The 72,089-nt window shown below is 36.3% G+C and overlaps 1 long non-coding RNA gene across 1 annotated transcript; it reads left to right on the top strand.

Moving 5' to 3' along the window:
* The first annotated feature begins 28,065 nt into the window (after positions 1-28,065).
* On the top strand, positions 28,066-45,680 carry LOC309608877. The gene is made up of 2 exons (XR_014233140.1): positions 28,066-33,729; positions 34,038-45,680. It is a non-coding gene; the product is annotated as an uncharacterized lncRNA (long non-coding RNA).
* Positions 45,681-72,089: the final 26,409 nt, after the last annotated feature.

The raw sequence follows: 72,089 nt of genomic DNA, 5'->3' as shown, positions 1-72,089 counted from the left end.
GTACATCAAGTTGTTTGTGGAGATTTAATCCACTGCTCCTGAGGCTGCTGGGAGAAATTTCCCTTTCTCTTCCTTGTTCCCACAGCTCTCAGGGTTCAGCTTTGGATTTGGACCTGCCTCTGCCTGTAGGTCTCCTGAGGGTGTCTGTTCTTTGCTCAGACAGGACAGGGTTAAAGGAGCAGCTGATTCGGGGGCTCTGGCTCACTCAGGCCGGGGGAATGGAGGGGTACTGATGCGGTTCAAGCCTGCGGTGGCAGAGGCCACCATGACATTGCACCAGCCTGTGTGAGGTGTGCCATGTGTTCTCCAGGGGAAGTTGTCCCTGGATCACGGGACCCTGGCAGTGGCCAGCTGCACAGGCTCCTGGGAGGGGCAGTGTGGATAGTGACCTTTGCTCGCACACAGGCTTCTTGGTGGCGGCAGCAGCAGCCTTAGCGGTTCATGCCCATCTCTGGGGTCCGTGCTGATAGCCGTGGCCCGCGCCCGTCTCTGGAGCTTGTTTAGGCGGCACTCTGAATCCCCTCTCCTCTCGCACCAGGAAACAAAGAGGCAAGAAAAAGTCTCTTGCCTGTTCGGCAGCTCCAGACCTTTTCCCGGACTCCCTCCTGGCTAGCTGTGGTGTGCTAACCCCTTCAGGCTGTGTTCACGCTGCCAACCCCAGTCCTCTCCCTGCGATCCGACCGAAGTCTGAGCCTCAGCTCCCAGCCCCTGCCCGCCCCGGCGGGTGAGCAGATAAGCCTCTCGGGCTGGTGAGTGCTGGTTGGCACCGCTCCTCTGTGCGGGAATCTCTCCACTTTGCCCTCCGCACCCCTGTTGCTGTGCTCTCCTCCATGGCTCCAAAGCTTCCCCCCTCTGCCACCTGCAGTCTCCGCCTGTGAAGGGGCTTCCTAGTGTGTGGAAACCTTTCTTCCTTCACAGCTCCCTCCCACTGGTGCAGGTCCCTTCCCTATTCTTTTTTCTCTGTTATTTCTTTTTTCTTTTGCCCTACCCAGGTACGCAGGGAGTTTCTTGCCTTTTGGGAGGTCTGACGTCTTCTGCCAGCGTTCAGTGGGTGTTCTATAGGAGCAGTTCCACGTGTAGATGTATTTCTGATGTATCTGTGGGGAGGAAGGTGATCTCCGCGTCTTACTCTTCGGCCATCTTTCCCAGACCCCCTATGAGGTTGTTTTTGAAACAATTCAGTATTATACAAGCTTTGATGATTACTGATCCCATTTCTTTGGATAACTCTGCTCACAGGGGACAAGTTCCATTTATTACAATTTGTGTTTCTGTGTATATTCATACAGCAACACAAAGAGTGGTTCTTCCAGCTAATATTTGTCATGGAAATCAATTGCACACTCTGGTGGCTCTTCTATGTCATTATTTGCTGAATATTTAAAACTCAGAGATGACTTGGTGTGTTTTTGGTTGAGGGAAACATCATGAAGCTGAAGATGGAACTGCAATGACTGTAGCTGGTTTTGTGTAACTTTTTTTCAGGTAATCTTGCCTATTTTTTAATTGTGATAAATATGATATGAGATCTACCCTCTTAATAATATTTTTAACTGTAAGCACAATGTTGCACAGTAGAGCGCTAGAACTTTTTCAGTTTGCATGACTGAAACTTTATGTCCACAGAACAGCAACTTTTCATCCCTCCCCAACCCCTGGCAACCACTTGAAATGCAATTGTAATTTCTTCTTCTGTGAGTTCTATTTCTATATAAATTTTAGGTAAGTGGATTCATGCAATTATTTCTCCTTGAATATTTTTAATCAGGTTTTTTTTTTTAGTTTTTAAAATTATTTTATTGAAGAATTGTTGGGGAGGAGCTTCAAGATGGCAGAGGAGTGAGACATGGAGATCGCCTTCCTCTCCACAAATACATCAGTAATACATCTACACGTGGAACAACTCCTACAGAACACCTACTGAATGCTGGCAGAAGACCTCAGACCTCCCAAAAGGCAAGAAACTCCCCACATACCAAGGTAGGGCAAAAGAAAAAAGAAAAAAAGGAGACAAAAGAATAAGGATGGGACCTGCACCTCTGGGAGGGAGCTGTGAAGGAGGAAAAGTTTCCATACACTAGGAAGCCCCTTCACTGGTGGAGACAGTGGTGGGGGGGTGGGGGGTGATGAGGGAGAAGTTTCCAAGCCATGGAGGAGAGCGCAGCAATAGGTGTGCAGAGGGCAAAGCAGAGAGATTCCCACACAGAGGATCTGTGCTGACCAGCACTCACCAGCCCCAGAGGCTAGACTGCTCACCTGGTGGGACGGGTTGGGGCTGGGAGCTGAGGCTCAGGCTTCAGAGGTCAGATCCGATAGAGGACTGGGGTTGGCTGCGTGAACACAACCTGAAGGGGACTAGTGTGCCACAGCTAGCTGAGAGGGAGTCTGGGAAAAATTCTGGACCTGCCTAACAGGCAAGAGACCATTGTTTTGGGGTGTGTGGGGAGAGGGGATTCCTTCCCTGTCTGCCCACAGAAGGCAGAGCACCGCCTAAACGAGTTCCAGAGATGGGCGCAAGCCATGGCTATCAGCACAGACACCAGAGAAGGGAATGAAACTCTAAGGCTGCCACTGCAGCCACCAAGAAGCCTGTGTGCAAGCACAGGTCACTATCCACACCTCCCCTCCCAGGAGCCTGTGCAGCCCGCCACTGCCAGGGTCCCGTGATCCAGGGACAACTTCCCTGGGAGAACGTATGGCATGCCTCAGGCTGGTGCAACGTCATGGTGGCCTCTACCGCTGCAGGCTGGCCCCGCATTCCATACCCATCCCTCACCACGGCCTGAGTGAGCCAGAGCCCCTGAATCAGCTGCTCCTTTAACCCCGTCCTGTCTGAGTGAAGAACAGACACCCTCAGGCTACCTACATGCCGAGGTAGGGCCAAATCCAAAGCTGAACCCCAGGAGCTGTGCTAACAAAGAAGACAAAGGGAAATCTCTCCGAGCAGCCTCAGGAGCAGTGGATTAAATCTCCACAATCAACTTGATGTATGCTGCATCTCTGGAATACCTGAATAAACAGTGAATTATCCCAAAATTGAGGCGGTGGACCTTGGCAATGATATTATATATTTTTACCTTTTTCTCTTTTTGTGAGTGTTTATGTGTATGCCTCTTTGTGTGATTTTGTCTGTATAGCTTTGCATTTACCATCTGTCCTAGGGTTCTGTCTGTCCATTTTTTTCTTTCTTAGTATAGTTTTTTTTTAGTATAGTTTTTAGTGCTTGTTATCATTGGTGGATTTGTGTTTTTGGTTTGATTGTTCTTTTCTCTCTTTGTTTTTATTACTTTTAAATTTCTTTTTATTTTTAATAATTATTTTTTATTTTAATAACTTCATTTTATTTTATTCTTCCTTTCTTTTTCTCTTTCCTTCTGAGCCGTGGGACTGACAGGGTCTTGGTGCTCCAGCCAGGTATCAGGCCTGTGCCACTGAAGTGGGAGAGCCGAGTTCAGGACATTGGTCCACCAGAGATCTCCTGGCTCCACATAATATCAAACAGTGAAAGCTCTCCAAGAGATCTCCATCTCAACGCTAAGACCCAGCTCCACTCAACAACCAGCAAGCTATAGTGCTGGACAACTTATGCCAAATAACTAGCAAGACAGGAACACAACAGCACCCATTAGCAGAGAGGCAGCCTAAAATAATAAAGGTCACAGACACTCCAAAACACACTACCAGATGCAGTCCTGCCCAGCAGAAAGACAAGATCCAGCCTCATCCTCCAGAACACAGGCACTAGTCCCCTCCACCAGGAAACCTACAGAACCCACTGAAATAACCTTGGCCACTGGAGACAGACACCAAAAACAATGGGAATTACAAAGCTGCAGCCGGCAAAAGAGACCACAAACACAGTAAGTTAAGCAAAATGAGAAGAAAGAGAAACAAACAGCAGATGATGGGGCAAGGTAAAAACCCACTAGACCAAACAAATGAAGAGGAAATAGTCAGTCTACCTGAAAAAGAATTCAGAGCAATGATAGTAAAGATGATCCAAAATCTTGGAAATAGAATGGAGAAAATACAAGAAACGTTTAACAAGAACTTAGAAGAACTAAAGAGCAAACAAACAATGATGAACAACACAATAAATGAAATTAAAAATTCTCTAGAAGGAATCAATAGCAGAATAACTGAGGCAGAAGAACAGATAAGTGACCTGGAAGATAAAATAGTGGAAATAACTACTGCAGAGCAGAATAAAGAAAAAAGAACGAAAAGAATTGAGGACAGTCACAAAGACCTCTGGAACAACATTAAATGCACCAACATTCGAATTATAGGGGTCCCAGAAGAAAAGAAAAAGAAAGGGACTGAGAAAATATTTGAAGAGATTATAGTTGAAAACGTCTCTAGTATGGGAAAGGAAATAGTCAATCAAGTCCAGGAAGCACAGAGTCCTATACAGGATAAATCCAAGGAGAAACATGCCAAGACACACAGTAATCAAACTATCAAAAATTAAATACAAGGAAAAAATATTAAAAGCAGCAAGGGAAAAACAACAAATAACATACAAGGGAATCCCCATAAGGTTAACGTGGATTTTTCAGCAGAAACTCTTCAAGCCTGAAGGAAGTGGCAGGACATATTTAAAGTGATGAAAGAGAAAAACCTACAACCAAGATTACTCTACCCAGCAAGGATCTCATTCAGATTTGACAGAGAAAATAAAACCTTTACAGACAAGCAAAAGCTAAGAGAATTCAGCACCACCAAACCAGTTTTGCAACAAATACTAAAAGAACTTCTTTAGGCAGGAAACACAATAGAAGGAAAAGACCTACAATAACAAACACCCAAAGATTAAGAAAATAATAATAGGAACATACATATGGAAAATTACCTTAAATGTAAATGGATTAAATGTTCCAACCAAAAGACATAGACTGGCTGAATGGGTACAAAAACAGAACCTGCATATATGCTGTCTACAAGAGACCCACTTCAGACCTAGGGACACATACAGACTGAAAGTGAGGGGATGGAAAAAGATAGTCCATGCAAATGGAAATCAAAAGAAAGCTGGAGTAGCAATTCTCATATCAGACAAAATAGACTTTAAAATAAAGACTATTACAAGAGACAAAGAAGGACACTACATAATGATCAAGGGATCAATCCAAGAAGAAGATATAACAACTGTAAATATTTATGTACCCAACATAGAAGCACCTCAATACATAAGGCAAATACTAACAGCCATAAAAGGGGAAATCAACAGTAACACAATCATAGTAGTGGACTTTAACACCCCACTTTCACCAATGGACAGATCATCCAAAATGAAAATAAATAAGGAAACACCAGCTTTAAATGATACATTAAAAAAGATGGACTTAATTGATATTTATAGGACAGCCCATCCAAAACCAACAGAATACACTTTCTTTTCAAGTGCTCATGGAACATCCTGCAGGATAGATCATATCTTGATTCACAAATCAAGCCTTGGTAAATTTAAGAAACTTGAAATTGTATCAGGTATCTTTTCCGACCACAAAGCTATGAGACTATATATCAATTACAGGAAAAATCTGTAAAAAATACAAATACATGGAGGCTAAACAATACACTACTTAACCACCAAGAGATCACTGAAGAAATCAAAAAAACCCTAGATTGCACATATATGCATTAATATACGATATTTGTTTTTGTCTTTCTGACTTACTTAAGTCTGTAGAACCGGTTTGCAAGGCAGAAATTGAGACACAGATATAGAGGACAAATGTCCGCACACCAAGGGGGAAAAGCCATGGGTGGGTGGGGGTGGTGGTGTGATTAATTGGGCGATTGGAATTGACATGTATACACTGATGTGTATAAAATTGATGACTAATAAAAACCTGCTGTATAAAAAATAAAATAAAATAAAATTCAAAATAAATATATATATACCTAGAAATAAATGACAATGAAAACACGATGACCCAAAAACTATGGGATAGAGCAAAAGCAGTTCTAAGAGAGAAGTTAATAGCAATACAATCTTACCTCAAGAAACAAGAAACATATCAAATAAACAACCTTAACTTACACCTAAAGCAATTACAGAATGAAGAACAAAAAAACCCCAAAGTTAGCTGAAGGAAAGAAATCATCAGATCAGAAATAAAGATCAGATCAGAAATAAATGAAATAGAAGTGAAGGAAACAATAACAAAGATCAATAAAACTAAAAGCTGGTTCTTTGAGAAGATAAAAAAAATTAAGATACCATTAGACATACTCATCAAGACGAAAAAGGAGAAGACTCAAAACAGTAGAATTAGAAATGAAAAAGGAGAAGTAACAACTGACCCTGCAGAAATACAAAGGATCATTAGAGAGTACTACAAGCCAATAAAATGGACAACCTGGAAGAAATGGACAAATTCGTAGAAAAGCAAAAACTTTCGATATTGAACCAGGAAGAAATAGAAAATATAAACAGACCAATCACAAGCGCTGAAATTGAAACTGTGATTAAAAATCTTCCAACAAACAAAAGCCCAGGACCAGATGGCTTCACAGGAGAATTCTATCAAACATTTAGAGAAGAGCTAACACCTATCCTTTTCAAAGTCTTCCAAGATATAACAGAGGGAGGAACACTTGCAAATTCATCCTACGAGGCCACCATCACCCTGATACCAAAACCAGGCAAAGATGTCACAAAGCAAGAAAACTACAGGCCAATATCACTGAAGAACATAGATGTAAGAATCCTCAACAAAATACTAGCAAACAGAATGCAACAACACATTAAAAGGATCATACACCATGATCAAGTGGGTTTTATCCCAGGAATGCAAGGATTCTTCAATATATGCAAATCAATCAATGTGATACACCATATTAGCAAATGGAAGGAGAAAAACCATAGGATCATCTCAATAGATGCAGAAAAAGCTTTTGACAAAATTCAGCACCCATTTATGATAAAAACCTTCCAGAAAGTAGGCATAGAGGGAACTTACCTCAACATAATAAAGGCCATATGTGACAAACCCACAGCTAACTTCGTTCTCAATGATGAAAAACTGAAACCATTTCCACTAAGATCAGGAACAAGGCAAGGTTGTCTATTCTCACCACTATTATTCAACACAATTTTGGAAATTTTAGCCACAGCAATCAGAGACGAAAAAGAAATCAAAGGAATCCAAATTGGAAAAGAAGAAGTAACACTGTCACTGTTTATAGATGACATGATACTATATATAGAGAATCCTAAAGATGCCACCAGAAAACTACTAGAGCTAATCAATGAATTTGGTAAAGGAGCAGGATACAAAATTAATGCACAGAAATCTCTTGCATTCCCATACACCAACAATGAAATATCTGAAAGAGAAATTAAGGAACACTCCCATTTACCATTGTCACAAATAGAATACAATACCTAGGTATAAACCTAACTAGGGAGACAAAAGCCCTGTATGCAGAAAACTGCAAGGCACTGATGAAGGAAATTAAAGATGATACAAACAGATGGAGAGATATATCATGTTCTTGGATTGGAAGAATCAATATTGTGAAAATGACTGTACTACCCAAAGCAATCTACAGATTCAATGCAATCCCTATCAAACTACCAATGGCATTTTTCACAGAACTAGAGCAAAAAAATTCACAATTTGTATGGAAACACAAAAGACCCCGAATAGCCAAAGCAATCTTGAGAAAGAAAAATGCAGCTAGTGGAATCAGGTTCCCGGACTTCAGACTATACTACAAAGCTGCAGTAATCAAGACAGTATGGTACTGGCACAAAAACACAAATATAGATCAATGGAACAGGATAGAAAGCCCAGAGATAAACCCACACACATATGGTCACCTTATTTTTGATAAAGGAGGCAAGAATATACAAAGGAGAAAAGACAGCCTCTTCAATAAGTGGTGCTGGGAAAACTGGACAGCTACATGTAAAAGAATGAAATTAGAGCACTCCCTAACACCATACACAAAAATAAATTCGAAATGTATTAAAGACATAAATGTAAGGCCAGACCCTTTAAAACTCTTAGAGGAAAACCTAGGCAGAACACTCTTTGAGATTACTACAAGCAACTATAGCAATACAATTCTACCTCAAGAAACAAGAAACATCTCAAGTAAACAACCTAAACTTACACCTAAAGCAATTAGAGAATGAAGAACAAAAAAAACGCAAAGTTAGCTGAAGGAAAGAAATCATCAGACATAAATGACATAAACTGACATAAATCACAAGATCCTTTTTTGGCCCACCTCCTAGAGGAATGGAAATAAAAACAAAAATAAACAAATGGGACCTAATGAAATTTAAAGTCTTTTGCACAGTAAAGGAAATCATAAACAAGACAAAAAGCCCTCAGAATGGGAAAAATATTTGCAAATGAAGCAACTGACAAAGAATTAATCTCCAAGATTTACAAGCAGCTCATGCAGCTCAATAACAAAAAAACAGACAACCCAATCCAAAAATGGGCAGAAGACCTAAATAGACATTTCTCCAAAGAAAATATACAGATAGCCAACAAACATATGAAAGAATGCTCAACATCACTAATCATTAGAGAAATGCAAATCAAAACTACAATGTGGTATCACCTCACACCAGTCAGAATGGTCATCATCAATAAATCAACAAACAATAAGTGCTGGGGAGGGTGTGGAGAAAAGGGAACCCTGTTGCACTGTTGGTGGGAATGTAAATTGATACAGCCACTATGGAGAACAGTATGGATGATCCTTAAAAAACTAAAAATAGAACTACCACACGACCCAGCAATGCCACTACTGAGAATATACCCTGAGAAAACCATAATTCATAAAGAGTCATGTACCACAATGTTCATTGCAGCACTATTTACAATAGCCAGGACATGGAAGTAACCTAAGTGTCCATCAACAGATGAATGGATAAAGAAGATGTGGCACACATATACAATGGAATATTACTCAGCCATTAAAAGAAACGAATTTGAGTTATTTGTAGTGAGGTGGATCGACCTAGAGTTTGTCGTACAGAGTGAAGTAAGTCAGAAAGACAAAAACAAATACTGTATGCTAACACATATATGTGGAATCTTAAAAAAAAAAGCGTTTCTGAAGAAACTAAGGGCAGGACAGGAATAAAGACATAGACATAGAGAATGGACTTGAGGACACTGGGATGGGGCAGGGTAAGCTGGGACAATGTGAGAGAGTGTCATGCTCTTATATATACCACCAAATGTAAAATAGATAGCTAGTGGGAAGCAGCCACATAGCACAGAGGGATCAGGTCGGTGATTTGTGACCACCTAGTGTGCTGGAATAGGGAGTGTGGGAGGGAGGGAGTTGCAAGAGGGAGGAGATATGGGGATATATGTATATGTATAGCTGCTTCACTTTGTTATAAAGCAGAAACTAACACACCATTGTAAGGCAATTATACTCCAATAGAGATGTTAAAAAAAAAAAAGGAAAAAGAATTGTTGATGTACAATATTATTTAAGTTACAGGTATACAATATAGTAATTCACAATTTTAAAAGGTTATACTCCATTTATAGTTATTATAAAATATTGGTTATATTTACTGTGTTGTATAATATATCCTTCTCTAAATCTTTTGTCCCCTTCTCTTGTGAATTGATGGCTGTCTTTTGTGTTATGTTTTGTTTCCTCTGTGTGTGTGTGTGTTATCTATTATAGATTTTTGGTTTGTGGTTACCAAACCAAAGGTTTTTATATAGCGATATACATCTATCTCTCTCTGTGTATCTATTTCTATATCTATCTGTCTGTCTACCATCTATCTATCTATCTATCCATCTATTATCTACCTATCTAATCTATCATTTATGTATCTATCTATATATCATCATGATTGTCTTAAGTTGCTAATATCTTAATTTCAAATGTATTTTTAAAACCCTGCATTTGTACTCTCCTCCCCTCATGATTACTGCTTTTGCCATCATATTTTACATCTAATTATTTTTTGTATCCTTTAATTGCTTATAATTGTTATAAAAGATTTTTACTACTTTTTTTCTGGAACATGTTCTTCTGGTACCTCATTTTGTCTAAGTTGTTATTTGTATTTTTATGTATGTGGTAGGTTAGTTATGTTTCTCAACCTTGGAGAAGTGGCCTTCTCTAGCAGACATCTTTTGCATCTCAGCATTACACTCCCCTCTCATGACCCAGCCTGGGGATCCTGACATGGGGCTCAGAACTCTCCTGTGGCAGAACCTCTGCAATGTAATTATTCTCCAGTTTGTGGGTCACCCACTAGGGGGTATGGGAGTTGATTATATTGCAAGTCTCCCCCTCCTACCTGTCTTATTGTTGTTCCTTCTTTATGTCTTTATTTGTAGAAGATCTTTTCTGGTAGGTGTTGGTCTTTTATCATTGACACTTGTTCTGCAGATAGTTGTGATTTTGGTGTGCTCATGAGAGGAGGTGAGTTCAGGGTCTTTCTACTCCATTATCTTGGCCAATGTCTACCTGCTGGAGAAGTTTTCTGTGGAAAGAAGCCTTCATGGTCTTGTGTTCCAATAGGGTGCAGGCCTTATCTTGCAAATGGGCTGCTTTTCCACAGGCCCCAGTCTTTCCCTGTAGTCAACTAATTGACCTGGGAACTAGAGAAACTCACAGTTGCTCATGGGATACTTCTGAAATTCTAATCAGGTTATTATAATTATTATTATTATTGCTATTGAGTTGTATGAGTTTCTTATATATTTTAGATATTAACCCCTTATCAGACAGAGGGTTTACAATAATTTTTTCCCATTCCATAGGTTGCCTTTTTACGCTGTTGATTGTTTCCTTTGCTGTGCACAAACATTTAGTCTGGTATTATCCCACTTATCTATTCTTGCTTTTGTTTCCCGTGCTTTTGGTGGTATCCAAGAAATTATTGCCAAGATATAGCTCTTTCAATATGTTTTCTTCTAGTAGTCTTACAGTTTCAGGTCTTATGTTTAAGCCTTTAATCCATTTTGAGTATATTTTTATCTATAGTTTAAGATAAGGGTCCAATTTTATTCTTTTGCCTGTGGATGTCTAGTTTTCTGAGCACCATTTATTGAAGAGACTATTCTTTCCTTATTGTATAGCTCTTCTGGCTGCAGCAAGTTGCTCCCAACTCATGTTAGTTCTCAGTGGCCCTTAGGTTTCCAAACTATGCCAGTTCTACCAGTGCTCTGAATGAGGCAAGAAAGAAACCAGTCCCTTAGGCAGCTCTTCAAAAAGCTGAGATATGGATATAAGCTCCCCTCTTTACTTTCCCCTCTGAGTGAGAAGTGAGGGAATTCTCTCCTGGTGCTGAGCTATGGCAGCTTTGGGAAGGGGCTGGTATGGGTAAAGTGAAATTGCTTCTCTTACCCATTTCAATCTGAGTGTTCTTAGCTTTTTGCCCCTGTGGGACACTGTAACTTCTTAACTGGATTCTAGAAATCTTATAAAGGTATTTCTGGAGGTCTATCTTTGTTAAATCAGTGTTTCCATGGGGGAACAAAGGCTGAAACTTTCTATTCTGCTGTCTTGCTGATGTCTCTTTTTAATGTTTATATTACCTAGGAATTTCTATTACAATGTCAAGTAAATGAAGCAATTCCCTTATGTCCAATAGAGTTTCTCTCACTTAATCATAAAGTTGACAGATGAAGGGATGCTAAGTTAATGTGTTAAATAGGGCTTTACTTCATATGGCCATTAAGTTACTATCAGATAACTGCAAACCCCTTTAAGATATTTCTGAATAGACTATTTAAAGTTTACTTAATAAGGTTTTTAGACCCTCAGTATTTTAGACCCCCAGTATTAATGTAAGATGGGAAGTCTTTCTTATCAAGTGTACTGATTAAGTACAGGACTCTGGAAACAAACTATATGAATTTGAATCCTAGTGACCTTTGTTAGCTTTTCAAATTTGGACTAGTTACTTAAACTGTTTCTTAGTTTTTTTAACTTGTAAGATGAGGAGAGTAAAACTACTTACCTTACATGGTCTTGGGGATATTCAATACATATATAATATTACATATTATATATGTAAAAATTTAGAGTAGTGTGTAGCATATAATAAATGCCATGAATGAGTTATGGTTATTATCAGAATATTATTAAATAAATTTTAATTTAAAAATACATTTAGGGAAGGATTAACCAAGATGGTGGAGTAGAAGGACATGCTCTCACTCCCTCTTGCGAGAGCACCAGAATCACAACTGGCTGCTGGACAATCATTGACAGGAAGACCCTGGACTTCACCAAGGAGGATACCCCACGTCCAAGGACAGAGGAGAAGCCACAGTAAGACGGTAGGAGGGGCGCAATCAGAGTAAAATCAAATCCCATAACTGGTGGGTGGGTGACTCACAGACTGGCAAACACTTATACCACAGAAGTCCACCCACTGGAGTGAAGGTTCTGAGCCCCACGTCAGCCTTCCCAACCTGGGGGTCCAGCAATGGGAGGAGGAATTCCTAGAGAATCAGACTTTGAAGCCTAGTGGGAATTGATTGCAGGACTTTGATAGGACTGGGGAAAACAGAGACCCCACTCTTGGAGGGCACACACAAAGTAGTGTGTGCACCGGGACCCAGGGGAAGGAGCAGTGACCCTGGGGGAGACTGAACCAGACCTACCTGCTGGTGTTGGGGGGTCTCCTGCAGAGGCGGGGGGTGGCTCTGTTTCACCGTGGGGACAAGGACACTGGCAGTGGAGGTTCTGGGAAGTGCTCCTTGGCGTGGGCCCTCCCAGAGTCTGCCATTAACCCCACCAAAGAGCCCAGGTAGGCTCCAGTGTTGGGTTGCCTCAGGCAAAACAACCAAAAGGGAGGGAACCCAGCCCCACCCATCAACAGTCAAGTGGATTAAAGTTTTACTGAGCTCTGACCACCACAGCAACAGTCAGCTCTACCCACCACCAGAGACTCCCATCAAGGCTCTTAGATAGCCTCAACCACCAGAGGGCAGACAGCAGAAGCAAGAAAAACTACAATCCTGCAGCCTGTGGACCAAAAACCACAGTTACAGAAAGATAGACAAGATGAAAGGGCAGAGGGTTATGTACCAGATGAAGGAACAAGAAAAAACCCCAGAAAAAAAACTAAATAAAGTGGAGATAGGCAACCTTTCAGAAAAAGAATTCAGAATAATGATAGTGAAGATGATCCAGGACCTCGGAATAAGAATGGAGGCAAAGATTGAGACGATGCAAGAAATGATTAACAAAGACCTAGAAGAATTAAAGAACAAACAAACAGAGATGACCAATACAATAACTGAAATGAAAACTACTCTAGAAGGAATCAATAGCAGAATAACTGAGGCAGAAGAACGGATAAGTGACTTGGAAGACAGAAGGGTGGAATTCACTGCTGCAGAACAGACTAAAGAAAAAAGAATGAAAAGAAATGAAGACAGCCTAAGAGACCTCTGGGACAACATTAAATGCAACAACATTTGCATTATAGGGGTCCCAGAAGGAGAAGAGAGAGAGAAAGGACCAGAGAAAATATTTGAAGAGATTATAGTCGAAAACTTCCTTAACATGGGAAAGGAAATAGCCACCCAAGTCCAGGAAGCACAGAGAGTCCCATACAGGATAAATCCAAGGAGAAACACGCCGAGACACATAGTAATCAAAGTGGCAAAAATTAAAGACAAAGAAAAATTATTGAAAGCAGCAAGGGAAAAACGACAAATAACATACAAGGGAACTCCCATAAGGTTACCAGCTGATTTCTCAGCAGAAACTCTGCAAACCAGAAGGGAGTGGCATGATATACTTAAAGTGATGAAAGGGAAGAACCTATAACCAAGATTACTCTACCCGGCAAGGATCTCATTTAGATTTGATGGAGAGATCAAAAGCTTTACAGACAAGCAAAAGCTAAGAGAATTCAGCACCACCAAACCAGCTCTACAACAAATGCTAAAGGAACTTCTCTAAGTGGGAAACACAAGAGAAGAAAAGGACCTACAAAAAAACCCCAAAACAATTAAGAAAATGGTCATAGGAACATACATATTGATAATTACCTTAAACGTGAATGGATTAAATGCCCCAACCAAAAGACATAGACTGGCTGAATGGATACAAAAACAAGACCCATATATATGCTGTCTACAAGAGACCCACTTTAGACCTAGAGACACATACAGACTGAAAGTGAGGTGATGGAATAAGATATTCCATGCAAATGGAAATCAAAAGAAAGCTGGAGTAGCTATACTCATATCAGATAAAATAGACTTTAAAATAAAGAATGCTACAAGAGACAAGGAAGGACACTACATAATGATCAAGGGATCAATCCAAGAAGAAGATATAACAATTATAAATATATATGCACCCAACATAGGAGCACCTCAATACATAAGGCAACTGTTAACAGCTATAAAAGAGGAAATTGACAGTAACACAATAAGAGTGGGGGACTTTAACACCTCACTTACACCAATGGACAGATCATCCAAAATGAAAATAAATAAGGAAACAGAAGCTTTAAATGACACAATAGACCAGATAGTTTTAATTGATATATATAGGACATTCCATCCAAAAACAGCAGATTACATGTTCTTCTCAAGTGCGCACGGAACATTCTCCAGGATAGATCACATCTTGGGTCACAAATCAAGCCTCAGTAATTTTAAGAAAATTGAAATCATATCAAGCATCTTTTCTGACCACAATGCTATGAGATTAGAAATGAATTACAGGGAAAAAAAACGTAAAAAACACAAACACATGGAGGCTAAACAATACGTTACTAAATAACCATGAGATCACTGAAGAAATCAAAGAGGAAATCAAAAAATACCTAGAGACAAATGACAATGAAAACACGATGACCCAAAACCTATGGGATGCAGAAAAAGCAGTTCTAAGAGGGAAGTTTATAGCTATACAAGCCTACCTAAAGAAACAAGAAAAATCTCAAGTAAACAATCTAACCTTACACCTAAAGAAACTAGAGAAAGAAGAACAAACAAAACCCAAAGGTAGCAGAAGGAAATAAATCATAAAGATCAGAGCAGAAATAAATGAAATAGAAACAAAGAAAACAATAGCAAAGATCAATAAAACTAAAAGTTGGTTCTTTGAGAAGATAAACAAAATTGATAAGCCATTAGCCAGACTCATCAAGAAAAAGAGGGAGAGGACTCAAATCAATAAAATCAGAAATGAAAAAGGAGAAGTTACAACAGACACCGCAGAAATACAAAGCATCCTAAGAGACTACTACAAGCAACTTTATGCCAATAAAATGGACAACCTGGAAGAAATGGACAAAATTTTAGAAAGGTATAACTTTCCAAGACTGAACCAGGAAGAAACAGAAAATATGAACAGACCAACCACAAGTAATGAAATTGAAACTGTGATTAAAAATCTTCCAACAAACAAAAGTCCAGGACCAGATGGCTTCACAGGTGAATTCTATCAAACATTTAGAGAAGAGCTAACACCTATCCTTCTCAAACTCTTCCAAAAAATTGCAGAGGAAGGAACACTCCCAAACTCATTCTATGAGGCCACCATCACCCTGATACCAAAACCAGACAAAGACACTACAAAAAAAGAAAATGACAGACCAATATCACTGATGAATATAGATGCAAAAATCCTCAACAAAATACTAGCAAACAGAATCCAACAACACATTAAAAGGATCATACACCACGATCAAGTGGGATTTATCCCAGGGATGCAAGGATTCTTCAATATATGCAAATCAATCAATGTGATACATCATATTAACAAATTGAAGAATAAAAACCATATGATCATCTCAATAGATGCAGAAAAAGGTTTTGACAAAATTCAACACCCATTTATGATAAAAACTCTCCAGAAAGTGGGCATAGAGGGAACCTACCTCAACATAATAAAGGCCATACATGACAAACCCACAGTAAACATTATTCTGAATGGTGAAAAACTGAAAGCATTTCCTCTAAGATCAGGAACGAGACAAGGATGTCCACTCTCACCACTATTATTCAACATAGTTCTGGAAGTCCTAGCCATGGCAATCAGAGAAGAAAAAGAAATAGAAGGAATACCAATTGGAAAAGAAGAAGTAAAACTGTCACTTTTTGTGGATGACATGATACTATACATAGAGAATCCTAAAACTGCCACCAGAAAACTGCTAGAGCTAATTAATGAATATGGTAAAGTTGCAGGATACAAAATTAATGCACAGAAATCTCTTGCATTCCTATACACTAATGATGAAAAATCTGAAAGAGAAATTATGGAAACACTCCCATTTACCATTGCAACAAAAAGAATAAAATACCTAGGAATAAACCTACCTAGGGAGACAAAAGACCTGTATGCAGAAAACTATAAGACACTGATGAAAGAAATTAAAGATGATACCAACAGTTGGAGAGATATACCATGTTCTTGGATTGGAAGAATCAACATTGTGAAAATGAGTATACTACCCAAAGCAATCTACAGATTCAATGCAATCCCTATCAATTTACCAATGGCAGTTTTTACGGAATTAGAACAAATCATCTTAAAATTTGTATGGAGACACAAAAGACCCCGAATAGCCAAAGCAGTCTTGAGTGGAAAAAATGGAGCTGGAGGAATCAGACTCTTTGACTTCAGACTATACTACAAAGCTACAGTAATCAAGACAATATGGTACTGGCACAAAAACAGAAACATAGATCAATGGAACAAGATAGAAAGCCCAGAGATTAACCCACGCACCTATGGTCAACTAATCTATGACAAAGCAGGCAAAGATATACAATGGAGAAAAGACAGTCTCTTCAATAAGTGGTGCTGGGAAAACTGGACAGCTACATGTAAAAGAATGAAATTAGAATACTCCCTAACACCATACACAAAAATAAACTCAAAATGGATTAGAGACCTAAATATAAGACTGGACACTATAAAACTCTTAGAGGAAAACATAGGAAGAACACTCTTTGACATAAATCACAGCAAGATCTTTTTTGATCCACCTCCTAGAGTAATGGAAATAAAAACAAAAATAAACAAATGGGACCTAATGAAACTTCAAAGCTTTTGCACAGCAAAGGAAACCATAAACAAGACGAAAAGACAACCCTCAGAATGGGAGAAAATATTTGCAAACGAATCAACGGACAAAGGATTAATCTCCAAAATATATAAACAGCTCATTCAGCTCAATATTAAAGAAACAAACACCCCAATCCAAAAATGGGCAGAAGACCTAAATAGACATTTCTCCAAAGAAGACATACAGATGGCCACGAAGCACATGAAAAGATGCTCAACATCACTAATTATTAGAGAAATGCAAATCAAAACTACAATGAGGTATCACCTCACTCCTGTTAGAATGGGCATCATCAGAAAATCTACAAACAACAAATGCTGGAGAGGGTGTGGAGAAAAGGGAACCCTCTTACACTGTTGGTGGGAATGTAAATTGATACAGCCACTATGGAGAACAATATGGCGGTTCCTTATAAAACTAAAAATAGAATTACCATATGACCCAGCAATCCCACTACTGGGCATATACCCAGAGAAAACCGTAATTCAAAAAGACACATGCACCCGAATGTTCATTGCAGCACTATTTACAATAGCCAGGTCATGGAAGCAACCTAAATGCCCATCCACAGACGAATGGATAAAGAAGAGGTGGTACATATATACAAAGGAATATTACTCAGCCATAAAAAGGAACGAAATTGAGTCATTTGTTGAGACGTGGATGGATCTAGAGACTGTCATACAGAGTGAAGTAAGTCAGAAAGAGAAAAACAAATATCGTATATTAATGCATGTATGTGGAACCTAGAAAAATGGTACAGATGAGCCGGTTTGCAGGGCAGAAGTTGAGACACAGATGTAGAGAACAGACATATGGACACCAAGGGGGGAAAACTGCAGTGGGGTGGGGATGGTGGTGTGCTGAATTGGGCGATTGGGATTGACATGTATACACTGATGTGTATAAAATTGATGCCTAATAAGAACCTGCAGTATAAAAAAACAAACAAACAAAACAACTAATACTAAACTTTCATTGGGTTATTTGTATGGAAATATGTTAATATAAATGTTTCAGACATTACATGAAATTTCTAAAAATCTTATATTTGTATTTGTATGGAAATATGTATGGAAATATGTTAATATAAATGTTTCAGACATTACATGAAATTTCTAAAAATCTTATATGTTCTGGTATAATGTTGTAAGTAATAATCCTAGTTATTACTTTAAAATGTATATCTCAGAAATAACTAATTTTCTTGTCAACTGCATTATTATGAACTTTCATCAAATCTTTAACTGTGGTCATTTTTAAGTCTTTTGTCATTTACAGACAGTTCTGGGTGTACTCTGATGCTTTTGCAAATATGTTCCTATAAGAGGGTTTCATCTTTAAGAAATTCATGGAAAAGACTCTGACAAGTACAGGTTCCTGGTAACTGACTGTACTGCTGGACTGAATGAATAAGCATTTTCAGAACTCTAATGAAAAACTGATGAACTCATAAAAGTGCTAACAAAAGATCAAGATGAAAAAAAAATTAATTACATGGGACTGAGTGAACTGATGAGGATGAGTATAATTTTTGTGACTTTCTGTCTGAATTAAAAAAAAAAAATCCCACAAGGACTCAGAGGCAAAGAATATACAAGTCAATTTTCACTGCAAAGTAAAGGAGCTGTTACAGTGGAGGATTACTGGACTGAATGTCAATATTATGACATAGTATGAGTGTGTTTCATGTTTGGTAATTGCAATCATTGTTGCTTTTGTTGTGGTCATCCATGTACAATGCTTGGTGTCAGTCTATTTATCTCTTGTAAAAATAAAATACAGTGTGTGTGTGTGAAAAAAAAAATACATTTAGGGCTTCCCTGATGACACAGTGGTTAAGAATCTGCCTGCCAATGCAGGGGACATGGGTTCAAGCCCTGGTCCGGGAAGATCCCACATGCCACGGAGCAACTAAGCCCGTGTACCACAACTACTGAGCTTGTGCTCTAGAGCCCGCGAGCCACAACTACTGAAGCCCACGCGCCTAGAGCCCATGCTCCGCAACAAGAGAAGCCACCACAATGAGAAACCCATGCACCACAATGAAGAGTAGCCCCCGCTCGCTGCAATTAGAGAAAGCCCATGCACAGCGACAAAGACCCAATGCAGCCAAAAATAAATAAATAAAATAAATTTATTAAAAAATATACCTTTACCTTTTGTTTTGAGGCAAGGAAGTCAGTTCAGAATCACGCATATTTTTGTTAAACAAAATCCTTTTATAATATATGAAAATACTTAAATTTATGTGAACAAGTAAACCATAATAAAAGATATGCAAGATAATAATAAGGCAATTTAAAAAGATGAAAACCTTAATCATTTGGAGGTAGGAACTTATAATTTTAATTGACATCTAACAAAATTCAGTTTGTTTAACAAATCAGCAATGAAGACTACAAATAGAAAAAAGTGATCACTGATTTAGAAGCATGGGTAAAGATCTGTTAAACTGTGAACCCGAGATTGTATCAACAAAGACTGAAAGAAAAGCAGGATTATTCATTTGTCATTAAAATTTCTAAAATGTTTGATTTTTTTAACTCTTTGTTTTATATTGGAGTATAGCCGATTAACAACGTTGTGATAGTTTCAGGTGCACAGCAAAGTGACTCAGCCATACATATACGTGTATCCATTCTCCCCCAAGCTCCCCTCCCATCCAGGCTGCCACATAACATTGAGCAGATTTCCCCGTGCTATACAGTAGGTCCTTGTTGGTTATCCATTTTAAATATAAAATGTTTGATACTGACATTTAAGCAATCTACAGAATTTTCCTTTCTTCATTTAAAATGAAAAATTTATGGCACATTGAGATAATTAAAATGATTTAAATTTTCCTCCATTTGACCTCTCATAAACATTGCTAATGCTAACTTACATGAATGGCTCTGTTGGGGTTGAGAAATGTAGCAGACACTGTTGATTTCCTATGCAGCTACTACCGCTATACTCAACCATCTTTCTTCTTAATGAAACCCTGTTGTTTTTCAGGTATCACGGAGCCATGCACTTCAGAGGAAATTGAGCCACCTTTCATTCCAAGGGGTTAATCTTATTTTTTATCCAATTTTTTTATTCTGGTAAAATACACACAACAAAAAGTTTACCATCTTTAAGTGTAAAGTGGAATTAAATACATTCATAATGTGTTACCATCACTACCATGGAGGGATGAATCTTGATTAATCTAATGCATTCATGGAAATTCCAAACCCCTTTGCCAGAGATTGGTTTAATTATGGGCATGTGATGCAATTCTGGCCAATGAGATATGAAAAGACGTACTCTTACAGGGCTTCAGAAAAAGATTTCCTCATCCTAAAAATGAGACACAAAGAAGAGGTATTCTCTCTTATGGCTTTCAACATAATTGAATAGGACATATTGCTCACATCCTGGCAACATCAATCATAAGAAGAAATGTCTGAGGATAAAAATCAGCAGACCAAGGTTGGCAGAGATAAAAGATGGAAAGGACAGGGGTCCCCGATGAGGTTGTAGGGCTGCTGAACTACACTACTCTGGAATCGCCTAACTTAAGAATTTTTCTTTTTATGACTTAATAATTTACCTTATGGTTTAAGCCGTTTTTAGTAGGTTTTCCATAACTTGACACTGAAAATTGACTCAAGAAGAAAGGGGGAAAAGAGAATACTACATGTAATAAACAGGGAGCCTCTACAAACAGAAGAAAACTTGTCATGTTTGAGAAAGAAAATTTCTCATCTTTATAAAATAAAGATGGTTTGTTGGTGAAAAAACAACAAAACAACCACAAAACTTTTCAGGGTCTTCTTGGTGGGAAAATCTGGAGCTTTTATTATACAGTATTCAATCTTATGGGAGCATGCACTGAAGCCTTGGATATAAACAGTGACTGCGCTACTTACTTGCTGTATGGCTTTGGGTCAATCACTTGACTTCTCTGTCTCAACATCTGGAGTTACTTTTGGGGGGTTACCAGACACTGGAAGTAGAGGCAATACAATACAAATTGTGTGCTAAACTATTTATGTTCTAGGCAAATCCTTTTTAGGATATTTCCTGTCTAAAACTTTGGCTACAGAGTCACAGAGCAAGGAACTCAATTAGGCTATACAAGCAGCTCAATTAACTGAGTGCTAAAAACAGTAGTGCTGTGTACTGCTCTTTCTGGTCTCATCTTGGAATTTGTCATAAGATAAGATTGGATTTACTAAAAGATAGAAGGCTCCTATGGTTTCTTTTTTGGGTGTCATAATGTATGCCCAGTTTCTACTGTGGATCCAAGACTCAGAATGACAGCAGAGTCAGCCATAAAGACATTGACATCCTAGGAGGAGCTTTCCTCTGAGAAAGACGAGACAGAATAACGCACTAGGTCTAAAGTTAAAGCATCTGAATTTGAACCCTGCCTTCACTACTTGATAACTGTAATTTTGGGAAAGTCACTTAAATTCTTTATTCCTCAGTTTCCCTGTCTAAAATAATGGACCCTATTATAATAATAAGCCCATATACTATGATGCTGGAATTTTTATCCCTCATAGCCAAATGTTTCCTCTCTTACCTCTTTCAAATCTTTCATAAAATACATCTTTCATAAAATATCTCTTTCTTACATGTATCACCATATTTAAAATATCACCATATTTAATCCCCTCCTCACAACCCCAATTCCCTTTTCTCTGCTCTATTTTAGAAATAAACTTGTTAATAAAAGTATTATATATACACAGAACACTGCCCCAAAGTGAGCACATTCATAAAACAATCACCCAGAACAAGAAATAAACTGTAACCAGCACCTCATAAATTCTCCTTGTATTCTCCTTGTATACTCTCTGCCCAAAAGGAACCACTATCCTGACTTCTAACCCTTTTTTGAATTTATATGAATGAAATCATATTGTTGACCAACATGGCCTTAACGTTTCCTTCAGCTTGATTGAACTTGAGACAAGCTTCTTTCTGACTCTAGGCCTCTGACCATCCTTAGAGCATTTACTTTGGAAAATTTGCAATTGCACATTTTTCTTTGCCCCCTTGAGATATATACAAATCTTCTCTCAGCCTCTGACCAACTTTACAATACAGGAATGTCTTTCCCAATGACCTGGGAAGCATCCCTTTGAAATGTACTCATTTACTACAGATAGTCTAATCACAGAAAAACACATTTGCACACTCAATATATTGGACACATCCCATTGATTAACTTCTCTCCTTGCTTCTTTGTCCCATTGAGCTGGTTGGAACTGCCAGAAAAATGTAAGATACAAGTGGTGAGATTAGGCACCTTTGCCTAATTCCCAATGTCAGTGAGAAAGATATAAATATTTCACTATTACATTTTATATTTACTGTAAAATTTTCATAGTACTCCTATCAAAATGAAGTTCCATTCTATTCTTAATTTGTTAAGAATTTTTTCACCTGTGCATGTTCATTTCTTTTCAAAATTTTTTTTTATTTGCAACATCTATTCATGTGATTTTTTTCTCCTTTATTCTGCTAATATGGTGGATTATAATAGTTGATTTCAAACCTTAATATCTTACATTCCTAGAATTAATACAACTTAGTTGTGATGTATTATTTTATTTACATAACTCTGGATTCATTTGATAATATTTTTGCTCAGTATTTTGTGTATGTTTATGAGAGATAATGACCTGTAATTTTCTTATAATTAAAAAAAATTTTGATATCACTTTATGCTGGCTTGGAATAAATAAAATCAACTAGGAAATGTCCATTTTTCATTCCAGAAAAAGTTTGTGTAATACTCGCTGGGAAGCCATTTGGGCCTTTAGATTTCCTTGTGGGACAATAATAGATTCAACTTCTGTAATATATACAGGACAATTCTGGTATTCCATTTCTTCTGTCCATTTTGGTAATTATATTTTTCAAGAAATTTATTTCATGTAAATTTTAATATTTACTGATATAAAGTTGTTTATAATTTCTTCTTATATTCTTTCTAATGTCTTTAAGATATGTAATGTTGTATTGGCAATGTTGGAAAAGCCATTTCTTTCTCATAGAATTGTCTTGGGACCCTCGTTAAAATTAACCATAAATGTAAGAGTTTTTCTTCATTCTATTTCATTGATCAATGTGGCTAGCCTTATGTCAGTACCACACTATCTTCGTTACTTAGCTTTGAAATAAGTTTTGAAATCAAGCGTATCTCCTTCAACTTTGTTCTTTTTCAAGATTTTTGGGCTATTCTGGATTCCTTGTATTTCCATATAAAGTTTAGGAGCAGCTTTTCCATTTTGCAAGAAAGGCAGCTGAGAATTTGATAGAGATTATGTTGAATCTATGATCAATTTGAAGATTATTTCCATTTTAACCATATTAAGTCTTCTGATTCATGAGTATAAGATATTTTGATCTTTAATTTCTTTCAACAGCTTTTTGAGATTTTCAGTGTATAAAAGTTTTGTACTTTTTTATTAAAGTTATATCTAAATATTTTATTCCGTTAATGCTAATTATAAAGGAATTGCTTCAATTTTATTCTCAGAATGTTCATTTATAGTGTACAATATTTTTGTATTGATCTTCTATCCTGCAATTGAGGACATGCCCCATAGCATTAACAGAAAACTGGTGACGAAAGGAAATCCTTGAGTTTGTCTTACAAAACAGCAGGTAAGTGCATAGCTTATTTAAAGCTCCTCTGCTTATAGTCTGCCTTCACTAAGCAAGTTCATCTTAATTATTCTGTTGCAAATTGCATACCCTCCAAGCTTCACTTAGCCCAGATAATATATCACGAGATTCCTTAACCACCCCCTATAGATAACACTTCTGATGTATGGGTCTCTATAGTAATGGGAGCTGAAGTGTTTTTCAGGAATTTGGAGTCAGCTGTTTCCAGTTCAAGCTGGCTAAGATTGGTGGTTGGGACCACCGAGCCTAAAACGGGGCCTATGCATGTATCTGATGAATGACCTTTTCATGCCAGAGGGTCCAAAGCTCCAAACTCAGATCATGCTAAGTGGCTCCATTTTTTGAACATACATCCTATAAAGAAGCATGTCTTTCAGATATGCCTGTGAAGAACAATGATTACCTCATCTTTTTCTTACCTCCAATAAACTTTCACCACACCTATGACCACCCTATACTTTTCACCCACAAATACACAAAGTTTCATTCCTTTTGAGGAGGTTAATTTGGATCTTTCTCTCATCTCCTCGCTTGGCTGCCTTGTGAATTAACCCTTTCTCTGCTGCAAACCTCAGTGTCTCAGTGTTTGGCTTGCTGCACAGCAGTCAAATAAACCTGGTTTGGTAACAAATTTGGTGAGTCAACCAGGAGGTAAGTCCGGATGGACTTTTTGTGTGTGGTTTGTTGGCTCTTTGCCAGTATTAAGAGCCTGTGGATGAGTCAGAGCAGCTGCCTATGTTATTTGTTCCAGGGACTCTACCCCAGATTTTCCCCAGCATGGCACTGCCAATTTTAGGCACATAATTTCACTTTGCAGATGAGAAATGGTTTCCGGGTCTGGAAGATGTCTTTGGGGTGAGTAACCTCTTTAAAAAGTGCCTGTACTAAATTATCTGATTTCATCCAGATGATGGGCTTGAGGTCCACCTGGTGAAATCCTGTAGTCTCATCCAGATTGTGAGTTCAAGGTCCACCTGGGGGGACCAGTGGTTTGGTAAGAATTGTGAGTTTGAGACACACCTTAAGAGGACAGTAAAAACGGTTACAGCTGTTGAAGTACTCCAAACCTGGATTTGAGTCCCAAGTTTCTGGTTTCTGGTCTGGTTTACTTTTTGGCCTTGTTTGCCTCATCTGTTTATATCTCATTGTCTTTATCTGTTAAGAATTGGCTATCTGGGGCTGAGTTTTTCGGTGGCCATAGCAAAACTCCCCTAGGAATCAACTTTATAAGGGTCTTTTGATTCCAAAGAAAAGAGGCACTGTTCCTTCTGGTCCTTTAGGATGTTCCCAGGCAAGTGGGGGGTTTAAGGATATGTCAGGGCATCCGTGACATGTAAAGGCCTCATAGAGACCTCCTTTTAAGAAAACACATCATTCAGACCTTCATTGTTCATGGCAAAGCAGCTGGCTGTGGCAGCTCATCTGGGGCTAACTTTCCTGGACTTTGTTGGCTCTGGATAGTTTCTGCAAGAGTTACACAGCCAGGACTTAATTGACACCCTTAAAAAGACCTATTGCTGTGGCAACCTGGAGGAAAAACCCCTTCAAAATGGGAAATTGCACTTCTAAAGCCTAACAGCTTCTAGATGGGCAGCCGCCACCCACTAGAATTGCAGTTGGCTCCACGTACAATTGATATAGAGCCAATACTTGCAAGTACTAATGTAATTGGGAACGGAAGGAAATATCACCCTGAAAATGGCCAAATGGGGCTCTTTTGACGTTCCAAAACTGGTTTTTGCATATGCATTTTGAGAAAGCTGGCTTGATAAAATATCTTTCCCAAATTCTGAATCTTAGGGAACAAAAGTATTCTTAGGACAAAACTTGAAGTTATAATTCTTATGTCCTTGAAATACAAACACATCCCACGTTGCCTGAGACTATAGTCTTGGCTCAATTAGTAGAAACTAAAACTGAAAAAAAGGGTGAAAAGAGGTCTTTTAAAGTCAAGTGAGTAAGCTTAACTTATTCCAACTGTTATTTATAAACTAATGGGTTTTTATAATACCTGATTCATGACTGTCTTAAAATGAAGCTATGAGATCTCTGGTACTGTCTGCCTTTATGCCTGTGTGTACATTATAAGTGTGATATAGCTTAACATCTGGATGATTTTACCAAAATTAATTCGTAAATGAGCTCTATTTAATTGGCTTAAAGGAAAGTAAAAGCTTATATATAAATTCTCAGAAATATAAAGGAAACTACCCTGAATGAATTTCAGGTGCACATAATGTGGGAGATATTCAGTATTAAATTAATATCTGATAATAAAGTTAGTTTAAGTTTGTTGGTTATTAACTAGTACAGACATGTCTTTAGAGTCAGCAATATTAAGTATGATACTGTTATTTTGCCTAGGTTTACAGAAAGTCAGTAAGTTCATATTATTTCTGTTGCAAAATTTCTCAGCAAGAAAAATAACATGATATGATGAATTTTTACATAAATTAAATGTAAATGAGATAATGGTGTTTAGGTGAACTCTTTAGGAATAATTATATTTTAGGACCGTCTACTTAAAGATAGTTTCACCAGATTTTTGGTAACTTGAAACTTTAGAGTTTTGCTAAATTAAGTAGATATATGAGAATTCATTGAATATCCAGATCATTCCAAATAAGATAAAACACTGGAACATTAATTGCTAAACAAGTCTATCTCCTTTTGTCTTCTTATGAGAAAACAACTAAAGATATTTGGGTTTATTAGACACACGTCTTGTACAACATTGAGAAAAGAACTTATGTTGTTAGAAAAATGTATGTTTCTAAAAGTTGTCATATATGTTCATAAGTTTGCCAAACAGGAAATGCTGGTATGACAAACCATTGACGTTTATTAACCTCTTGGTTTTTGCTAGAAATTAAGGTTTGTAAGGGTTAAAAATTGTAATATATAATTAAAGCCACTAGAAATAATAAGGGAAACATTTCAGTATGCAAGAAAAGTAGACGTGTTTCAGTAAAAGAAGCCATGAGGAATGGAAATGTATTTTGTTAAAGAAAAAGAAAGTAATTTTGTTTTAAAGCTGGTTATTTCTAAATACAAAATAAGAGACAAACTAACATGGATACAGAAAATTGTAAAACGTTGGTAGACAAGGAACCCAGAGAAAAGAGTTTTGTACATGGTCAGGAGTGGATAAGATTAGATTGAATTTAATTAAGTAAATGAATTTTGTTATTAAAAGTAAGCTGGTGCAAGACTGGAGTTTGGGGGCTTCCCTTGTGGCGCAGTGGTTAGGAATCCACCTGCCAATGCAGGGGACACGGGCTCAAGCCCTGGTCCGGGAGGATCCCACATGCCGTGGAGCAACTAGGCCAGTGTACCACAACTATTGAGCTCACGCACCTAGAGCCCGTGCTCTGCAGCAAGAGAAGCCACCGCAATGAGGGGTAGCCCCTGCTCGCCACAACTACAGAAAGCCTGCATGCAGCAACGAAGACCCAACACAACCAAAATAAAAATAAAATAAATATTAAAAAAAAAAAAAATGACTGGAGTTTGGTTTTCTCTCTCTGTTAAGAGAACAAAGTTTTCTTGGAATATTGAGCTGCTTTTGACTACAGATTATAAGTTTCTTTACATTTTAAGTGATCTGTTGTAACATTCTGTATTTGCTTTTGATATCTTTTATTGCCACTTTGGTTAAGTGAGTAGGTATGTTTTCACAGTGACCTATGATACTATTTAACCAATTTTTTTTTAAGCCTTTTTGATATTTTTGACAAACATCCCAAGGATCAAATTCAAATTGAAGTTCTTGTGACCTCTAACTAACTTTGGGATGCTTCAGGGGGCCCCTGAGGCATTTCAGAAAAAAAAATATATTAAGCTAATTAGAATTATTTGGCATGTTAAATTACATAAGAAACATTATCATATGAATGGTGATAAACATTCTTGGGTTATATTGTATGGGTAAATGTCATAAACGTTCTAGAAATTATATGAAATTTATAAAAATTGGTTATGTCCTGGTATAATGTTAGTCATAATTCTAATTATTATCTTAAAACCTTTTATGTCACAGCAATAACCAAATTTTTTGTTCGAATGTATTGTAATCAGATGTTTAACTGTGCTTTTAGGCTTTTGTCATTCATAGACAGTTATTGTTTCACTCTGATGCTTTTGCAAAAATACTTTATCTTCAAGAAGTTTCATAGAAAGGACCTTTTGACAAGTACACATTTCTGATACCTTTCAGATCATACCGCTGAACTGGATAAGAAATTAAAGAATTTTAGTGGAAACCCTTATGGCTTCATAAAACTGTTAACAAAAATCTAAGATCAAGGCTTAGTTACATAGGACTGAGTGAACTAATGAATATGATTATAATTTTTATTGTTTTTGTTTGATATGCTACTGGCTCTTAATCTATGTTTCCTAGATATAAGGGAACCTCACCCCTTAAGTGAATTATGACTTAGAGCATCTTGGTAAATTATGCCTTTGCAAGTAGAACTGAAACTTTTATCTTTTCTCTCTAACCTGATTTTCTCAGAATTTGGAAACTTAGTGAATATTCTTATTTTCATGGAAATATATAGTTATTTGCATGAGTTTAATAAGAATCTGTTCTTGTTATAACAGGACACAGTTGGAAATATGGCTGTATTATCATGGCTTTGTCTGAAATGTCATATTTGGGAATATACATAAAATCAAATATGGCCAGACAGCTTTAAAGAACTAAGGTGGACTCTTTGGAGGCATAAAACCTCTTGGAAAGACAACCCATTACCTCACTTACAGAGTTCCCAGAAGGCTTTCCAGGTGAATAAGAAAGGCCACTTCCTGGTAAGTGCAGGCACCTCAAGATTTTTTGGATCCCAAGAAGAGAGGCATTCACACAAATCTATAGATATTGCAGGCAAAATCTGAAGGCAAGTCCTCGACATAACTTTCTTGGCCTTGAGAATTCCTTTAAAAGTTCAATTTGAGATTTCTTATGAAAATTTCCAACAAAGCCAACTTTAAAAGAGCCTATATGATAAATTACACTTATGTAAATAATTGGTCAAAGTTTATTGAAACCAGACTTATTTTGTAAACAAATTAGTCTTCATTTGGCTATATTTGGTAGATATGAGGATAATTTAGACAGAAAAATTATGTTTTAATAATATATTTGTGGATATTGAGGTTTCATGTATCCTGAGGTTTTGTATTTTATTACTACGTCCAAGATGGCTCCTTGTTGCTATGTTACACTATTGTAAGGTTTAATTGAAATATTAAAAGGATATTCTCTGCTTGTTTCTGAAGCTAATCATAGTAATCTATCTCTAGATGAAGATCAGATGACTCATGATGTGCAACCAGGGGATTATGCATATTGGAAAATAAATTATTTGAAGGACTCTCCAACCTAGATGAAAGGATGCTTATCAGGTATTCTAAAGTAGCTCATACACAGTGAAACTGAAGGAAATTGATGCTTGAACACATAATTCCCACTTAAGAAGGGCTTCTGCACTGGACTAGTCTATAAAAAGGACTGCTAACCCCAAATGACATCAACACCTGGACAAAAAGATGACAGCAGTGGTAAACAGCTAACTCAAGAATCTGGGCCAGGCCTGTAAGAACCATCCTACTAATTCAATTGAACTGTTTACCAAATGTTTGTCTCCCCATCAAAATTGAAATTTATTGTTTTATTTCTAACCATACTTTTGTCCCCAGTGTACAGGATGGAAAGAAAATCCTCTAGTGAACTTGTCACAGAATATAACTACTCAGGACATGTATCACTGCTTGCTTTAAATCTACTGCTAAAAGCCCAAGTACAATGTTTGTGTTACAATTCAGTATAATTGATAAAATGTGTAGCCTATAAAATGTTTCTCCATTAGAGTACCTCTGTGTTTATTGTCTATGTCTGATTAGTTTTCCCCAACATGGATATCGAGGCAAATATATGTAAACAAAAGGAGGTCTAGTACTGAGGAACATGACAGACATAGGGCAGGCAGCAACCACCCTGCTTCAATTTGTGCATTGAAGACAAATATTTTGATCATTAACACTTTCTATCAAAAGATTTGCAATCAGAAAGGAAAATGATAGAAATTTTCACATATTGACGTAATGGGAAGTCATTCTGGCTTATACCTGATTTAATTTACACTTTATGCTAACAAGAAGAGCTTGTTTTATGGCCTATCAAACATGCATTATACATCTACTTTAATCATTAAACAAAAGAATGCATTTAAAAATAAAAATATGGTATCTGTGGTTCAGGCATCCAAAACAGAGCTAGGTGGCCATTGTGGATATGGTTTTAGACACATTCCTGTATTACTAAGAACTTGAGTTTTCTCAATTGTATCAGACTTAAGGACACCGCTAACTATTCTCAAGACAATATCTGCTAGCAGCTGCCAGCAGCAACCTTCTGGTCTCAAGGCCTCCTCTTGTAAATATGAATCATTCTCTTACTTTAGGAATAGTAGCAAATGAGGCAGCTTAATAAATAACATTCCAGCAGAAAACACTAAATTCTTTAGCCATAGTACTAGAAAATAAAGTTGCTTTAGATTTTATTTTAGCAGAAAAAAGGATGCATATGTGTAGTGACCAATAGCTCCTGTTATGTTTATGTTAATACCACATTAAAAGTTAAACTTACTTAGATAAAATTAGACAACAGGTAACTTGGCTCCAACAAGTGTCATCACAAGAACCTAAATTCTATCTCTTAGGAAATACCTTCTCATGGATCCCATCAGGAATAAGGTCTATACTGAGGGATTGCTTAAACTGGATATTACTGTTTTGTGTTTGCTAAGATTTATATTCTTCCTTGTCATAACTCTGTATTTGCTTTTTGTCTCATATCCTTAAGCCCAAAGCCTTGGCCTCATCTTGGGATTTGTGAGTATTTGCAATTAAATGCAAAACAGTTCACTCCTCAAACCCTTGTTAAGCCTATGCCCCTTGTAAGCAGAAAGTAGCCAGAGTAGTGGTCATCCCTCTTCCCTCAAGATAGAGGAATGTTCAAAAGATAGCAGGGATTGAAAACATGCTCCATAGATTTAGCAGAAACTGGTGACTAATGGAAATCCCTGAGCCTGTCTTATAGAAGAGCAGATAAGGAAACAGCTTGTTTAAAAACCCCTCTACTTGTAGCCTGCCTTGACTGAGCAAATTTACCTTAATTATTTTGTTCCAAATTGCATACCCTTTAAGCTTCACAAAGAATGTATAATATGTCCGTAACCATCTCCTATGGATAATACCTCTGACATATGTGTCACTATAGTAATGGGGCTTAAGTTGTTTTTCAGGAACTTGGAGCCAGCTTTTATCCAGTTTGAGCTGGTTAAGACTGGTTGGGACCACTGAGCCTAAAACTATGCTTGCACATGTATCTGATGAATGACTATTTGATGTTAGAGGGCCAAAAACTCCACCTGCAGATCATGCTAAGCACCTCCACTTTTGAACATTCATCCACGAAGAAGCATATAACTCAGATATTCTTTCACAGAACACTGATTACCTCACCTTTCCCCTACCACAAATAACCTTTCACCATGCTTATAACCCCCCTATACTCTTCAGCCATAAATGACCCACTTTTGGGGAGGTGGATTTGAGATCTGTTCTTCCATCTTCTCACTTGCCTGCCTTGTGAATAAACCCTTTCTCTGCTTCAAACCTCTCAGCATTTGGCTTGCTGCAGGTCAGGGGAATAAAACTGGTTTGATAACACAATGTTGAATATTTTTACAAATCAAATACCACAATATAATTTCTTTATTCATGAGTCTTCTTCGTTCAGTTCTGTACAGAACATAAATTTATTCAATAAAAAATGTACCCTATCAAATATTTTTCACACGTTGTTCAAACTGTTATCATATAATTTGTTCAATTCACTTTGTTTTTAGAAATAAATTTCAAACTCTATCTTATTGCAAATTTTCATTTCAAAACTGCAAATCGTTAAAAACTTTAGAAGCTAATTTTTTTGTGCTCTATTCAATGAATAATTTCCTTAAAGATTTACACCTGATTTAAATGCAGCCAAATTTTAGAGGTTTTTCAGAAATGTTCAATATAATTGTAGAACAGTTAGATTGATTATTTTCAAACATTTAAAAAATCTGATTGATGGCAGATAACAAAGATATAGTGAATATTGCTGTACTAAAATGTTTTTGCTATTCAGCATCAACTTTGTCTCAAAAAGTATTGTTCTTCAGTTACTGTGTTTAAATTAAAATATTTTTGTTTGACAATTACAGCTTCTACTTCAATTGTTAGAATATCATAGCCTGTTTACATTATGCATCAATCATGCATTAATTACTTAAGTGTTCAATTGCTGAAAGGACTTATAGGACTTAAACCATTTATACTCATGGAGCAATTTTATTATAGGCTAAGGATACAGGTGAGCAAGAGCAGGACAAGAATATGCCTTGAAAAGGTTCTGAAACAATCTCAAGTCCGGTTTCTTTGTCATCACACTGCTGGATCACATAGGATGCTCTTTTTCTCCAGTTCTTGAACTATCACCAACATGTGTGTGAAACTTTGAGAATCAGGAAGTCCAAAGTCTGCTTGTGCTGGGAGTCTTTTATAGTGAGCTGGTCACATAAGCATATTTCTGCTATGTGATCAGTTGTAACTGTAAAAACCTCTGGGCCTCAAGCAGAGGAAAATCATAATCAAATAAATTGTTAAATCAAATTATTATTGCTAAACTATGCTGACAGACTGTTATACACTGCCTTTGAAAAAACTCATAGACTCATGGTTACAGAATACATTTGTCTTCAGTTAATATATTTATAGTGTTGGTCAATGGTCAGTGTCTTGCTTTAGGCAGCTCTGCTGATAAGCATCCTCTTAATCCAGAACAGCTGAAATTAACTTGTGCAATGCAATCCAACCTAGTCATCCTCAGTAAAGGCCTTTTTTGTTATTCTATGATGTCAGGTGAGTTACATCTTTTACACCAGTATTATAATAGACAAGTCAGTAATACAAAAATGGTTATTTTTGTAATAATTCAGTTGTGGGTATCTATTCAAAAGTCAACTAAATCATCCTATAATTCCTATACATGTTTCCTCATGTTTTTGTATCAGTTAACATTTCTCTTGCCACTTCTGGCTACTATAATTTTGACTCTAATAAGTTTGAGCTGATTGGTTTAAAGCCATAACAAACTGATTACTATTACTGTAACTCCTTTTTAGGATAATCATCTTACACTGAGCTCAGATACTGGGGAGACTTTGACTCAATTTTCAAGTATACTTTTAATCATCTACATCTGTATTATTGTAGGTCTTACTGGCAATTGTCAAACCGACCTCATTGATAACTTGCAGTATGATTGCATGTATTAGAGGTATCATTATAAATAACTCATAAATTAAGACTGTAGTATTAATTGCCTCTTCCCAGTATATATGATCTTTACTCATACAAAATCTTATTGTGTACTGAGCTATAAATGAAAGCTAATGTCTGGTTTAGTTTGGGATTCCAAGTATTCTATGGACATAACCAGAGACCTTCTTTTATTTCAAAGGAATAAAATAAAATGGGTTCCCAGTGGAGAGTTTTTAAGGTGACCCTTTAACTTCCTTTTAGGAGTGTGTGAGTTAAACTTAAAATGTTGATATTTTTTATCCCCACAAATTGTACAATTGGGTATCTCTTATTCTGGTCTATTCATAGAGGCAAAGCAATTAATCAATACGAATATAAATTACATTACCCATGGATTAGAGGGCCTAATTTTTTTTCCACAAATGGACTACCTATGACTTGGCAGTCACTATGAGCTTGGGATGCTTCTGCTTTCATTTGAAATAATGTATCTAAAAACACTGTTTGTGTTAGAGTAAAAGTTCTTTCCCACCATTATGTCCCAGTATGTCTTAAGGTTTGTTTCATTTGATAACCTTGTTATCACAATATGCAGCTTGCTATCTTTGTCTCATTCTAAAAATACACTCAAGGCATCCTATTCTTTTTTTTTTGTTTGTTTGTTTGTTTATTTATGGCTGTGTTTGGTCTTCGTTTCTGTTCGAGGGCTCTCTCTAGTTGTGGCAAGCGGGGGCCACTCTTCATCGCGGTGCACGGGCCTCTCACTATCGCGGCCTCTCCTGCTGCGGGGCACAGGCTCCAGACGCGCAGGCTCAGCAGTTGTGGCTCACGGGCCTAGTTGCTCCGCGGCATGTGGGATCCTCCCAGACCAGGGCTCGAACCCGTGTCCCCTGCATTAGCAGGCAGATTCTCAACCCCTGCGCCACCAGGGAAGCCCAAGGCATCCTATTCTTGCATGAAGAGCTTTTTCCTCTAATGTCGCTATTCATTAATAGCAAAATCTGTTTGTTCTAATTTTCTTAGCTCTGATCCTGTTGCTCCCCAAATTCTCTTTGATCTAGTAGGCCCCAATTTCTTTATCCACTATATATGCTGTTTCCATTGTGTGGTAATTGCCTTGGTGTATTTGTGAAACATACTTTGTACCCCCAAATATTGTGTTCTGGGGAAGAGAGTCGTATAGATAGTGGTTACGCCTAAACATACCTTTGTGTGTCAGAGGCTCTTCCACAGGAAACTTCTCTAGATTTCAGATGTTTTGGAATCCAGTATGAGCCCATCATGTGATTCCTCATGGATTGATTGACTTTAATAACCCACATGTTCTTTTCACTTTTTAAAGAAGCTTTCCATTCACAAAGACAAGGTAAGAAACTTTTTAGTACATAACATTACAACATGCTGGGCAAGCAGGGGACAGCTTTCTTACTTTTTTTTTTTAACGGAGGTATAATTTACCTACAACACTTTGTTAATTCCAGATGCACAGCATAGTGATTTGATACTGGTATACATTACAAAATGGTCAACAGGATAAGTCTAGTTTACATCTGTCACAGTACAAAGTTATTATTGACTATAGACCCTATGCTGTACATTTCATTCCCATGACTTATTTAGTTTGTAACTGGAAGTTTGTACCTCTTTCTCTTCCTCACCTGTTTCACTCATCCTCCCATCCCTTTCCACTCTGGCCACAATTTCGTTCTTTGTGTCTATGAGTCTGTTTCTATTTTGTTATGTTTGTTCATTTGTTTTATTTTTCAGATTCAACATATAAGTGAACTTATATGATAGTTGTCTTTCTCCGTATGACTTATTTCATTTAGTTTAATACCCTGAGGTCCATCCATGTTGTCACAAATGAGAAGACTTTATTCCTTTTTTATGGTTGAGTAATATTCCATTGAACATATATAACACATCTTCTTTATCCATGCAGCTATTGATGGACACTTAAGTGGCTCCCATATCTTGCCTATTGTAAATGAACATGAGGGTGCATATATCTTTTCAAATTACTGAGTTTTCCTTCTGAAAAATATTCAGAAGTGAATTGCTGGATTGTATGGCAGTTCTATTTTAATTTTTTGAGGATGCTCCATATGTTTTCCATAGTGGCAGCACCAACTGAGAGTCACACTGATAGTGCATAAGGTTCTCTACATCCTCGCCAACAAGTTATTTGTGGTCTTTTTTGATAATAATCATTCTGGCTGGTGTGAGGTGATATCTTATTGTGGTTTTGAGTTGCATTTTCCTGATGATTAATGATATTGAACATCTTTTCCTATGTCTGTTGGCCATCTGCATGTTTTCTTTGAAGAAATGTCTATTCAAGTCCTCTGCCCATTTTTAATCAGGTTGTTTGTTCTTTGAATGTTGAGTGTATGACTTCTTGGAATATTTTAGATATTAACCCCTTATTAGATATATCATTTGCAAATATCTTCTGCCTTTTCATTTTGTTGATAGTTTCCTTCACTGTGCAAAAGCTTTTGAATTTGATGTTGCCCCATTTGTTTATTTTCATTTTTGTTTCCCTTGCCTGAGGCGACATATCAAAAAAAATTGCTAAGCCCAATGCCAAGAGCATACTACCTATGTTTTCTTCAAGGAGTTTTATGGTGTCAGGTCTTATATTTAAGTCTTTGACCCATTTTGAGTTTGTTTTTGTATATGGTGTGAGAAAATAGTCCAGTTTGATTCTTTTACATGTAGCTGTCCAGTTTCCTTGACACTATTTGTTAAAGAGAGGTATTATCAGGGAATGTAATACCTGCAGCTTTGTTCTCTCTAAATATTGCTTTGGCTGTTTGGCATTTTTTGTGTTTCCATTCAAATTTAGAATTATTTATTCTAGTTCTGTGAAAAATGCCATTGGTACATTGATAGGGATTATAGTGAATCTGTAGATTGTCTTGGGGAATATCATCATATTAACAATATTAATTCTTCCAATCTATGAATGTGATATATCTTTCTATCCATTTGTGTCATCTTCAATTTCTTTTATCTATGTCTTATAGCTTCCTAAATACAGGCCTTTAACAGCTTCCCACCTTTATAACTTGATACTTTTCTTAACACTTTACCATCAAATTCATAGTTACACAAGGATTCTCATCACCATTACAGAACAGAATATTTAAGGGTTGATCTGGGGGAGAAGACATTTCAGCAGATAACATCACAATATGGGTCCCTGATAGTAAAAGTAACCAGTTAAATGAGGGCCAACAGAGTCACTTTAGTGCTGTTCCATTTGACCACCATGTGAGTTTCCATTGTTTCATTGAAGAATATGTCTTAAGTCACCTACATAACCATGGTGCTCAGATCTGTGGCCTCCTTGCTCACGGCATTTGTTTTTATTAATGGCAGAGGCTTTGGCAGACAAAGTTCTTCACCTTATGGGCATCTTAGTGAAAACTAAGAGGGAAAAATCATCTTTTGCTCTAAACCTCTCTTGAAGCACCAAAGTTAAGTATGATTTCCCATTTTCCATTTTTTGTTATTTTACCTTCTTTCCCATTCTCACTTATTTCAACCCAAACTTTCCTTCTGTAAGTAGGCACATCAGGTTCACCAACTGATCTGGCCTGTATTTCTGGAATACAAATCTTGGGCTCTTGATCTTGAGAAAGCACCACTATTATGAGAGGAGATTTTCATTTGATTAGGTCCAGTACATAGATGCCTAAGAATAGTAGATAACTGCAGCTTGGCTACCTATTAATCAGAGTACCAATACAATGACTTAAAATAAATATGCAAAATAACATAATTTTTAAAAGTTTTAGGTCTTTTAGAGTTGAAAATTTCTCTTCCTTCTTTCATTCCTTCCTTCCTTCTTTCCTTTCTTCCTTCCTTTTCAAAAAGAATCAAACCAAGTTCATGACAAAGTTAACAAAAAGGGAGAAATTTTTCCTGATATTCTGATAAGATGCAGGTTACTTTAGCATACAATCCATGCAAGTGAAAATGAACAAAAAATTAATCTGTGCAAGTGGACAGACCTCTAAAAATGGATAATTACTTTAACAATTTTTTTAATTGAGGCATTCTCTATTTTTCTGATATATAAACTACTGTGACCAGTCTCTCTTATTTGATCAAAATTTAAGATATTCAACCTATGGAATTCCTTAAATTAAAGAAACACAGACACCAGCTTCACTTTACATCACTTTTCCAGGCTTCCTTCAAAACTTGCTCAGGAGTACCACAATCAAAATATTCCACACAAACTTCCAGTCTCTATACTGAAGACAGATGTCCAACCATGTATACTAGGCTCTCACATAGATATAAGAAAAACATCACTGCAAAGGAAAACTTAAACAAAACAAAAAGACAACCTACAGAATGGGATAAAATTTTTGCAAATGATGTTACTGGCAAGGGATTAATCTCCAATATATACAAACAGCTCATACAGCTCAATATCAAAAAAACAACTTAATTAAAAATGGACAGAAGACTTAAATAGGCATTTCTCTAAAGAAGACCTGCAGATGCCAAAAGGCACATGAGAAGATGCTCACCATCACTAGTTATTAGAGAAATGCAAATCAAAACTCAATGAGGTATCACCTCACTCCATTCAGAATGGCCAGCATCAAAAATTCTACAAATAATAAATGCTGGGGAGGGTGTGGAGAAAAAGGAACCCTCCTATATTGTTGGTGGGAATTTAACTTGGTACAGCTACTGTGGAAAACAATATGGAGGTTCCTTAAAAAACTAAAAATAGAGCTACCATATGATCCTGCAATCCCACTCCTGGGCATATATCTGGAGAAAACCATAATTCAAAGAGATACCTGCCTCCCATTGTTCATTGCAGCACTATTTACAATAGCTAAGACATGGAAGCAACCTAAATGTCCATCAACAGATGAATGAATGAAAAAGATGTGATATATATATATATATATATATATATATATATATATATATATACACACATACATACACACACACACACACACACACACACAATGGAATATTACTCAGCCATAAAAATGAATGAAATAACGCCATTTGCAGCAACATGGGTGGACCTAGAGATTTTCATACTAAGTGAATTAAGTCAGAAAGAGAAAGACAAATATCATACGATCTTGTCTATATGTAGAATCTAAAAAAAAATGATACAAATGAACTTACATACAAAACAGAAGTAGACCCATAGACATAGACAACAAACTTATGATTACCAAAGGGGAAAGGGAGGGGAGGGATAAATTAGGAGTTTGGGATTAACATATACACACTACTATATATAAAATAGATAACCAACAATGACCTACTGTATAGCACAGGGAACTACACTCAATATTTTGTAATAACCTATAAGGGAAAAGAATCTGAAAAAGAATATATATACATATACATATATGCATACATACATACATAAAAACATACACATATATGTGCATATACATGTACATGTACATATACATATATATGTGTGTGTGTGTGTATATATATATATATATATATATATATATATATATATATATATGGCTAAAACACTTTGCTGTACACCTGACACTAACACAACATTGTAAATCAATTATACTTCAGTAGGCTACTGCAGTCAGTGCTGCCACCAATGGTCCTGTGAGTGAGCACAGGTCACTGCCCCCACCTTCCCAGGAGCGAGTGTGGCCTGGCACAGCCAAGGGTCCCGTAATCCAGGCTCAACTTTCCTGGGAGAGTGCAAGGCACACTCCAGTCTGTTGCAACTTCTTACCGGCCTCTGCAGTGGCAGGCACTTCACACATGTCCCAATGTGGCCTCCTTATCCCTCTCCAGCCTGAACAAGTAAGTGTGACTCAGTCATCCACTGATTTCTGCCCCTCTCACCTGGGCAGGGAACAGATGACTGAGGATGGCCCACATGCAGAGGTGGAGCCAAAATCAAAGCTGAGCCCCAGGGGTGGTGCAACTCTGGAAGAGAAATGGAAATCTTTCCTTGCAGCTGCTAAAGCTGCAGGTTAAATTCCCGCAATTGTCCCGGTAAACCCTGCACCTGTGGAATATCTAAATGGACAACCAGTGTTCCCACAACTGAGACTGGTCTAGCTTTAGCAGCAGTGGAATTTGGAGGCAAGTACATCCATCAGTTGGGCCAGGTCAGAGTCTGATCTGATCCCACAGTGCCCACAGCGGGTCCAGAGACCTACATAGAGGCATTGGAGGGCCTCCTGGGGAGGCGGGAGTTGGTTGTTGCTCACTGTGGGGGAAAGGACACTGACAGATGAGGCCTCAGGAAAATATTATTATTACTATTATTTTTCATTTCATTTTGTTCTGTTGTTTATTATTTTTATTTATTTTTTCTTTTCTTTTTTTAATATATTTTCTATTTTTACCTTACTTTTTTGCTGTTTTGTGTTTTTTCCTTGTTTTTGTTTTTTCTTCATTTTGTTTTGTTATCTTTTTAAATATATTTTCTATTTTTCTATTTTTACTTTACTTTTTCATTGTTTTGACTTTTTTCTTTGAATTTTCTTTTTTTCCACTGTTTTGTTTTGTTTTTATCTTTTCTCTTTCTTTTTTTGATCATTTTGTGTGTTTGTTTTATGTTTTCTTTGCTTTTTAAAAAATTTGCTTTCTGCTTTTGTTTTATTTTATGATTTTGTTAGTTTTATTTTTATTGTTTGTTTTTGGGTTCTTTTGTTGGTTTGGCTGTTCTCTTCTTTTTTTGTTTTCTGTGGTTGTTATTTTGTTTGTTTCTTTTCTTTTGTGTGTGTGTGTCTCTCTGTTTTTGGTTTGATTTGTTTGGTTTTGCTTTTACCATTTGTCTTGGGTTTTGTTTGTCTGCTTGTTTTCCTTTTTTAAATTATTGTTGTTGCTGTGTTTTTGTTTGGGGTCTTTGCTATTTGTCTTAGGTTTAGTTTTTCTGTTTGTTTTCTTCCCCCACTTTTTTTTCTCTGCACCAGGGGGTCTTGTGGGGTCTTGGTTCCCCAGCCAGGAGTTAGGCCTGAGCCTCTGGGGTAGGAGCACCAAGTCCAGGATGCTAGACTGACAGAGAATCCCTGGCCCCAGGGAATATTAATTGATGAGAGCTCGCCCAGAGGTCTCCATCTCGACACCAAGACCTGACTCAACCCAACGGCCTGCAGGTTCCAGTGCTGCATGCCTCACTCCACACAACTAGCAAGACAGGAACACAATGCCACCCATCAGCAGACAGGCTTCCTAAAGTCATACTAAGCTCACAGACACTCCAAAATACACCACCTGAAGAGACCCAGCCCATCAGAGAGACAAGACTCAGCTCCACCCACTAGAGCTCAGGCAACAGTCCATCACACTAGGAAGCCTACACAAACCCCTGGATCAAACTCACCCACCAGGGTGTAGACAACAGAAGCAAGAGGAACTACAAACCAGCAGCCTGTAGAAAGACGACATTAAACACAGTAAGTTAAAAAAAAATAAGATGACAGAGAAATATGTTGCAGACAAAAGAGAAAGGTAAAAACCCATGAAACCAAATAAATAAAGAGGAAATAGGCAATCTACCTGAAAAAGAATTCAGAGTAATGGTAGTAAAGATGATCCAAGATCTCTGAGATAGAATGGAGGCATGGTTTGAGAAAATACAAGGAATGTTGAACACGGTCTTAGAAGAAATAAAGAACAAACAAACAGTGATGAACAACACAATAACTGAAATGGAAAATACACTAGAAGGAATCAAAAAGGGACAAACTGAGGTAGAAGAACAGATAAGTGACCTGGAAGATTGAATGGTGGAAATAACTGCCATTGAGCAGAATAAAGAAAAAAGAATGAAAAGAAAGAGGACAGTCTCAGAGACTTCTGGGGCAATATTAAACGTACCAATTTTTGAATTATAGGGTTGCAGAAGAAGAAGAGAAAGAGAAAGGGTCTGAGAAAATATTTGAAGAGATTATAGTCAAAAATTTCCCTAACATGGGAAAGGAAATAGCCACCCAAGTCCAGTAGGTGCAGAGAGCTCCATACAGGATAAACCCAAGGAGAAACATGATGAGACACATATTAATCAAAATAACAAAAATTAAAGACAGAAAAAATATTAAAAGCAGCAAGGGAAAACAACAAATAACCTACAAGGGAATCATCATAAGGTTATCAGCTGATTTTTCAGCAGAAGTTCTGCAGGCCAGAGGGGAGTGGTAAGATATATTTAAAATGATGAAAGGGAAAAAGCTACAACCAAGATTACTCTAACCAGCAAGGATCTCATTCAGATTCAGTAGAGAAATCAAAAGCTTTACAGACAAGCAAAAGCTAAGAGAATTCAGCACCACCAAACCAGCTTTACAACAAATGTTAAAGGCACTTCTCTAGGCGGGAAACACAAGAGAAGAAAAAGAACTAAAGAAACAAACCTTAAACAATTAACAAAATGCTAATAGGAACATACACATTGAAAATCACTTTAAGTGTAAATGTATTAAATGCTCCAAACAAAAGACACAAACTGGCTGAATGGATACAAAAACAAGAGCCATATATATGCTATCTACAAGAGATCCACTTCAGACCTACGGGCACATACAGACTGAAAGTGAGGGGATGGAAAAATATATTTCATGCAAATGGACATCAAAAGTAAGCTGGAGTAGCAGTACTGATATCAGACAAAATAGACTCTAAAATAAAACTGTTGCAAGAGACAAGAAAGCAGACTGCATAATGATCAAGGGATCAATCCAAAAAGAAGAGATAACAATTGTAAATATTTATGCACCCAACATAGGAACACCACAATACATAAGGCAAATGCTAGCAGCCATAAAAGGGTAAATCAACAATAACACAATAATAGTGGGAGATGTTAACACCCCACTTACACCAATGGACAGATCATCCAGACAGGAAATTAATAAGGAAACACAAGCCTTAAATGACACATTAGACCAAATAGATTTAATTGATAATCATAGAACATTCCATCCAAAAGCAGCAGAATACACTCTCTTCTCAAGGGCACACAAAACATTCCCCAGGGTAGATCACATCTTGGGTCACAAATCAAGCCTCAGTAAATTTAAGAAAACTGAAATCATATCAAGCATCTTCTCCAACCAAAATGCTATGAGATTAGAAATCAGTTACAGGAAAAAAACCTGTAAAAACACAAATTCATGGAGGATAAACAATATGCTACTAGAGAACCAAGAGATCACTGAAGAAATCAAAGAAATCAAAAAATACCTACAGACAAATGACAATGAAAACATGACAATCCAAAACCTACGGGTTGCAGCAAAACCAGTTCTAAGAGGGAAGTTTAGAGCAATACAATCCTACCTCAAGAAACAAGAAAAATCTCAAATAAACAACCTAATTTTACACCTCAGCAAGTAGAGAAAGAAGAATAAACAAAACCCAAAGTTATTAGAAGTAAAGAAATCATAAATATCAGAGCAGAAATAAATGAAATAGAGATGAAGAAAACAATAGCAAAAATCAATGAAACTAAAAGATGATTCTTTGAGAAGAGAAACAAAATTGATAAACGTTTAGCCAAACTCATCAAGAAAAAGAGGGAGAGGACTCAAATCAATAAAATTAGAAATGAAAAAGGAGAAGTTAGAGCTGACACCACAGAAATACAAAGGATCGTAAGAGACTACTACAAGCAATTATACACCAATAAAACGGGTAACATGGAAGAAATGGACAAATTCTTAGAAACGTACAATCTTCCAAGACTGAGCCAGGAGAAATAGAAAATATGAACAAACCAATCACAAGTAATGAAATTGAAACTGTGATTAAAAATCTTCCAACATAGAAAAGTTCAGGACCAGATGGCTTCACAGGTGAATTCTGTCAAATATTTAGAGAAGAGCTTACACCCACCTTTCTCAAGCTCTTCCAAAAAATTGCAAAGGGAGGAACACTCCCAAATTCATTCTATGAGACCACCATCACCCTGATACCAAAACAAGGCAAAGATATGACAAAAAAAGAAAGAAAGAAAGAAAGAAAATTGAAGGCCAATATCACTGATGAACATAGACGCAAAAATCCTCAACAAAATACTAGCAAACAGAATCCAACAACACATTAAAATGATGAAATACCATGATCAAGTGGGATTTATCCCAGGGATGCAAGGATTCCTCAATATACACAAATCAATCAATGTGATACACCATATTAACAAGTTGAAAAATAAAAACCATATGATCATCTCAGTAGATGCAGAAAAAGCTTTTGACAAAATTCAACACCCACTTATGATAAAAACTTTCCAGAAAGTGGGCATAGAGAGAACCTATCTCAACATAATTAAGGCCATATATGACAAACCCACAGCAAACATGGTTCCAATGGTAAGAGCCTGAAAGCATTTCCTCTAAGATCAGGTAAAAGAAAGGATGTCCACTCTCACCACTATTATTCAACATAATTTTGGAAGTCCTGGCCACAGCACTGAGAGAAGAAAAAGAAATAAGAAGAATACAAATTGGAAAAGAAGAAATAAAACTGACACTGTTTGCAGATGACATGATACTATACATAGAAAATCCTAAAGATGCCCCCAGAAAACTACTAGAGCTAATCAATGAATTTGGTAAAGTTGCAGAATACAAAATTAATGCACAGAAACTTTTTCCTTTCCTATACACTAACAATGAAAAATCAGACAGAGAAACTAAGGAAACAATCCCATCCACCATTGCAACAAAAAGAATAAAATACCTAGGAATAAACCTACCTAAGGAGGCAAAAGACTTGTACTCAGAAAACTATATGATACTGATGAAAGAAATCAAAGATGACACAAACAGATGGAGAGATATACCATGTTCTTGGATTGGAAAAATCAATATTGTGAAAAAGACTATACTACCCAAAGCAATCTACCGATTCAATGCAATCCCTATCAAATTACCAATGGCATTTTTCACAGAATTGGAACCAAAAATTTCACAATTTGTATGGAAACATAAAAGACCCTGAATAGCTAAATCAACCTTGAGAAAGAAAAACGGAGTTGGAGGAATCAGGCTCCATGACTTCAGATTATACTACAAAGCTACAGTAATCAAGACAATATGGTACTGACACAAAAACAGAAATATAGATCAATGGAACAGGTTAGAAAGCCCAGAGACAAACCCACGCAACTATGGTCACCTATTCTATGACAAAGGAGACAAGTATATACAATGGAGAAAAGACAGCCTCTTCAGTAAGTGGTGCTGGGAAAACCGGACAGTTACATGTAAAAGAATTAAATTGGTACACTCTCTAACATCGTACACAAAAATAAATTAAAGACCTAAATGTAAGACCGGACTCTATAAAACTCTTAGAGGAAAACGTAGGAAGAACATTGTTTGACATAAATCCCAGCAAGACCTTTGTTGACCCACCTCCTAGAGTAATGAAAATAAAAACAAAAATAAACAAATGGGACCTAATGAAACTTAAAAGCTTTTGCACAGCAAAGGAAACCATAAACAAGAAGAAAATACAAACTTCAGAATGGGAGAAAATATTTTCAAATGAAGAAACTGACAAACGATTTAACTCCAAAACATACAAACAGCTCATGCAGTTCAATATCAAAAAAACAAACAACCCAATCAAAAAATGGGCAGAAGATCTAAATAGACATTTATCCAAAGAAGACCTACAGATGGCCAAGAGGCACATAAAAATATGCTCAGTATCACTAATTATGAGAAAATGTAGATGGAAACTACAATGAGGTATCACCTCACACCGGTCAGAATGGCCATCATCAAAAAGTCTACAGACAATAAATGTAGGAGAGGGTGTGGAGAAAAGGGAGCACTCTTGCACTGTTGGTGGGAATGTAAATTGATACAGCCACTATGGAGAACAGTATGGAGGTTCCTTAAAAAACTAAAAGTAGAACTACCATATGACCCCGGAATCCCACTACTGGGCATATACCCCGAGAAAACCATAGTTTGAAAAGACACATGAACCACAATGTTCATTGCAGCACTATTTACAATAGCCAGTTCATGCAAACAACCTAAATGTCCATCGACAGATGAGTGGATAAAGAAGATGTGGTACATATATACAATGGAATATTACTCAGCCATAAAAATGAATGAAATTGGGTTATTTGTAGAGACGTTGATGGACCTAGTGACTGTCATACAGAGTGAAGTAAGCCAGAAAGAGAAAAACAAATATCGTATATTGACGCATATATGTGGAATCTAGAAAAATGGTACAGATAATCCTATTTGCAAATCAGAAATAAAGACATAGATGTAGAGAACAAACGTGTGGACACCAGGGGTGGAAAGAGAGGGTGGGATGAATTGGAAGATTGGAATTGACATATATACACCACTAAGTATAAAATAGATAACTAATGAGGACATGCTGTATAGCATGGGGAACTCTACTTGGTGCTCTGTGGTGACCTAAATGGGAAGGAAATCCAAAAAAGGAGGGAGTATGTGTATACATATGGCTTGTTTACATCGTTGTGCTTCAGGAGCTAGCGCAACATTGTAAAGCAACTCTACTCCATTAAAAAAATAGTTCTTAAAATTATAATACAAAAAAAATTTTTTTAAGAAAAAAAATCACAACCTCAACATAGCAACAACACAAAGAACATTCAGACTCTCACTGTGGAAGATAGTAACTGTAACCCAGCTTCAACTTACAGTTTCTAAATAATATTCTAACATGACTTATAGAATTAGGTTTTTCAGTTTTTAATTTTTGAAAGATAAAGATATCTTAAGTAAACAGCTAAGTGAGAGTCTGATCTGCCATATTTCAAAAAAAAAAAAAAAACATAGAAACCCAAAACGAAAACCAAACACCAGACCCCACAGATGAGTCATAGCAGCTCAGGAACATGAAAAGTCAGGGAGACACAAAGACAGTTCTCAAAGACGTGTTTTTATCATGATGTTCTTTGATCCAGATTTCAGTGGACTTTCCAGAACTGCCATGGTAAAATTTTCAGAATGTTATAAAACATAATTCTCATACATAATGGACACATATCATAGTTTTGTTTAACTCATAATCAGTTCAAAAGAGCATAAGAGAAACCTATGTGTAAATGGTCAGTGAAAGAAAAAAGAGAGAAATAGAAACGCAAAATTGATTAAAGACCTGCAGGACATTACAAGTATAACTTTTGGGATTCTTGTCTCTACCAGACAAAAATAATTTGTATTTCTATCCAATAAAAATCATTTTTATCTCACAAGCTTTCTACAGATTGACATCCAACATTACAGAAGTATAATACGTCTGGGTCCTGATTAGTAAGTCGAATAAAATTTTATTGCCTTAGAGTCAGATGAGATTTATTAGACTAAGTTTATTAGATTAACCCTTAGATTAACAATGAAGGTAATACATTCATCCTTTTGTCTTACTTACAAGTTTTGGATAATTTTTCTTAACAACTCACAATGCTCAAATAAATTCCAGAAGAGCTAGACTCTTTCCCTGTCATAGAGTTAGAGAAAATGTATACTGACTGTGAAGGAATCTGTGCACACTTGAATGGGGACCCAGTAACTCTTGTTTTAGGTAAAATTAATGTTTTGATTTTATTACCAAGAAGTGGTATTTAGCAAGTAAATATTATTTCATTAAAATTATAGGTTTAATTTTGTTTACTGTAAAATATGCATACTTCTTTCATGGTGAGAATTTAATTTTGTTGTTGATTGACTATTTCATAAAGAAACTGATTACAAATTTTGTCATTTCTACTTCTAAGTTTTTCTAGTCTTTCTAAGAAATAACAGATTTTAGCATGTGCTCTGAACTTTTACATTATAAATTTCCAAAATATTCTAATAACTTTAAATAGATAAGGTAATAAGATATGATTGATAGTTGTACATCTTTTCATAAATTATATTTTTAGTTTACATTATGTTAATGAAATCCAGAACAATGTAATTATTTTAAGATTATCTCATATTCATAAATGGCAATAACCTGTGAGAAAAACAAAAAGAATACAACATTTTTACTTTAAGGAAATGAAGACTTAGCATTGGCTCTGCTCAGAGTGGTCTCTGGAGAATGACTTCTGGTCACCATCTTACACTAAAGGATGCTCTTTTAATTTTCAGCTATTTAGAAGAGTATTTCAATAACTCCCATATGTTACCATGAAAACATGTCCCTGTGGGAAAAGTTTTTTTCTTACTACTTAAACATTAAGCTTAGTTAAATTTGCCTGTCTTTCTAAATTCACATTGAGTCAAGAGCATTAGGTCCTCAGAGGTCCTGTTGCATGGCAGGAAATATAATTGTAAGATGGTTGTCTTTCCAATTCACATTCTCTGTGGAAGTCTTTCCAAGTCAAACATTTATGCTTTTCAAATAGAGAGAAGCACTTTTATTAGAACGAATGTTATTAATCATTACTTGACAGTAATTATATAAAGCACAATGAACAAATGATGTTTTCTGTACCCATTTTGTACTATGGAGAAATCTTGGAAGAGTTCAGATATTTTTTTAAACATTGTCACAGAACAATGTTCCTGATAGGTCAAGGAAGCTTGAAACAAGATGGTATCTGATAAGGCAAAACACTCATGTGAGTTCTCCCTGGAATTTAAATTTCAGTAAATGGTTAGGTATTTAAATTTTAGCATTATAGATCACTGTTTTAGAATCCTGCGTCTCTCTCTATTTCTGTTCTCTGGTTTACTGTGGTGTTTATTTGATTATCAAATTCTCTGCCTTTTGAGCAGAAAGTGACTTGAGAAATAGGAAGGAGTCATTATTTAAAAGCAGAGATTTCCGTAATGCTAATCACCCTGATTTTTTTCTAAGACAAGAGTTTCTGCTAATATGTTCATTCATTCATTTATTTACTCAATAAAGAACTAATGGACATTTATTCTACCAGACATGGTAGTAGATGTTAAGGGTGGGAAAGGAACATGCACATGAACAGAACAAGATTCCTGGTCCCTATAAGCTCAGAGTCCAGTGGAAGTTAAGGTAGAACCCTTGATATGTAAAAAGCATTCTCACTCAAAAGATGTCTTTTGTTTGTTGTTTAGTTGTTATGCTAATTTTAAAAACAGGATTAAAGAAAGTCTAGTCCACCTCCAATGAGTAGGGAAGGAGTTATAGTGAAAACACGTTATTGATTTAAGAGATTTTAAATTCCAGACCAAGAACAGCTGCCTCTCACTTTCCATAGTCACAGCATCACAAACTGCAGGACTAAGACCTTAAACTAATTGCCCTCCTTCATTAAAAAGGCTAATCAAGACTATTTCCCTCATGCCTTACCATTCAGTCTATCTTGATCATCTAGAAAAGTCTGAGGCTCCCCAGAGCACCCACTCTACCCAAGACTCTCATTGTCATAAATTTCGGGATATCCCTATTCTGACTAAATCCCTATCCTTCCTCTTCCCTCTAAAACCCTTTCACTAAACTATCTTAAAATGTAGGGTTTGTGATCAGCAAATTCTCCTGTATTTTGTCCCTTTTCTGAAATTCCTTTGACCTCTTGCCTTATGAGAGCGTCCTCTGATACCCTTCATATGAAGATAGTTTTCTACCTCACAAAATTATATAACTCAGGGCCAGGAAGCAAGATAAATGTTTTACTTGTTTGCCATTGTCCCTCCTATTTTCCTTTAAACAAAAGAACTGTTTTGATATTCATGACATGCACGTCATGACCATCTGTAAGCCTTCCTTATTGCTGTAATGCACAACCCAGCACATCTTTTATATCCTTTTTCTTAAAAATTGAAGTATAATTGATTTACGATATTATGCTAGTTTCAGGTGTACATCATAGTGATTCGGTATGTTTGCAGATTATATTCTATTATAGATTACTACTAGATAATGGGTACAATTCCCTGTGCTATACAACAAATCTTTGTTGCTTATCTATTGTATATATAGTAATCTATATCTGTTATTCCCATACCCCTAATTTGTCCCTCCCCCTTTCCCTCTCCCCTTTGGCAATTGAGTTTGTTTTCTATATCTTTGAGTCTGTTTTTGATATACATTCATTTGTGTTGTTTTTTAGATTCCACATATAAGTGATAACATATAGTACTGCCCTGTCTCCTGGTAAGCCAACACACATTCACTCCTCGTTATTGTAGTCTAGGCTTCTCCAGCCTTTCTCTCTGTCCCAGTGATTCTCCAAGGAACCAAGGGAGCTTGTCTCTTCCTTGTAGCACCTCTGCTCCACTTCTCTCTCCTGCTTTTTAGATCCTCTTTTAACTGTTTCACATCTGATGCTTAATAATGTATTGTACACTTACAACATTTGTTGAAGGTAGATCTCAATGTCATGTTCTTATCAAAATAAAATTGAAAAATTTTAAGTTACATAACTTTCTCATCTCCAATTTTTTGGATCTATAGGCAACTGATAATTTAAACCTTCCAATTAAAACATCATTCCTGATGAATATTCAAAAGTATATATGTGCTCCTTGAGCATTGCAATGACTTTCTTATGTTATAGTCTGTGGAAGATGGAATTGAAGATCCCTTTGCAGAAAACTAAACCTGGCTGAGAGATAACTTGGAAACCTCAAATAGCACATGTTAGTGTGTACAGTTCACCTTTGAATAAAGGGGGAGGCAGGGGCAAGTTAGGGGTGCAAACCCTTCCCGTAGTAGAAAATCCAGTATAAAATATAGTTGGTCTTCCCTATCTGTGTGTCCTCCATACCTGGTTTGGTGAATTCAGCCAAAGGGGGATGGTGTAGTATTATAGTGCTAATTACAATGACAGGTTAGAATGATGAGCAGGAAGGAAGAGATTATGATGGATGGGGTGCTTTGAGAACGTGCTATAGTAGAGAGGGATTTGAACACAGGGAGGACAAGAAAGTTGTGTGCAGTAGAAATTTATTCAAGCAAGGGGGAGCAAGCTGTGGTAGGATGGCCTGGGTAGAGGGGTGGTGCTAAGTGTGGTGCGTTTGGGTGACCAAGAAGAAGTGGGTCAGAGCACATTTTCTTGGAGGGGTAGTGCAGACCCAGGTTCCTACTCATTCTTTCCACTCATCCACAGCAATTTTCTTTGGTAAACATTTTTGCTCTGCTCATTTCGTTCTCTTAATAGCTGTAATCTCCATCTAATAACCAGTAACTTTTCATCAACTAACAATTACCTGAACTTTTATTTATAGATCTTTAAAAAGTAAAATGCTTATCTTTATATTGGCATTAATTCTTTTTTTTTTAAAGAAACATAACCACATAATTCTTTTTATTTTATTTTTTAATTAATTCATTAATTTATTTATTTTTGGCTGTGTTGGGTCTTCGTTTCTGTGCGAGGGCTTTCTCTAGTTGCGGCAAGCGGGGACCACTCTTCATCGTGGTGCGCGGGCCTCTCACTATCGCGGCCTCTCTTGTTGCGGAGCACAGGCTCCAGACGCGCAGGCTCAGTAGCTGTGGCTCACGGGCCCAGCTTCTCCGCGGCATGTGGGATCTTCCCAGACCAGGGCTCGAACCCGTGTCCCCTGCATTGGCAGGTGGACTCTCAACCACTGCGCCACCAGGGAAGCCCTATATTGGCATTAATTCTTGATAAAGAAGATAAATATAGCAAGTGCTTCACCCTAAGCAAAACCTTTTTTCACTATTTCCCTGAGAACCTGGTTTTGTTTGGGTATTTCTTCCTCAATGTTTACCCTCAATATTCCTTATAGTAAATAAGGTAATGCTGTGAGGAGATACAAGATAGAGGAGATTAATGCTTTGGAATAGCTTTTGATCAAGCTACATACATAAACAAGAGATAAATTGTAAAGCAACGTATATGGACATAGTACAGTATAGATAGAAACATATATGGCAAGGGAATGTAAAATTAAAGAGTGATCAGAAAAAAATGGCTTTCTGAATGCCAAACTAAGTTCCATATATAGCTTTCTTTTTTTATAACATTCATATTGAGTTTAACAGTTTGATTATTAGAGGTAGTTTGTATCAACAAATGTTTTTGGTTTTGTATCTGCATCAGATCAATAAGATCAATAGCCTGACTTAGAGCTCAGCAGTTTTAAGTTAGACATGTGATACAATAGACATGTGTATTGTTTTGTTTTGTTTTGTTTCATAGTTCTTGAGGCAGAAAACAGAATGAAGCAGGGTTTCAAGGACACTTATCAATTATTTGGCTAACAGGTGCATTACCCCAGCAATCGGAATTTGCTGCTATGTATTTAACTACCTTTTTTTCAGGACACATATCCCCATTCCCCCCAACCAACCATCAGGGTCAGTGAATCCACAGGCTGTAATGTTGACCATGCTTTGACAAGGCATTCTATTTCAAACTTATAAGATGTGCTGTGCATTTTATTCTTTATTTGCTAAAAGAAATTATTGAGGAAACTAAGAGGAATTCCCTAAGGCAATATGCTATGATAGAAACTTTTCTCTTTGTATAAACTAGTGGTTCTCAAAGTGTCGTCCCTGAACCAGACACATTAACATCATCTAAGAAATTGTTAGAAATGTTAATTCTCAAGCACCACACCAGACTTACTGAATCAAAAATTCTAGGGTGGGCCCAGAAATCTGTTTCAATAAACCCTACAGGTGATTCAGATGCACTCTGGAGTTTGCAGATACTGAAATAGATCATAGTAGATTCTCAAGATGTGGTCTGTTTATCATTGCCACAGAATCACCAGGCGTGTTTGTTAAAAATGCATATTCTATGCCATGCCCTCTCTTCCAAAAACACACTGAATCTGAATCTGTGATTTGGTGGAATGTCATCTGAATTTCTAACTAGCCCACCAGCCAATTCACACATATCATGAAGTTTTACAATCCTTATTTATACATAATGTATGTGTATTTTAAAGCTATGTTATCGATCATTTATTGAGGCATATATTATACACTCAGAAAATGATAGGCAGAATGATAGAATGGAAATACTGAATTTTAATCTCTTGGGAAGAACTGGTGATTAGGCTCATCCCCTCCTTCAGGCAAAATTAATTTTTTGATTACAGATAATACTGCCTTAAAGTTAATGTACTGTCAATAATACTCAAAAACTCTACCTATCTCTACTACTTATTAGCTCTGTGATATTGTCAAGTTACTTAACCTTGTTAAGGCTCGGTTTCCTACCTGTAACATGGAATCCCTCCTTGCTGAATTTTAGGTTTTTAGCTTAAATGTTGTTTCAAAGAGACCTTTCCTGATATTCCAATCTAAAGTAGTAACCCTGACATGCATAGTCCTTGCATGGTCTATTATTCTTTCTTTCTTTCTTTTTTTTAGATTTTTTGATGTGGACCGTTTTTAGAGTGTTTATTGAATTTGTTACAATTTGCTTGTTTTATATTTTGGTTTTTGGCCGTGAGGCATGTGGGATCTTAGCTCCCCGACCAGGGATCGAACCTGCACCCCCTGCATTAGAAGGCAAAGTCTTAACCACTGGACTGCCAGGGAAGTCCCCTATTGTTTCTTATTTATGGATTAGTTGATTGATTTTATTAGCTCCTACTGGAACATGATGCAGAAACTGCTTGTTTTATTCACTCTTATGTGGTCAATAACTAGAATATAGAAGACATTTAATAAATATATTTTGAATGAAGGATTAATGAGGCAATGTAAATAGCCTGGTTCTCAATAAGTGGTTGGAGTATAATACTAAAAGTACATGTGAAATACTAGGGGCACAATGGAGTTACCTGGCTATGACAAAGCAGCGAGTTAGAGGCTTGCATTTGCTCTTCTGTAAGATTTAGTTAAAATTTTTTTTTTTCTGAAGCTTTGTGATTTCTAGCTGTGCACATTCTGTCTTCTTTTCTTGTGTGGCTTACCAATTGGTGAAATTTGATTTTTTTTGTTAGATTTATTTTGTAGAACTAAGTTTTCTACTCATGTGCAGATAAATATTTATTGTATGAATGAATGATGAGGTGATTGATGAAAAATTTTTAATTACATTGGAATTATTTCTAATGTGCTTGGAATTTTTCCTCCCCAAATATTTATTTTTCTTCTTTATATTAAAAAAAAATCTTTAAAACATAAACTCATGCTATTTGGATCCCCACTAGTTAATAAACCAGTATAAATAACTGCATGTTTAGATGCTAAAGGAAATAATCTGGTAGGAAGGGAAAATGATTAATTTCTGGAGCCATGTCCTTGTATAGAAAAGGAAGATATGACTTAGTACATATATGGAGGGATAGGCTTTAGTTTGGAGTCAAGATAATTCATCTGTATAAATAGGAAGGCAGCAGAATATGTATGTGTCAGATGTACGTATACATCTGGAAGGTGGGCCTAGGTATGGGGGTGAGGATTGGAGAAGCTCGCTTCTGCCTTCTCCTCCTCTGTCACCACCTCCTTCTTTTTCAAAATAAGAAGTCAGAGTTTCATTTTCATAATAACTCCATCCTCGGTAAGCAGTAAGACAGTGGCCCTGCCCCCTAAGCCTGCCATCGTGGTGGCATCTGCAGCCCCTCTGGCTACTGAACCACCTTTGGGGTCACTCTTTCCTTTTCTTGAAGGATAACAACAGGTCCACAGCTGAGCTGTTTTCATAGCTCCATTGACCCATTTCTTCCCCAGAGAATCCCAGAAGTCTGACAGCCTTCCTTCACTTTGTCTTGTCTCTGTCCTCTTCAGTTCAAACTGGCAGAATTTTGGCTGAGATGGTTGATTGGAACCACAAGTTATATGCCTAATCTCATAGTAAATGGTTATCCAGCCACACACTTTGTGTTCTCTGCAGAGCACACTTGCTCATTTTTGCAGTATAGATAGATGGAGAAATTTCTAAAATTTCAAGTTCTAATTCCTTTTTGCTTAACAATTCCTCCTTTAATTTATCTCTTTCCTCTCACCTTTTACTATAAGCAGGAAGGAGAAACCAGGCTGTGCCTTCAACACTTCGCTTAAACCTCTCTTCAGCTAAATATCCAAGTTTTTCACTTAACAAATTCTACTTTTAATCCAATAGAACACAATCCAACTAAACCCTCTGCTTCTTTATAAAAAGAATTGCCATTCCTCCACTTTCCAGTAATATGTTCATCATTTCTTTTTGAAACCTCACCAGAAACACCTTTAACATTTGTATTTCTAGCAACATTCAGTTCTGGACAATATATATATTCTCCAGTATAATAGAATTTTTCTCTATAGCTCTCCTTTAAAAAAAAATTTTATTGAAGTATAGTTGATTTACAATGTTGTGTTTAATTTCTGCTGTACAGCAAAGTAACAGCTATACATATATATATTCTTTTTCATATTCTTTTCCATTATGATTTATCACAGGATATTCAATATAGTTCCCTGAGCTATACAGTAGGATCTTGTTGTTTATCCATGCTATATATAATAATTTACATCTGCTAATTCCAAACTCCCAGTCTTTCTCTCTCCCACCCCTCTCCTCTTGGCAACCACAAGGCTGTTCTCTATATCTGTAAGTCTGTTTTTGTTTCATAGATATGTTTATTCATGTCATATCTTAGATTCCACATATAAGTGATATATGAAATTTGTCTTTCTCTTTCTGACTCATTTCACTTAGTATGATAATCTCTAGGTCCATCCATGTTGCTGCAATTGGTATTATCTCATTCTTTTTAATGGCTGAGCAATATTCCATTGTATATATATCACCACATCTTCTTTACCTATTCATCTGTCGGTGGGCATTTAGATTGTTTCCTTGTCTTGACAATTGTAAATAGAGCTGCTATGAACATAGAGGTACATGTATCTTTTCAAATTATAGTGTTGTCCGTATATATGCCCAGGAGTGGGATTGTTGGATCATATGGCAACTCTGTTTTTAGTTTTTTGAGGAACTTCCTCACTGTTTTCCATAGTGGCTGCACCAATTTACATTTCCACCAACAGTGTAAGATGGTTCTCTTTTCTCCACACCCTCTCCAGCATTTATTATATGTAGACATTTTAATGATGGCCACTCTGACTGGTGTGAAGTGGTACCTAATTATAGTTTTGATGTGCATTTCTCTAATAAGTATTGATGATGAGCATCTACTCATGTTTCTTTTGGAACTTTTTGTTTTTTTTTAGATTCCATATATATATGTATTAGCATACGGTATTTGTTTTTCTCTTTCAGACTTACTTTACTCTGTATGACAGACTCTAGGTTCATCCACTTCACTACAAAATAACTCAATTTCATTTCTGTTTATGGCTGAGTAATATTCCATTGTATATATGTGCCACATCTTCTCTATCCGTTCATCTGTTGATGGGCACCTAGGTTGTTTCCATGTCCTGGCTATTGTATATAGTGCTGAAATAATGTAATAGTGCTGCAAAGAGTACATGACTATTTTTGAATTATGGTTTTCTCAGGGTATATGCCCAGTAGTGAGATTGCTGGGTCATATGGTAGCTCTATTTTTAGTTTTTTAAGGAACCTCCATACTGTTCTCCATAGTGGCTGTATCAATTTATATTCCCACCAAAAGTGCAAGAGGGTTCCCTTTTCTACACACTCTCTCCAGCATTTATTGTTTGTAGATTTTTTGATAATGGCCATTCTGACCAGTGTGAGGTGATACCTCATTGTAGTTTTGATTTGCATTTCTCTAATGATTAGTGATGTTGAGAATCCTTTCATGTGTTTGTTGGCAATCTGTATGTCTTCTTTGGAGAAATGTCTATTTAGATCTTCTGCCCATTTTTTGATTGGGCTGTTTGTTTTTTGTCATTGTATGCTAAGAGCTGTTTGTATATTTTGGAAAGTAATCCCTTGTAGGTCACATCATTTGCAAATATTTCTCCCAGTTTGTAGGATTTTTCATTTTGTTTATGGTTTCCTTTGCTCTACAAAACTTATAAGTTTGATTAGGTCCCATTTGTTTATTTTTGCTTTTATTTCTATTGCCTTGGGAGAGTGACCTAAGAAAACATTGTTACAATTTACGTCAGAGAATGTTTTGCATATGTTCTCTTCTAGAAGTTTTAGGGTATCTTGTCTTAAGCCATTTTGAGTTTATTTTTTTGTATGGTGTGAGGGTGTGTTCTAGCTTCATTGATTTACATACACCTGTCTAACACCACTTGCTGAAGAGACTTTTCCCCGTTGTATATTCTTGCCTCCTTTGTTGAAGATTTATTGTCCATAGTGTGTGGGATTATTTCTGGGCTCTCTATTCAGTCCCATTGATCCATATGTCTGTTTTTTTTTTTTTAACATCTTTATTGAAGTATAATTGCTTTACAATGGTGTGTTAGTTTCTGCTTTAAAACAAAGTGAATCAGTTATACATATACATATGTTCCCATATCTCTTCCCTCTTGCATCTCCCTCCCTCCCACTCTCCCTATCCCACCCCTCTAGGTGGTCACAAAGCACCGAGCTGATCTCCCTGTGCTATGCGGCTGCTTCCCACTAGCTATCTATTTTACATTTGGTAGTGTATATATGTCCATGACACTCTCTCACCCTGTCACATCTCACCCCTCCCCCTCCCCATATCCTCAAGTCCATTCTTTAGTAGTTCTGTGTCTTTATTCCCATCTTGCCACTAGGTTCTTCATGTCCTTTTATTTTTTTCCTTAGATTCCATATATATGTGTTAGCATACTGTATTTGTTTTTCTCTTTCTGACTTACTTCACTCTGTATGACAGACTCTAACTCCATCCACCTCATTACAAATACCTCCATTTCATTTCTTTTTATGGCTGAGTAATATTCCATTGTATATATGCGCCACATCTTCTTTATCCATTCATCCGATGATGGACACTTTGTTTGCTTCCATGTCCTGGCTATTGTAAATAGAGCTGCAATGAACATTTTGGTACATGACTCTTTTTGAATTATGGTTTTCTCAGGGTATATGCCCAGTAGTGGGATTGCTGGGTCTTATGGTATGGAGGTTCCTTAAAAAACTGTTTTTGTACCAATACCATGCTGTTTTGATTACTGTAGCTTTGTAGTATTGTGTGAAGTCAGGGAGGGTTATACCTCCTGCTCTGTTCTTTTTTCCTCAGGATTGCTGTGGCAATGCTGCGTCTTTAATGGTGTCATATAAATTTTAGGATTATTTGTTCTAGTTTGGTGAAAAATGTCATGGGTATTTTGATAGGTATTGCATTAAATCTGTAGATTGCTTTGGGTAATATGGCCATTTTAATGATATTAATTCTTCCAATCCAAGAGTATGGGATATCTTTCCATTTCTTTGAATCATGTTCAATTTCCTTTATTAATGTTTTGTAGCTCTCAGTGTATAAGTCTTTCACCTCTTTGGTGAGGTTTATTCCTAAATATTTTTTTAATCTGATTTTAAAAGGGACTTCTGTTTACATTTCCTTTCTGATATTTCATTGTTAGTGTAATGAAATGCAACCGATTAGTGTATGTTAATCTTGTGTCCTGCTACCTTGCTGAATTTGTTAATCAGTTCTAGTAGTTTTTGTGTGGAGTCTTTTTTTTTTGAATTTTATTTATTTATTTTTTATACAGCAGGTTCTTATTAGTCATCAATTTTAAACACATCAGTGTATAGACGTCAATCCCAATCACCCAATTCATCACATGACCATTACCACCCACTGCTGCTTTACCCCCTTGGTGTCCATATGTTTGTTCTCTACATCTGGGTCCCAATTTCTGCCCTGCAAACTGGTTCATCTGCACCGTTTTTCTAGGTTCCACATATATGCGTTAATATATGATATTTCTTTTTCTCTTTCTGATGTACTTCACTCTGTATGACAGTCTCTAGATCCATCCACGTCTCAACAAAGGACCCAATTTCATTCCTTTTTATGGCTGAGTAATATTCCATTGTATATATGTAGCACATTTCCTTTATTCGTTTGTCTATCATTGGGCATTTAGGTTGCTTCCATAACCTGGCTATTGTAAATAGTGCTGCAATGAACATAGGGGTGCATATGTCTTTTTGAATTATGGTTTACTCTGGGTATATGCTCAGTAGTGGGATTGCTGGATCATATGGTAATTCTATTTTTAGTTTTTTAAGGAAGCTCCATACTGTTCTCCATAGTGGCTGTATCAGTTTACTTTCCCACCAGCAGTGCAGGAGGGTTCCCTTTTCTCCACACCCTCTCCAGCATTTGTTGTTTGTAGATTTTCTGATGATGCCCATTCTACCTGGTGTGAGGTGATACCACATGGTAGTTTGATTTGCATTTCTCTAATGATTAGTGATGTTGAGCAGCTTTTCATGTGCTTCTTGGCCATCTGTATGTCTTCTTTAGAGAAATGTTTATTTAGGTCTTGTACCCATTTTTGGATTGGGTTGTTTGTTTCTTTAATATTGAGCTGCATGAGCTGTTTATATATTTTGGAGATTAATCCTTTGTCTGTTGATTCGTTTGCAAATATTTTCTCCCATTCTGAGGGTTGTCTTTTCGTCTTCTTTTTGGTTTCCTTTGCTGTGCAAAAGCTTTGATGTTTCATTAGGTCCCATTTGTTTATTTTTGTTTTTATTTCCATTACTCTAGGAGGTGGATCAAAAACATCTTTCTGTGATTTATGTCAGAGTGTTCTTTCTATGTTTTCCTTTAACAGTTTTATAGTGTCCAGTCTTATATTTAGGTCTCTAATCCAATTTGAGTTTATTTTTGTGTATGGTGTTAGGGAGTGTTCTAATTTCATTCTTTTACATGTAGCTGTCCAGTTTTCCCAGCACCACTTATTGAAGAGACTACCTTTTCTCCACTGTATATCCTTGCCTCCTTTGTCATAGATTAGTAGACCATAGGTGCATGGGTTGATCTCTGGGTTTTCTTTCTTGTTCCATTGATCTTTGTTTCTCTTTTTTTGCCAGTACCATATTGTCTGGATTACTGTAGCTTTGTAGTATAGTCTGAAATCAGGGAGTCTGATTCCTCCAGCTCCATTTTTTTTCCCTCTAGACTGCTTTTGCTATTTGGGGTCTTTCGTGGCTCCATATAAATTTTAAGATTTTTTAGTTCTAGTTCTGTAAAAAATGCCATTGGTAGTTTGATTAGGATGGCATTGAATCTGGAGATTGCTTTGGGTAGTATAGTCATTTTCACAATATTTATCCTTCCAATCCAAGAACATGGTATATCTCTCCATCTGTTGGTATCATCTTTAATTTCTTTCATCAGTGTCTTATATTTTTCTGCATACAGGTCTTTTGTCTCCCTAGGTAGGTTCATTCCTAGGTATTTTATTCTTTTTGTTGCAATGGTAAATGGGAGTTTTTCCTTAATTTCTCTTTCAGATTTTTCATCATTAGTGTATAGGAATGCAAGGGATTTCTATTCATTAATTTTGTATCCTGAAACTTTACCAAATTCATTGATTAGCTCTAGTAGTTTTCTGGTGGCATCTTTAGGATTCTCTATGTATAGTATCATGTCATCTGCAAACAGTGACAGTTTTACTTCTTCTTTTCCAATTTGTATTCCTTTTGTTTCTTTTTCTTCTCTGATTGCTGTGGCTAGGACTTCCAAAACTATATTGAATAATAGTGGTGAGAGTGGACATCCTTGTCTTATTCCTGATCTTAGAGGAAATGTTTTCATGTTTTCACCATTGAGATTGATGTTTGCTGTGGGTTTGTCATATATGGCCTTTATTATGTTGAGGTAGGTTCCCTCTATGCCCACTTTCTGTAGAGTTTTTATCATAAATGGGTGTTGAATTTTGTCAAAAGCTTTTTCTGCATCTATTGAGATGATCATATGGTTTTTATTCTTCAATTTGTTAATATGGTGTATCACACTGATTGATTTGTGTATATTGAAGAATCCTTGAATCCTTGGGATACATCCCACTTGATCATGGTGTATGATCCTTTTAATGTGTTGTTGGATTCTGTTTGCTAGTATTTTGTTGAGGATTTTCGCATCTATATTCATCAGTGATATTGGTCTGTAATTTTCTTCTTTTGTAGTATCTTTGTCTGGTTTTGGTATCACGGTAATGGTGGCCTCACAGAAGGAGTTTGGGAGTGTTCCTTCCAGTGCAACTTTTTGGAAGAGTTTGAGAAGGATGGGTGTTAGCTCTTCTCTAAATGTTTGAGAGAATTCACCTGTGAAGCCATCTGGTTCTGGACTTTTGTTCGTTGGAAGATTTTTAATCACAGTTTCAATTTCATTACTTGTGATTGGTCTGTTCATATTTTCTATTTCTTCCTGGTTCAGTCTTGGAAGGTTATATCTTTCTAAGAATTTGTCCATTTCTTCCAGGTTGTCCATTTTATTGAGAGTTGCTTGTAGTAGTCTCTTAGGATACTTTGTGTTTCTGTGGTGTCTATTGTAACTTCTTTTTCATTTCTAACTTTATTGATTTCAGTCCTCTCCCTCCTTTTCTTGATGAGTCTGGCTAATGGTTTATCAATTTTGTTTATCTTCTCAAAGCACCAGCTTTTAGTTTTATTGATCTTTGTTATTGTTTTCTTTGTTTCTATTTCATTTATTTCTTCTCTGATTTTTATGATTTCTTTCCTTCTGATAACTTTGGGTTTTGTTTGTTCTTCTTTCTCTGGTTCCTTTAGGTGTAAGTTTAGGTTGTTGATTTGAGATTTTTCTTGTGTCTTGAGGTAGGGCGGCATAGCTATAAACTTCCCTCTTAGAACTGCTTTTGCTGCATCCCATAGGTTTTGGATCTTCGTGTTTTCATTGTCATTTGTCTCTAGGTATTTTTTGATTTCCTCTTTGATTTCTTCAGTGATCTCTTGGTTATTTAGTAACATATTGTTTAGCCTCCATGTGTTTGTGTTTTTTACATTTTTTTCCCTGTAATTGATTTCTAATCTCATAGCGTTGTGGTCAGAAAAGATGCTTGATATGATTTCAATTTTCTTAAATTTAGTGAGGCTTGATTTGTGATCCAAGATGTGATCTATCCTGGAGAATGTTCCATGTGCACTTGAGAAGAAAGTGTAATCTACTTTTTTTGGATGGAATGACCTATAAATATCAATTAAATCTATCTGTTCTATTGTGTCATTTAAAGCTTCTGTTTCCTTATATATTTTCATGTTGGATGAGCTGTCCATTGGTGTAAGTGAGGTGTTAATATCCCCCACTATTATTGTGTTACTGTCGATTTCCTCTTAAAGCTGTTAGCACTTGGTTTATGTATTGAGGTGCTCCCATGTTGGGTGCATATATATTTATAATTGTTATATCTTCTTCTTGGATTGATCCCTTGATCATTATGTATTGTCCTTCCTTGTCTCTTGTAACATTCTTTATTTTAAAGTCTATTTTATCTGATATGAGTATTGCTACTCCAGCTTTCTTTTGATTTCCATTTGCATGGAATATCTTTTTCCATCCCCTCACTTTCAGTCTGTATGTGTCCCTAAGTCTGAAGTGCGTCTCTTGTAAACAGCATATAGATTGGCCTTGCTTTTCATCCATTCAGCAAGCCTGTGTCTTTTGGTTGGAGCATTTAATCCATTCACGTTTAAGGTAATTATTGATATGTATATTCTTATGACCATTTTCTTAATTGTTTTGGGGTTTTTTTTGTAGGTCCTTTTCTTCTCTTGTGTTTCCCACTTAGAGAAGTTCCTTTAGCATTTGTTGTAGATCTGGTTTCGTGGTGCTGAATTCTCTTAACTTTTGCCTGTCTGTTAAGCTTTTGATTTCTCCATGAAATCTGAATGAGGTCCTTGCCAGGTAGAGTAGTCTTGGTTGTAGGTTCTTCCCTTTCATCACTTTAAGTATATCATGCCACTTCCTTCTGGCTTGTAGAGTTTCTGCTGAGAAATCAGGTGTTAACCTTATGGGAGTTCCCTTGTATGTTATTTGTTGTTTTTCCCTTGCTGCTTTCAATAATTTTTCTTTGTCTTTAATTTTTGCCAATTTGATTACTATGTGTCTCAGTGTGTTTCCCCTTGGGTTTATCCTGTATGGGACTTGCTGCGCTTTCTGGACTTGGGTGGCTATTTCCTTTCCCATGTTAGGGAAGTTTTCGACTATAATCTCTTCAAATATTTTCTCTGGTCCTTTCTCTCTCTCTTCTCCTTGGACCCTTATAATGCGAATGTTGTTGCATTTAATGTTGTCCCAGAAGTCTGTTATGCTGTCTTCATTTCTTTTCATTCTTTTTTCTTTATTCTGTTCCTCAGCAGTGAATTCCAGCATTCTGTCTTCCAGGTCACTTATCCGTTCTTCTGCCTCAGTTATTCTGCTATTGATTCCTTCTAATGTAGTTTTCATTTCAATTATTGTATTGTTCATCTCTGTTTGTTTGTTCTTTAATTCTTCTAGGTCTTTATTAAACATTTCTTGCATCTTCTTGAGCTTCGCTTCCATTCTTTTCCACGGTCCAGTATCATCTTCACTATCATTATTCTGAATTGCTTTTCTGGAAATTTGCTTATCTCCACATCATTTGTGTGGAGTCTTTAGGATTTTCTATATATAGCATCATGTCATCCATGTATAATAACAATTTTACCTCTTCTGTAACAATTTGGAAACAATTTATTTCCTTTTCTCATTTAATTGGTGTGGCTAAGACTTCCAATACTATATTGAAGAGAAATGGTGAGAGTGGGCATAAAAGTCTTGTTCCAGATTTTAGTGAGAAGACTTTCAGTTTTTCACTGTTGAGTATTGTATTGGCTGTGGGTTTGTCATAAATAGCTTTTATCTATAGCTCTTTTTTTATCTTTCTGGGCTCTCATCTGAATCTCCTTTAACATCTGTATTTTTACCAACAAGCTCTTCAAGGCCAGCTAGGCTTTCTTCCTCATGCACCTCAAAAACTTTCAACCTCTATTGATTACCCAATTCCAAAGACACTTCTTCATTTTTAAGATTTTTTTGCTGGAGTATGCCAATTCCTGGTACCAAAATCTGTACTAGTTTCCTAGTGCTGCTGTTAGAAAGTACTTCAAACTGGGTGGCTTCAAATAAATATTTATTGTCTCACAGTTCTGAAGGCAAGAAGTCTGGAATTCATGTGTTGGCAGTGTTGGTTCTTTCTGTGAAGGAAATGAGTTCTTGCCTCTCTCCCAGCTTCTGGTTGTTTTTGGCCATCTTGGGTATTCCTTGGTTTACAAATGCATCACTCCAATAGTTTACTTTTGCATGGCATTCTCCTTGTGTCTCTTTGCATGGTCTTCCTTCTGTGTATGTCTTTGTCTCTGTCCAAATTTTGCCTTTAGATAAGGACACAGTTATATTGGGTTAAGGTCCACTCTAAATGGATTAGGCCTTATCTTAATTTGACTACGTCTGTAAAGACTCTGTTTCCAAGTAAGGTCACATTCTGAGGTACTGGGGGTTAGAACTTCAACATATTTTTTTGGGGGGGGGACACAATTTAACCCATAACAAGAACTATATATGTTACAAGTCTAAAAATAACTGTTATAATTATTGCTTTATATAATCTTGTCTTTTATACAGTCTGAGAGAAGAAAGGACAACTAGTAGATATTTAGAGCTTGCTATATTAACCTTCTTGTATTCTATTTCTTGTTCTCTTCATTTGTTCCTGCATATTCAAGTTACCATCTAGATTCATTTCCTTAGCCCAATACAGCTTTGTTCCCACTCACTCCTTTTAAGCTATTTTTATGAAATATATTACATTTCTACATGTTGTAGCTACAAAGATATAATTGTATACACATTTATTTATACAATTAATTTTTAAAAAAATATACTTTAAGAGCAGTTTTAGGTTCACAGAAAAATTGAGAAGTTACAGAGATTTCCCATATATCCCATGACTCCACACATTCATGGTCTCCCCAACCATCAATAGCACACACCAGAGTGGTAGATATGTTACAGCTGATGAACTCTACATTGACATTATTATCAACCAAAGTCCATAGTTTACCAAGGGTTTACTCTTGGTGTTATGCATTCTATGGGTTTTGACAAAAGTATAATGACATGTATCCACCATAGTAGTATCTTATAGGATAATTTCACTGCCCTAAATATCCTCTGTGCTCCACGTCTTCATCCCTCTTTTCCTCTAACCCCTGGAAACCATTGATCCTTGTAGTCTCCATAGTTTTGACTTTTCCAGAACGTCATATCATTGAAATCATGCAGTACATAGCCTTTTAGGTTGGATTTTTCACTTAACAATATGCACTTAAGGTTCCACCATGTCTTTTCATGGCTTAATAGCTCATTTTTTTCAGAACTCTGAATAATATTCCATTGTCTGGATGTATTACAATTTATTTGTTCATTCACCTACTGAAAGACACTTTGGTTGTTTCCAAGTTTTGGCAATTGTGAATAAAGCTGCAATAACCATCTATATGCAGGTTTTCGTGTGCATAAGTTTTCAACTCATTTGGGTAAATATCAAGGAAAGTGATTGCTGAATCATATGGTAATAGTATGTTTAGTTTTGTAAGAAACTTCCAAACTGTCTTCCACAGTGGCTATCCAATTTTTGCATTCCCACCAGTAATGAGTGAGAATTCCTGTTGCTCCACATCCTTACCAGCATTTGGTGTTGTCAGTGTTTTGTATTTTGTCTATTCTAATATATGTGTAGTGGCCACAAATGCTTTTAAATAAGTTAAGAAGAAGAAATACTTATACTGTCTTTTATAACTATAGAGACACTTTTATCAGCTCTCTGTTTTTTAGTGTGTATTTAAGTCACTGTCTAGAGTTACTTGCTTTCAGCCTGAAGAACTTCCTTTGGTATATCTATTAAGATTGATCAGTTAGCAACAAATTCCCTCAGTTTTGATTTATCTGGGAATGCCTTTATTTTGCCTTCATTTTTGAAAGATAGTTTTGCTAGATATAAGATTCTTGGCTGACAGGTTTTTTTTCCCCTTTCAACACATTGAATATGTCTTTCTATAGCTTTCTGGTCTTTGTTGGTTATGGTAAAAAGCCAGTTGTTAATCTTAATGCTGTACTTGTATATGACAAGTCATCTTTCTCTTGCTACTTTCAAGATTTTCTCTTTGCCTTTGGTGCTCAACATTTTTGTTATGATGTGTCTGGGCATGGATCTCTATAAATTTTTCTTAGTTGGTGTTAATTGGACTTCATGAATGTATGAATTAATGTTTTTCAATTTTTTTGAGAATTTTTCAGACATTATTTCTTCAGATATTTTTTACTGCAGAGGTCTTAGTTTTTACCCTACTAACTATTCATAGACAAGTCACATATATAGCTATGAAAAAGTTACATCAACTAATGACATAAAACCGTAAAGGAAAACTCTGCTGATTCAGATTTCAGGCACTATGTCATCCAGATAACCAAATATTTTAAATCATTACAATATTATAACTTTAATCATTGTTGATATAAAGCTTTCTCAAATGTAATTCCCAGCCTTATTAAATAGATCATACTAAATTTCTTCATGAGTAGGGGTTATCATATTAATAAAAAGAATTGTGGAGTTCTATAACAGTGATATTCTTAGACTTATTGAAGGAATTAAAGTTCTTTGACCTTATGAGATAATTCTAGACAGTTGGATACTCTGTGGGCTTATACATATGGCCCTATATTATGTCACAGAGATATTCTGTTTGGCTTAGTCAATGTTGAAAGAATTTGAGTATCTTTTACTTATTAAGGTATTTGGAGATTTCTTGTGAAATCTAAATTTCTAACTTCTTTTGAAAAATCTGAAAATCTCTATACTACTTAGCTTTCATTTCCATTTGGCTGCAATTGGCTGAAGCTGAGCAGTGACTTTTAGATGGGGAATGTTTTATTTTTCATCACAGTTTTTACCCCTCTTTACTGTTTTTTACAGGTTTTCTTCACTCACTCACTTACTTTGTTTACTTTTCCCTGTAAGTATCATTTTTGGGCTTTGACTTCCTATTTCCTATTTCAATTGGACATGGAATCCAGAAGCCACAGTTCTTTAAAGAGAAAAAAAAAAAAGCTGTAGAAAACGTTAATAAGTTCTAAGTGAGGGATGAAAACTTGTCCTTTAAGTATACATGTTTTATTAAATGGGCGTTGTGCCATTTAATATGACCATGCAGAGGCCTTAAAAAATTACTTGTAAGTTTTTCTTATTACAAGCCAGTTTCTGATCAATGAGGTTTCTAGATATCCGAGTTCTTTAAAAATGAAGTGTTAATAGAGGGCTTTTGATTGATATCTTTGAAACTATTAATGCTATTGATAGGTTGAACATAGTTTTTTCACTATATTTAGAAATTTTAAAAAGGACATTTTGATTTTGTAAGTGTAATATACTTATAATTTCAATTTTCTTAAATTTACTGAGGCTTGATTTGTAACCCAAGGTGTGATCTATCTTGGAGAATGTTCCGTGCGCACTTGAGAAGAACGTGTAATCTGCTGTTTTTGGATGGAATGTCCTATATATATCAATTAAATCTATCTGGTCTACTGTGTCATTTAAAGCTTCTGTTTCCTTATTTATTTTCATTTTGGATGATCTGTCCATTGGTGTAAGTGAGGTGTTAAAGTCCCCCACTATTATTGTGTTACTGTCAATTTCCTCTTTTATAGCTGTTAGCAGTTGCCTTATGTATTGAGGTGCTCCTATGTTGGGTGCATATATATTTATAATTGTTATATCTTCTTCTTGGATTGATCCCTGGATCATTATGTAGTGTCCTTCCTTGTCTCTTGTAACATTCTTTATTTTAAAGTCTATTTTATCTGATATGAGTATAGCTACTCCAGCTTTCTTTTGATTTCCATTTGCATGGAATATCTTTTTCCATCCCCTCACTTTCAGTCTGTATGTGTCCCTAGGTCTAAAGTGGGTCTCTTGTAGACAGCATATATATGGGTCTTGTTTTTGTATCCATTCAGCCAGTCTATGTCTTTTGGTTGGGGCATTTAATCCATTCACGTTTAAGGTAATTATCGATATGTATGTTCCTATGACCATTTTCTTAATTGTTTTGGGTTTGTTTTTGTAGGTCCTTTTCTTCTCTTGTGTTTCCCACTTAGAGAAGTTCCTTTAGCATTTGCTGTAGAGCTGGTTTGGTGGTGCTGAATTCTCTTAGCTTTTGCTTGTCTGTAAAGCTTTTGATTTCTCCATCAAATCTAAATGAGATCCTTGCCGGGTAGAGTAATCTTGGTTGTAGGTTCTTCCCTTTCATCACTTTAAGTATATCATGCCACTCCCTTCTGGCTTGCAGAGTTTCTGCTGAGAAATCAGCTGTTAACCTTATGGGAGTTCCCTTGTATGTTATTTGTTGTTTTTCCCTTGCTGCTTTCAATAATTTTTCTTTGTCTTTAATTTTTACCACTTTGATTACTATGTGTCTCGGCGTGTTTCTCCTTGGGTTTATTCTGTATGGGACTCTCTGCGCTTCCTGGACTTGGGTGGCTATTTCCTTTCCCATGTTAGGGAAGTTTTCGACTATAATCTCTTCAAATATTTTCTCTGGTCCTTTCTCTCTCTCTTCTCCTTCTGGGACCCCTATAATGCGAATGTTGTTGCGTTTAATGTTGTCCCAGAGGTCTCTTAGGCTGTCTTCATTTCTTTTCATTCTTTTTTCTTTAGTCTGTTCCGCAGCAGTGAATTCCATCATTCTGTCTTCCAGGTCACTTATCCGTTCTTCTGCCTCAGTTATTCTGCTATTGATTCCTTCTAGTGTAGTTTTCATTTCAGTTATTGTATTGGTCATCTCTGTTTGTTTGTTCTTTAATTCTTCTAGGTCTTTGTTAATCATTTCTTGCATCTTCTCAATCTTTGCCTCCATTCTTATTCCAAGGTCCTGGATCATCTTCACTATCATTATTCTGAATTCTTTTTCTGGAAGGTTGCCTATCTCCACTTCATTTAGTTGTTTTTCTGGGTTTTTTTCTTGTTCCTTCATCTGGTACATAGCCCTCTGCCTTTTCATCTTGTCTATCTTTCTGTAACTGTGGTTTTTGGTCCACAGGCTGCAGGATTATAGTTTTTCTTGCTTCTGTTGTCTGCCCTCTGGTGGTTGAGGCTATCTAAGAGGCTTGATGGGAGGTTCTGGTGGTGGGTAGAGCTGACTGTTGCTGTGGCGGTCAGAGCTCAGTAAAACCTTAATCCTGTAATATACTTATAATAAGATAATTTACAGTTGCTTTTTCATGTAGTAAAAGTATGGCATTTTCACATCTTCACTTTTTTCACCATAATTTTAGACCCCAAACCTTCTTACTAGACAAATTCAAGTTTCCTCAATGTTCTCCCTACCTCTAGCTTTCCTTCTTCAAGCTATGTTTCATGCCATTGGTAAAGCACAACTTCTAAACCAAAAATCTGATCAAGATAACTCATGCTATATATTTGTGGTTCAACATTTTGAAAACTATACTTGCAACTCCTTAACATAGACCACACAATTCCTTTTCAGCATCATCTACTAGTGAGTAGAAAAAGAGATCTTCAAGTAAGTTTTCCACTCTTCCTTAAATTGTTTCATTTGCTAACTTTTCATTAATTCTCCAGGGAGGACAACATGAATATTGAAGGGCAGAACTTTTGAGTCACTTTGATGGAACTATTCCTAGCTAAAATTTTATGTGTATTAATCAACAGAATCCTTTCAGAGAGAGATATATTTTCAAACATCTTATCTAACTAAGGATCTATTGTTACATTTTAAAACTACCTGATCATGTATTATTTGTGAATGTTTCATTGGATTCATCACCCATATTTATGTTAAAGTAAGATAGAATGAAGATAGTTCTAGGAGTTTACAAATTCATTTGTCTGGAAACTCTTATGGAATTGTATATACAAGGTTGTTAAATGCCTTGGAGAACAAGATTAAAATTCAAATGACTTTTGAAATTGAAGTGGGGCAATTTAGAGTTATCTATGAGAAAGAGAATGTTGTTCAATCAGAACCAGTGTAATAGAGTTTACCTTGTGATGAAACCAAACAAAATAACATTATGTGCTAAATATAAGGTAAACAAGGAAAGTCAGGCTACAGATCTTGTTTCTGAAACTGGTCATGAGACCCTATCTGGAATTAATTACTCTCTTTCTCTACTGTTCCTTCTAACATTCCTCTTGACTTTAACCAAGAGGTCAGTTGGTCAGGGTTCCTTGCTTGCAGTTTTCTTGTATAGAGTAGATATGGTCTTCCATTAATCTTTATCATCAGACAAAACTGTATAAGAAGAGCCCTTGGAGTTCATCTATACTATCCCTAGCTCTGATATTTATTTCTCAGGGGTCACAATTGAACTCTGTTCATAAGTATTATACAAGTACTGTAGACTGAGCAGGGAATACTAACTTGGAAAGGATGTGCTTTCAACTTTCGTCTGAGCTGGTACCACACATGGTTATGAGGATCAGATGGTGCAGTTATGTATAGGTTATACAGCTGAACTACATTTTGTGCATTTTGTGCATGAGTGTGTGTGTGTGTGTGTGTGTGTGTGATCCATAATTGTGTAAAAGCATACTACAGTACTGTCTCTGGCAGGTAAAAGCAAGCCTTTAAAATTTTATTTTGTTTTTCGATGTTTATTCAAAAGGTGAAATATGCATTCTGTATGTTAGTAACTACATGTTGATTTCCAGGCAATGTACTGATTTTTGGCAGTGTCTGAGTCTGTTCAGGCTTCTATAACAAAAATTCCATAGAACAGAGACTTATAAACATCTGAAACTTATGAGAGTGGAATCAGTAACATGGCCAAATAAGATGTCCCTTCATGATAAAAACTTTCAACAAAAGGTAATAGAAGGAACATATTTCAACATAATAAAGGCCATATATGACAAACCCATACCTAATATCATACCCAATGATGAAAGGTTGAAAGCTTTTCCTCTAAGATCAGAGGCAAGAAAAGGGTGCTTACTCTGACAACTCCTATTCAGCATAGTAATAGAAGTCCTAGCCAGAGCAATTTGGCAAGAGAAACAAATAAAAGGCATTCAGATTGGAAAGGAAGGAGTAAAACTTTTACTGTTTGCAGATGACATGATACTGTATATAAAAAATACTAAGATGCCACTGAAGAACTATTAGAACTAATAAATGAATTCAGAAAAGTTGCAGGATACAAAATTAATGTACACAAACATGTTGCATTTCTATACAGTAATAATGTAAAGAGAAATTAAGAAAACTATCTCATTTGCAATTGTATCAAAAAGAATAAATACCTATGAATATATTTAATTAAGGAAGTGAAAGACATAAGAAATTGAGGAAGGCACAAACAAAAGGAAAGATATTTCATGCTTATGGATTGGAAAAATTAATATTAAACATCTGTATTACCTAAAGCCATCTATAGGTTCAATGTAATCCCTATGAAAATTCCAATGTAATTTTTCACAGAAATAGAAAAAAAATTCTAAAATTCATGTGGAACCACAAAAGTCCCCAAATAGCTAAAGAAATCCTGAGAAAGAAGAGCAAAGCTGGAGGCATCACACGTCCCCATTTCAAGCTATGCTAAAAATTTATAGTAGTCAAAACAGTATGGTACCAGCATTAAAAACAGACGTGTAGACCAATGGAACAGAATTGAGGACCCAGAAATAAACTCCCTATATATAGTCAATGAATATTTGACAAGGGAGCGAAGAATACACAATAGGGAAAAGATAGCTTCTTCAATAAATATTGTTCAGAAAATGAATTACTGCATGCAGTAGAATGAAATTGGACCTCAAATTTACATCACTTAGAAAAATTAAACTGAAATGTATTAATGACAGTGATAAGACCTGAAGCCATAAAACTCCTAGAAGAAAACATAGAGAAAAAACACTTGCTATTGGTCTTGGCAATGATTTTTTTGTATATGACACCAAAAGCACAAGAAAAAAACAAAAAATAAATAAGTGAGACTATATCAAACTAAAAACTTCATCAAGGCAAAAGAAATAATCTACAAAATGAAAAGGCAACCTACAGAATGTGAGAAAATATTTACAAGTCATATATCTGATAAGGAATTAATATCCAAAATGTATAAGGAACTCATACAACTCAATAGCAGAAACAAGACAAACAAAAACAAAACAAAACAAAAATCCAAACAATCCAATTAAAAATGAACAAAGGAAAAACTGAAGTAACTTTTCCAAAGGAAACACACAAATGACCAACAGATACATGAAAAGGTGCTCAGCATCATTAATTATTAGGAAAATGCAAATCAAAACCACAAGGAGATATCACCTTACACTTGTTACAATGACTAGCATCAAGACAAAAATAAACCTGTTGGTGAGGATGTGGAAAAAAAGGAACCCTTGTGTACTGTTGGTGGGAATGTAAATTGGCACAGCCATTATGGAAAACAATATATAGATTCCATAAAAAATTAAAAATAGAACTATCATATGCTCTAGCAATCCCACTCTGTATATTTATTCAAAGGAAATGAAATCAGGATCTCAAAGAGATATTTTCACTGCAATGTTATTCACAATAGTCAAGTTATGAAAACAATGTGTCTATCAGTAGATGAATGGATAAAGATGTGGTATATATGTATATACAAAATGGAATATTATTGAGCCATGTGAAAGAAGGAAATCCTACCATGGATGGGTCTTGAGGACATTATGCTAAGTGAAATAAGTCAGAGAAAGACAAATACTACACAATATCATTTATATGTGCAGTCTAAAAAAGCAGAACTTACAGAAACAAAAAATAGAATTGTGGTTGCCAGAGGCTAGGGAGTGGGAGAAATGGGGAGATGTCAGTCAAGAGTAAAAATTCCAGTTATAAGATGATTAAGTTCTAGCAATCTAAGGTACAGCATGGTGAATATTGTGAACAATACTATATTGTGTATTTGAAATTTCCTAAGAGAGTACATCTTAAATGTTCCCATCACAAAAAAGAAATAATTATGTGAATTGATGGGGATGCTGACTAAACCTATTGTGGTAATCATTTCACAATGTATGTGTATTAAATCATCATGTTGTACACCTTAAACTTACACTATGTTGCATGTCAATTATATCTCAATAAAACAGAGAAAACAAAAAACAAACAAAACAACAGAAGTTTATTTCT

This window comes from Balaenoptera borealis, assembly GCF_965194805.1.
Source record: "Balaenoptera borealis genome assembly, chromosome: 13".
Taxonomy (NCBI): domain Eukaryota; kingdom Metazoa; phylum Chordata; class Mammalia; order Artiodactyla; family Balaenopteridae; genus Balaenoptera; species Balaenoptera borealis.
The sequence above is the reverse complement of the archived record's forward strand: the minus strand, read 5'-3'. Positions and strand labels throughout refer to the sequence as shown.